Below are 51163 nucleotides of genomic sequence, written 5' to 3' on the forward strand. Positions count from 1 at the left end.
TGACAGCATAAGGAGCTGCAGCTGGCAGCCAGGCTGGGAGAGCTCCCTGGACATGGGGAGCTGCAGCTCCGGTTGTGTCTGCAGGATCTTGTGAGGCCAGAGCAGAGGCTGTTCCCAGCTGGCTGCGCCACAGCGTCCTGGGAGCCACGGGGGGCACTGGTGGCCCCAGGCCTCTTGCTGATGTGTCCCTTGCTCCCGGGAACCTTCACTGCCACGGGCTGGGCTCCCATTTTGGCTTCCGGGCCTTTGCGGGCCATGAGCACCCTCAGGGCTGAGCCGGCGCTGCCGCCCCTGAGGTGGGGGGGCTGTGACAGCACGGGGGGTGACGCGGGTGTGAGCCGGGCTGCGATGTCACACGGTGCACTGGCCAGCTACTTGGTTTGATTTAAAGTCCTGTTTCTCCTCTGGGGAGGATCATGTATGAGTTTTGAGCCGCACGGGTGTTTCTTTGAGCTCACGCATGGGTTTTGTGCCGCACGGGTGTTTCTTTGAGCTCACGCATGGGTTTCGAGCCGCATGGGCGTTTCTTTGAGCTCACGCATGGGTTTTGTGCCGCACGAGTGTTTCTTTGAGCTCACGTATGGGTTTTGTGCCGCTCCGGGCGCTGGGAGCGCGGCTCGCAGGGCTCGGGGAGCCGCGCGGCGCTGCGGAGCCCGCCGCTGAAACACGCATGCGCGGCAAGGGGCGGCACGGCCCCGGCCCTCCGCGCATGCGGCGGGCTGCGCACGCGCAGCACGGGCCTGACGCAAGGCCGCTGCAATCGCCGTGCGCTTTATCCTGTCCGACCTTGAGTGCGCGGCTGCCACAGGACCCGGGCTGCCACAGCCACGCCGGTGTGCACCGCGCCGCTCCTTTGCCCGTGTCCCGCCTCGGCCCGCGGCGGCCTGTACAGCGAACTGTCTTTCTGTGTCGGGAAGCCACCGTGGAGCTGCGCCGCCGGTGCCGGAGTCCGAGCGGCGCGCCGAAAGCGAGCGGTGGGATCAGGCATTATTTGGGTCAGCCCCCGGCGGCGGTCCTGCGGCGCGTCTCGGCCCCCCCGCGGCCCACGTGGGTGGAGGTTTCCAGAAGAGCCGCGGCCCCGCGCGCCCGTCCTCCGCCGCCGCCATGCTGAGCGCGAGCCGCCTGCCCCTGCTGCTGCCGCGCGCCGCGCCCGCGCCGCCCGCGCGCCCCGCGCAGGTCAGCGCCGTGAGGGGCCGGGGCACGGGCCGGGAGAGCGCACCGCGGGCTGGGCACGGGCCGGGAGAGCACCGCGGGCTGGGCACGGGCCGGGAGAGCGCAGCGCGGGCTGGGCACGGGCCGGGAGAGCGCAGCACGGGCTGGGCACGGGCCGGGAGAGCGCAGCGCGGGCTGGGCACGGGCCGGGAGAGCGCAGCGCGGGCTGGGCACGGGCCGGGAGAGCGCAGCGCGGGCTGGGCACGGGCCGGGAGAGCGCTCGGGGCACGGGCCGGGGGGCGCACCGCGGCTGCGGCAGCAGCGAAGGGCCCTGCCTGCCGGCGAATCCGGGCCCGGCCGCGGCTCCTCAGTGCGCAGTTTTATTAAGAGCGGGCTCATGTGGCTGCGGGGCGATGCGGGCCGGGGGGGTGTAGAGGAAGCTGTGTTACCGGTGTTGGAGTCTGTTCTGCGTTACGGAGGTTTGTGGTAAGGTCGCTCGGTTCCTCAGCGGGCGGGCAGGGCACGTGGGGGCGATTTAGGGACAAGCGGAGAGCGCAGATCGCCTGCGCTGTGCTGGCCCTGATGGCTCTGCTCTGTCAAAGCCTGAGCCATCCGTGCACTGCCCCTGGCTGTACGTCTTTAAATATCAGTAAAGTAGCCGAGGCTCGTTTCCGTTCACATGAAAATATAATTTTCCAAGTTCGTTCTTAATCAGAAAGAGGGCTGATGCTTCCCGAGTTCCCCAGGATGCTGCTTTGCACGTGCAGAGAGGCGGCCAAGCTGGGGTGTAGCTGGAGCTGTGCAGCAAAATCTCAGCTGCAGGTTCCTCAGGGGGAGGCAGTGGGGCTTTGGTTGCTGACCAGGCACAAAGCTTTGAGAAATGGGGTTAATGTTTATCTGCTGCTCTTGTGGAGTGCTGAGGGCTCAGTGTTGATTTACTGAGAGGTCTTTTGCCTGGTAGCATGCTCACAGATTCTATTATAATGAGGGAAATACCTCGGTTCTGGTCATAGAAATTCGGGTTGTGGCAGATAATTAGTGCAATATTTCGGGGGCTGTTTATGTCAGTCTGAGTCTTGCTCAAGTTATTAATTCCTTTGCAGTTAAGTGTTTAAAGAGGGTACATTGTAGTAGGACAGTGTTGCTTTTGACATTGTCTGCCTGTAAAAGCCTTGGTTTGAAGATCTCTTGATGTTTTAAAATAAATTCTCATTTGAATGTCTCTGTTTCACAGACATTTTGGAATGGACTCAGCCAAAATGTTCTCAGAGCAGCATCCAGCAGGAAATATGCGTAAGTGCTCCTTGGGGTGGTCATGTTTGGCTATTGGTGTTTATATTTACTCTCTTCCTGATACCAGAACTGATTACTAGAGCTAGGGATTGGGTAACAGAGCCAAACCAGCAGAATAAAACTGGAACCTCCTCCAGTTTTCCAGGTAACATCTCTAAGGCTGTTTTTTAATATCTTGTTTCACTCCTGGGGAACTTTGAGAATTGCTGTTCCCTGCTGCTTCCCCCACTAGCAGTGCCCACAAAATGTGGGTTGCTGAGCTTTGTTTGATTAAAACCAACCAGAAAGTAATCCAAACACTGTTGGGACAAAGTGTTTTACACTGACATGGTATGGATGATGCTGGATCCATTCCCCCGCAGTTAAAATTAATTTCAAATGTGCATTTGAATCACTCGTTTTCCTTGTTGCAGGATAACAGGAGAAGGGAGCAGTCAGTTGTGTGACTTACTGAGATGTTTGTTTGATGCTGATTCAGGCCATAGGCTGGGAAATCTGTTTGTGTTGGGAAAGCTGGGTCTGTCTGGTACAGCTGAATGTTCCAAGCTCACTGCTTTGTTATTGGAACTGGAGTTAGAGCCCCTGGCAGCTTGGGCACAGAGGTGACATTCCTGGAAATAAACAGTCCTGCTCTGCTGCAGAATGCCTTCTCCATCCCAGAATGTGCCTTTGTCTGTAAGCAGAGCTGTGGTTCAAGGATTCTCTGAGCTTCAGAGGGGGTAATACCCTCTTCTCAGACAGGAGGAAGGGGTTCAAATTTGTCTTGTATGAGAACCATTCCCATTTTCAAGGCTAAATTCACCTGTTGCTCCTGAGGATCAGGAAGGTGGTTTTCTTTGGCTCTGGCTCAGAGCACCCTGCATAGCCAAGTGATTTATCACTGTGGGTTCTTCTCCCCATGCTAAGCCATGATAAATAAAGGAATGCAGTTTATTTGTGTTTTCATTCCAGATTAATGTTTTCAAACAAGTTTGAACACCAGGGTTGCCCAGAGCAGCTCTGGCTGCCCCTGGATCCCTTGAAATGTCCAAGGCCAGGTTGAATACTGGGGCTTGGAGCACTGTGGGATAGTGGAAGGTGTCCTTACCAATGGCAGAGGGTGGCACTGGATGAGCTTCAGGGTCCCTTCCAAGCCAAACCAGTCTGGGATTCTGTGATCAAAAGTAACTGAAAACAACTCCTGTCTGTAGGGACAAAATTAGTTATGACTTCTTTATACCAAACTCTCAAGGGTTGTTGAGAAGATATATATATATGAAATAAAGATATTCTGGGGAAGAATAATATTCTTATATGCTTATTTTAACAAGCAAAATCTACCTGTAAGTCATCCAGTTCAGAACAGAGGCACAAGCCTAAATTTCAGTGTAAGTCAGAGAACACCTTAGGTCAGGATACAGCCTGGATTTGCATCAACGTGAGTGGAAAATCCCTTTGTCCTGTCTTTGGGATTGGACATATTTTTGCAATTAATTGTTTTTCTTTAATGGTAATTTTGCTTTCCTGTGATGTGCTGTCCAGCTCAGAAGCAATCAAAGGTGCTGTTATTGGGATTGACCTGGGTACCACCAACTCCTGCGTGGCTGTTATGGAAGGGAAGCAAGCAAAAGTGAGTAAAACAGGAGTGTTAGACGTGGGGTGTCCCCAGTGTGGCCCTGAGGTGAGCGTGTGTCTGTCACACTTGCCTTTGTGCCCAGGTGCTGGAGAACGCGGAGGGTGCCCGGACCACGCCGTCGGTGGTGGCGTTCACGGCTGAGGGTGAGCGCCTGGTGGGGATGCCAGCCAAGCGCCAGGCGGTCACCAACCCCCACAACACCTTCTACGCCACCAAGCGCCTCATCGGCCGCCGCTTCGACGATGCTGAAGTGAAGAAGGACATGTGAGTGAGGGGACAGTGCCACTGCCAGCACCGGGGCAGCAAACACCATGGGGGTAGCATGACCTGCTCTGCTTCCGAGCACAGCCCTGCTCTGGGGGAAGTTGTGCCCTCAGCTCTCGAGGTTGCAGTGCTTTTGTCTGAGGGCCAGGCTGTATTTAGCTGTGCTCACTGCTGATCACATTAAGGCTTCCAGAGAAGAAGAAAAAAGGCTTGATGGTGCTTGCAGTGCAGAGTTTTCTAATTCTTGAGGGTATTTGCAATCAAAGCTGTGTGATCTTACCTCAGGCCTGTGATTAGATGAGGTGTCTGATTAAAGCAGCAGAGAACAATGCAGTGTGTAAGCTCTCTCCGGAGCTGGTACATAAGCATGAGTCCTGCCTGTGCATTTGATGACTTAATTCTCTTTCTTTGAGACCTTAAATAGGGTGTAATGCATATATTTCTGACTTGTCTCACTTATAAAGGTGGTATATGCACATTATTTGTATTGTGTAAGCATTGGCAGCAGCAATCTCTAATTGGTACCTCTGGTACTCTGGATCTGGGGCTCTGGTGAGTTCAGTCGTCTTTGTTTAGAGCTACACGTGTTCATCTGCTGATACTGGTGGTACGGGGTTTGTGCTGCTGCAGAAACTGAGTGTGAGTTTTGTGGTTTTCAGTAAGAACGTGCCATTTAAGATTGTCCGTGCCTCCAACGGGGACGCCTGGGTGGAGGCTCATGGGAAGCTGTATTCTCCCAGCCAGATTGGTGCCTTTGTCCTCATGAAGATGAAGGAGACTGCAGGTTAGTACAGCTTGCTCTTTGCTGTTTCTGTGCTGTGTATGTGGAAGTGCTGCAGCCATAACACTGCTTTCTTGGTACCAAACCCTCTCTCTTGGAAGAGGACGGCTGTGGATGGGGGAAGGAAACGGTGGGCTCCTAGGAAGCCTTAAGGAAGATCAGTATCTGCCTCAGTCTTGGATCTTTGGCAAAATATCAGTGCTTTACTTAAAAGATACTATATCAGAATTGGTTGCTGATTGATTTGATTCTGATTTTAATTGAATTCACACTCAGAAGGGGGTGTTCCATTTCCAGAAGCTGCCATCTATGTGCATCCCTGGCTGCTGCTGAGTGCAGGCTGGGGCAGCCAGGCTTGGGGTGGCTTTGTTCCTATTCAGCTGCTGGGTATGTGACACACAGGGAGAGAGGGAGTGTTCAAGGACCCCATTGTTGGGCCCTAGTAGCTAATTAGCCAGTGGTGACATTAAATCTTCACTAGGGTAAAATACCTATTGGCCTGGGGAAATAATCCTCTTTCTCAATTCCTTAAGTGGTTTCTGGGGAGCCTGAGCGTAGTACAGAGAGGGAACAGTCAGTAGTGCCTTCTGCACCCTTGCTTGTTAAACACTGTGTCCATTGAGTGTGAGGAGAGCAGGACTGAAGCTTCATCAATTTATTGTATTAGGTCCTGGGCACTTGTTAGAGGTCCACCAGTAGTAAAATACAAGTATGTGGTGTGTGAGCATCTAGAGGTCATCTGACTTTGATCTGCCTTCAGCAGGGATCCACTTCCTGGAGGGGTGTTGGCTTTTGGCCTGGGTGCTGCATGGCCTCAGCAGTGGCTCTGCAGGCAGCAGAGAGCAGTGCAGTGTGTAAGCTCTGTGCAGGACTGCTGCATAGCCATGAGTCCTGTCTGTGCATCCACTCTGCCTTGTGCACATTTGTACTTTTTAGTAGATTTCAATGTGCATTTGGTGACTTCTTTTAATTTGAGACCTTAAAATAGGATGCAATATATATTTTTCTGACTTGGTGTCTCAAACACTTATAAAGTTGGTATATGTACATTGCTTGTGCTAAGTGTTAGCAAGAACAGATTCTATAAATGGGATGAAAATGAGTCACTTTTAGTGCATCACATGCAGTAAAACGGACTACAGCTTCAGTCTCATGCAATAAAAAGCCAAGCGCTCAGATAATTCATTACAGTGGCATCCAGTCACTGATGGAATTGCAGAGTTGCATTGCTATGCTGCCAGAAATCTACAAACTATTCAGTGTTTTGTGAAAGGGCTTTTATTGGTTGGGAGAAATAATTTCAAACTAGGTACTACTGGAGAGAGACTACTTACAAAAGCATGTAGTGATGGGACAGGGGGCAGTAGATTCAAATTAAGAGAGTGAGTTCAGGTTAGACAGTAAGAGGAATATCTTCCTCTGAGGGTGGGCAGGCCCTGGCCCAGGGTGCCCAGAGAAGCTGTGGCTGACCCTGGATCCTTGGGAGTGTCCAAGGCCAGGCTGGTAGGTGTCCCTAGCAGGGTGTGGAATGGGATGGGCTTTAAGGTCCCTTCCCACACATTCTGTGATTCTTTGAGTGATAACTTGGTGTTTTTACAAGGAAAACTTCTGTTTTGTCTCCTTTTTCTTCCAGAAAATTACCTGGGACATGCAGCAAAGAATGCCGTGATCACAGTCCCTGCGTACTTCAACGATTCTCAGAGACAGGTACTCATCAAGCTGGGAGATGTTGAGGCTCATAAATTGCATTCAGTTTCTCTCGTCAGTTAGCACTCTCCTCATTCCTCCTCAGGCTACCAAAGACGCTGGACAGATTGCTGGCTTGAACGTCCTGAGGGTGATTAATGAGCCCACAGCAGCTGCACTTGCCTATGGGCTAGACAAGTCTGAAGACAAAGTGTAAGTGCATAACACCAACCCTCTGAAATAAACCTGCTGGGATTTGCCTCCTCTGCTTGCTGGGTTTTAGAGCACTACTTGGATTTCGGCCAAGGTGGACTCAGCTGTGAGTGAGAGCTCTGTAATGTCACCTCTGCTCTGTGCCAACCAACCTTGTTAAAGAGAGTTCATAACTTGCAGCTACAACTTAATTATCCAACCTGAGTGTCAATTTAATTTCCTTACCTGCTGGTGGCAGTGGTGGGTGTGGCTGAGGCCAGCTGGGTGACAGGCTGTCACTAGATGTGCTGATGGGCAGCACAGGGGCTGTGCTGAGCTGTGCCAGCTGTCCATGGCTTGCAGCTCCCCTGCCTCAATTCAGTCCTCTGTTGCTGTCAGGGGTGGTTACAGAAGTGCAGGCTTTTGTTAGATGTTCTGTATTTCTGAGGTAGTGATAATGCTGGGAAAGTCTCATTATATTTAAAACATTTGGGGAAAAAAACATTTCATAATAGTTCTGGTGTTCATTAAATTTGAGAATGTATGATTTTGGAGAGGCAGGAACTGCCCTCTCTGAAAAAATTGGCAAGGTCAGGCTTTGTGCAGCACATTTTCCAGGGTCCCCCACATGGACTCTGAGTGCTCAGGGTGTATCGACATTTTGAGATTGTTCACTGCTGTCTTTAGAGAGGCTTTGAACTTGCGTGGGCACCAGTGTGCATTCTGCACATCATCTCTTGAGGAGAGGGAGTTCTGAGCCACTCGCCTTTGTTGAGAAAGTAATGTTGTCCTGCTTCTCCCTGCAGCATCGCAGTCTATGACCTGGGTGGTGGCACTTTTGATATCTCTGTGTTGGAAATCCAGAAGGGGGTCTTTGAGGTGAAGTCCACCAACGGTGACACTTTCTTGGGTGGAGAGGACTTTGACCAGGCTTTGCTACAGTATATTGTGAAAGAGTTCAAGAGAGAGGTAAGATGTTTCTTGAGAGCACAGTCCTGTCTTACTGCTTTTCAGCCTAACTTCTTTAGAAGAATGAGCATTCTCTTAAATTCTTAGGACTTGTCACCTCTGGTGCTGCTGGAATTTAAGAGGGTTAGTCATTCTTTAGCCTGGCTGCCACTTCTTCCACTTCTTTTCTTGAAGTGGATTATTCCTTTCCTGGAAGGCAGAGAATAGCAGAACTTCTGCCATTTTCACTCTGGTGTAGCAGGACTGTCCTATACACAGTCTGCTGACTTTTAAAAGTAAACTTATGTGGTGCAATTGAATGTGACAGGATAGAGACAAACAAGGGTTGCTGGGAGGAAATGGCCATGTAATCCCAATTCCTTTGCTAATTCAGTCCTGTCTTATTCTGTGCTGCAGCAGCCTTTCCAAGGTTCAGTCTGTAATTCACTGTATGATCACTTGCAGAGCAGAGAGGGCTGGCAGACTGGAAATGCTGACTACCCCTAGCAGCAGGGAGAGAGCAGCACAGTGCACATGGCAGTCTGCTCTAAAAATAGCTTTTCAGTCAAGAGCTCTGAGAAGGTGAAGTGCAGCGATGTGGCTCCTGAGCAGGTGCTGAGAGTCTGTTAACCATGTTTTTGTCACTCAGACGGGAGTTGACCTGACTAAAGACAACATGGCTCTTCAGAGGGTGAGAGAAGCATCAGAGAAAGCCAAGTGTGAGCTTTCATCATCTGTACAGGTATGTGCCTGGATCCTGAGCATGCACTACAGCAGTAGGAGACACTGAGTTCTGCACAGGTGTTGTTTATTAAGCTCTCTGACACTGTTTTTTCTTCTGTGTAACCCAGTGGCATCACTGGCACAGAGGTCACTCAGCAGGGTGGGCTTTCAGACAGATGACAGAGAGGTGCTGGAAGCTGAGTTGTTGGGTGCTGGTTTTTGCCCTTTTTCTGGCACTACACCTTCTGATTTTGTAGAATGTGACCTATCCAACCTGTTCTGTACTTCAGAAGTGTGATGGGCATCAGGGAATTTAGCTAGTGCTGCTGAGTTACTGGGACGACTTACAGCTCTGTGCAGGCAGTTCCAAAACCTTGGTGCTACTCATTCCACTGAAACAGCTCATTTGTGTAGTAATTCCTATACAGAATCTTGACTTACTTGCCTATAGACAAGTTGGTGGGACAATGGGCAGCAGTGACCCTCCCTCCTTTTTTCCATCAACTTGGTATATTAATGCAGTCAAGCATGTCTTTTATTCATTACTGAAGAAGCAGCAAGTTGGGAGTGTAATAGTCCTGGTTAAGTGAAATTAAGGTCAATTATGTAGTAATTGAAATGGGGAGTCTGCCAAGTTCTAACTTCTGAATAAGCATCTTCAGTTTTATCTGATGGTGGTCTTTTGCTGGCCAGCGGGGAGCTCATAGCAAGGAGCTGAGAGCAGTCACAATGGCTGCATGGTTCTGCCAGAGACATAGCAAGCTCTGTTTTATGAGCTCAACAGCTGGCAAATGTAGTTTGTTCATATCAGGAAAGACTGAATTCTTTAAGTCTTTAACAGTGAAGTGAAAACAACTTGCTTTTGGTCCCATTTTCCCCTAATACTTCTGACCATGCTGTGTATAAAGTGAGCGCACACTTCTAGTCAGCAGCTTGGTTTTAATTCTTGTGTAAAAATCTCTAGAGATGAAGCACTAATGTTTTAATTGCTTTGGATTGTAGTGTCTTTGGACATCAGCATGACTCAGCACTTGAATCAGATGATTTCAGTATAAGGTTTACTTTAAAAATCCAGCCGTGTGACAAGCAGCCATTAAAATGGGGAATATGGTTCCTTGCTCTAATTTAACTTTGTGTTAAATATAAATAATAACTAATAGTATAATAATATAATATAAATATAAATTGCAGCAGAATGGCTGTTGAACATGAGCTGTTGGCATTTAGAGAGCAGCCAGGAGGGAAGGAAATACCTTCAAGGAATTTACCTCATGTGGAGTACCAGTCACTTGGCAGAATCTTTGGAACTCTGCAGATGGGCTTTCTTCTGTGTTGTGCTGAAGGAGCAGCATTAAGGTTGTCTCATCCAGTGTTACTGCTCTTACTTCCTGGCTGTGACAAATTATTTTGCTCAACAGTGAAAGACCTTGAAGCAACACAGTATTAAAACTGGGGTTTAACAGTTGTAACCATGAGGTATGGAACAAATGAATTGTCTTATTTCTGAAATGTCAAACATAAAGGTGTACCTGCTGCCACTTAAACTGGGCTGGAGGGTGAACAGCCACGCAGATACTGTAAGCTGCTGTAAAGCCCATTCCTGGTTTTCCCTGAGCCTGTTTCCATGCCACAGACCGACATCAACCTGCCCTACCTGACCATGGATGCCTCTGGACCAAAGCACTTGAACATGAAGCTGAGTCGGGCGCAGTTCGAGGGCATTGTGGCTGACCTGATCAAGAGGACAGTGGCCCCCTGCCAGAAAGCCATGCAGGATGCGGAAGTCAGCAAGAGTGACATTGGGGAAGTCATCCTCGTTGGTGGCATGACCAGAATGCCAAAGGTATGGGCTCAGGGCCTGTTGAGGCGGGGCTGGCACAGCTGCCCTGTGCTTGCTGTTTGGGGGATTGGGACAGAGGAGCTGGGAGTGCTGAGGGCAAACTCAGTGCTGAGGGTCCCATGGCAGCAGTGCCCAGGGCCTCTTGTTCTGTTTGCTTAGCTCAGCTGGGACCTGGGGGCTGGAGCCGAGTTGCACTGTGCAGAGTCACGGTGGATGTGCTGGGAGGTGAAAGTCCAGCTGCAGCCTGACATTCTGGTGTGCACTGGACACAAGCAGCATTGCTGTGAAGTACAGGGAATTTCCTCTTCTTGGGGACTCGGTATGGTAAAGGTGCATTTCAGTGACAGCCACTTGTCAGCAATCTGTGCCTTCCAAGGGATTTCCAGCACTTGCAGCTATGAAGAACCCCTCTGGTACCTGCTGGTTGTGTGTAATCGGAGCTACCTGGTGTTGGCAGGCCCATTTAGCTGGCGCTTGCAGAAACTCCTTATGTAAAGCCTGGCCCTTACGTTCTGTGGAGATAAGCTCAGCAGGTAACTTTAAAGCCTGCTGTGCTGACATGCACAGTTGTGCAGATTAGTGTTGCCTGCAGGTGATTTACTGTTCCTGTTCCAGCCATGCCTGCTGCTGCTCCTCCATTCCAGAGCTGAGCAGGGATGTTCACTGCTCCCTCCAAGGGTACAGCTTGGCCTTTCCTGCAGAGAGCACCAAAATCTCCCTCCAGAGGGACCACTCAGGCTTGGACTATTTGTTGCTTTGTGATTTGCAGGTTCTCTCTAGGACAGTAGGTGTGTACATGGTCCTGCTTGGGGTTGATTTGGGGTTTGGTGGAGAGCTTTTCCTGCTTGTGTTAATGACCCTGGTGGCTGGAGGTGATACTGGTGTGAGCAGAAGGTCAGCCAGGCAGGGGAGCCAGAGCAGCAAGATAAACAGAAGCTCCTGTTGTGGCCAAAGCTCAGGTGGAGTAACTGCTGTATGTTCCCAAAGTCCTTGTTGTCCAGCTGGATAAGGGAAGAGTGGTGTGATTACCTATGTATAAAGTGATGACAAACACAAAATCTTTTCCTGAAATACTATGTCCTTCAGGGGTGGAAGACAGAACTTAAATATTGATTTTCATTTTTCCTTCTTCCCCTCATAACCCCCAGCATGTGTAGCTTTGAGCTGACAGAATGCTTTCCTGAGTGCCTGTAGTTACAGCTCTGCCTCTGAAATTGGTGCCAGTGTGTTGTACACAGCCAAGCCTTCTTTTGGGTACCTTGTTCTGCTCTCTTCTCCCTGTTAGGAGGGAATGTGGCACTTGTGGAGTGCTCTCATGGCTAGTACTCTGGGAGGTGGACTGTGGGTGGTTACAAGTATTGCTTTGTACTGTGAAATACACCTCTGGAGGAAAAGACTTGCATTTAATTACATGTTCACACATAGAGTCCTCCTCTGTAATGAGCACTCTGGGCAGGTGTCTCCTGGCTGCAGTACACAGCTGAGTATTTGCTTCCAGAAATTTTCCAGGCACATCCCACTCACTTGGGCTGGTGTGCCCAGCACCTCTACTCAGAGAGAAGGCCCCACCCCACAGCCTTCCCTTGTAGAGCAGACGACAGCAATTCTGAGCTGTGCTCTGGGGCAGACCCTCCATGCATTCCTGTCTGGATGCTTCAGCATGAAATCTGTTGGGATCATGAGCACAGTCCTGGAGAATGGGCTGAGCAGGGCAGAGCTGACAGCAGAGCTCAGAGTGCTGACAAAGCACATCTCCCCTGCTAAAACAGCCCATGAAATAAAGGGTTGGAAAATACTGTTCTTTACACAACTCCCTTTTTTTTCCCTTTACTGCACACAAAAAACATGAACCGTGCTGCTGGATCTTTTCCCTTCCCTATGCTCTTCCACAGCTGTTCTGACCTTGGCAATTCTGTCCTGCTCAGTGTTGGCTTGCACAGCTCCCAGGGAGCAGTCCTTGACTCCCAGATAAGCCTGAAAAGGATCCCCTTGGAATGTGGCTGGGCTGTGTGAAGGCACTGAAGGTGCTGCCTTGCAGCTGGCACACACAGAGCCTCTGGAGAAGGGGCTGTCTGGGCTGGAATGAGGGCATTCAGTGCTGTGCAGGAGGGTGGGCACTGAGGGAGCAGGCACAGAGCTGAGGCTCAATGTCTCTGTCTCAGGCTTCCATCACAGCAGCAGTATAAGGACACAGAGCTGAGCCAAGGCTGCTGTGGCCATGGTGGTTCTCCCGTGGATGAGCTGTGTTGTGTCTCCACTCAGGTGCAGCAGACTGTGCAGGAATTGTTTGGCCGTGCTCCAAGCAAAGCAGTCAATCCTGACGAGGCTGTGGCCATTGGAGCAGCTATCCAAGGTGGAGTGTTGGCTGGTGATGTGACAGATGTGCTGCTGCTGGATGTAACTCCCCTCTCCCTGGGCATTGAGACTCTGGGAGGTGTCTTCACAAAGCTCATCAACAGGAATACCACCATCCCCACCAAGAAGAGTCAGGTAAGAGTTGACTATGAATGGGTGGGACTTCGCTGGTGCTGTCAGACAACTTGGGAAAGGCCACCCAGAGCATTACAGTAGATGGTTTTGCCTCAGCTGACAAGAGAAGCAGTGGAGAAATCAGGTTTAATGTCAGCCACTGAGTATTTCTGGTTATTGCTGTGCCCAAGAGAGGAGGGCAGTTAAGGGTGACAAGATAGGCCAGGGGTTTGTGGCCTGGTGAGGGTTGTTGCAGTGCGTGTGCCATGATGTCAGTTGTCAACACATCATTCTGAAGAAGGATTGTGTGGAGCCCTTCTGAGACTGAGCACCACGCCCATGGGAGAGCCCTTGCTTGGCTGAGTGCCTGGGAAAGGGTTATCTTTTCTCTGCATTGTAATGTCCTGGTGCCTTGGGTGTGATCCCTTCCTTCCCTTGGCTCTGTCTGGGCCTGCTGCTGTGTGCTCTCTCTGATAGCACCTGAGCTGCCTGGGGTGTGGGCTGGAGCCTGCTGCTTCAGGGGAGATTTTTCTGGGGTGTGGTGGCTGCCCTGGAACCTGCTCCTGCCATGGATGGCCAGTTTTTGTGTCCCCAGGTGCATACAGGACAAAACAACAGTGGCTTGGCTCTTGCAAGCCTTGATGCCCTGGAGTTTCGTCAGAGGAGCAACAAGCATTTAATGATTTTTCCTTCCAAGCAGCTTCTTTTTATTCCTTGTTCAGTCAGCTTGTAACTGCAGATGTTTGTGTTCTGATTAGCTATACAGTAACTTCCTTTTCCATAGGTGTTTTCTACAGCTGCTGATGGGCAAACACAAGTGGAGATCAAAGTGTGCCAGGGAGAGAGAGAGATGGCCAGTGACAACAAACTGCTTGGCCAGTTCACATTGGTACGTTGGCTTCTCTATTCTTGACGTTAGACTTGACCTTCTTGGAGACATCCAGAGCCTTCTCCATTTCAGCTGCCCCCTGAAGGCAGTGTTGAGGGGAAGTCATCTTACAGAAGACATTTGACCCCTTTTTAGTACAAAAGCAGCCTCCAGAGGCACAGCCTGGCCATGGGACAGCCTTTCTGTGGCTGAGGACCAACTGGCATTGAAGATGGAACTCAGAGTTTCTGAGCACTCTCAATGTGGCACTCGGGCTGGGCCTGGTTCACCAGGAAGGGCTCTCTGGGTATAAAAAAGCCTGTGCAGTATCAGCAGATAATCTGAATGCTGGCCTCTCCTCTAGTGTAGCCAAGGTGGGAGCTGAGACATCTCCAGGATACCTGCAGTCCCCAGGGATGCCCATTTTAGCCTAGTGAGACTCTGGGAGCAGAGTTGGTGTGAGCCAAGGTACCCCAGGATGTGTGTTTGTGGGATTGCAGTGTGTGTGCCATGATGTTAAACTGTCAACACATCATTCTGAAGAATTGTGTGGAGACTTTGTGAACTGAGCCCACACCCTGCTCCCTGGGGCACAGATGTGTTCTAGGATTGCTGGGAGCAGAGGGGGGCTGCCCAACCAGCTCCCTGAACAAAATGGATTTGATTAGTACTGGTAAAGTTTGGCAGATTAAACTCTTCAAGTTTGTGTGGACTTCCTAGGAAAAGCCCTGCAGAAGGGAAGGATGTTGCCCTTCTGTACTTCTGAAGGAAGCTGTGCTGCCTCTTACTGTCTTAAAATGGTTTCCCAGAGGTGACCAGTGAAATCCACGTCCAGAACTGAGGAAGTAGAGCATCCTGCCAGAGCTATGGAATGCTATTGTGTAGCAATAAAGCAGAACCTGAACCACCCTGAAACCAAACCTGGGGGTCCTCTTGTGATTTCTGTGCACTTTTCCAGGGCAGAAACCAGGTTTCAGTGCACAGCATGGTGCCAACAGGCACTTAGAGGACTCAGCTCTGAGGGCTGGTTAGTGGTTCATTCAGCATCAGATCCCCAGGGTGATGTGCCCAGCCCTTGTCCCCTGAGCTCTGTCCCTGTGGGAGCTGATGCCTTTTCCTTGCTCAGGTCGGGATCCCTCCAGCGCCGCGGGGAGTGCCCCAGATAGAGGTCACCTTCGACATCGACGCCAACGGCATCGTGCACGTGTCAGCCAAGGACAAGGGCACCGGGCGGGAGCAGCAGAGTGAGTGCCCTGGGCCTGGCAGGGATTTGGGCAGGGGGTGCTGAGGGTGACGCTACTCCAGGGGGAATGGAGTGTGCTCCAGTGCTGCCTGGATGGTGTCCCACAGTCCAGGGTGGGAATGGAGAGTGTGGCTCCATGCTTGGGTCACCCCCACTCTTCAGACTGTTGCCAGTGCAGCACAGATGAAGCTGAAGTCATCTGAGCCTGTGTCTGCCCTGGAAAGGAGGGTGGGCAAAGGGATAAGTGAGAACTGAGCTGTGGGTTTGTTGTAGGGCAGCAAAGCTTCTGTAGGCACACAGCCTTTGCCCTCTCCAGTAACCTGCTGCCAGTGGATGCTCTTTTTGCATGTTAGGCAGAGATGAAGCACCTGCCTATGCCAATGTCAAGGCAGCTCTCACTGGCAGGGTTTCGCCACATTCCAAGTGGTTTTGCCCTGTGTGAGAGTCCTGCCTTGGTGTTGCTATCTGGAATAATTGCAGCAACACGTGAGCAGAGTGCATCTGTTTCCTGGGTTTCCTGCATGGATCAGCTGTGTCCCAGTGCCCAGGTGTTGGGCACACAGGGTGGCTCACTGGGGGGTCACTGGTGTTGGTGGGCTGTGCTCTGTCACCAAGGTGTTGGGGCAGTCATGTGTGCCCTGTGTTACCCTGAGGGGACAGAAGTTGGAGTTTGGAATGCAGCACTGTGTATGAATTGTCCTTGAGCTGTGTGGGAGTGCTGTTTCTTCAGGAACACACAGGGATTGCTGTCTGTGAGCCTGGCTGCATGAAGGTGGCAGCTTTTAAGGGAGAATCAAATCAGGAGGATCTCTGACTTCAGGGTGTGTCGTGTACTACTGAGTAGACAGCCCTGTGCTGAGACCCTGTTTGTTTGTAGTTACTACGTTCTAAAGGTCTAGAGACTGGGGTATTTTGAAGCACCAGGTTTTCCCTGTAACCACCTTGTCCGTTTTCTTCTGTTTAGTCTGGAAATGTCACCAGCTGGTGGGAGGCTTAGGGAGTTCAAGTTGTATAGACCAGTGTGTTCTGGTCTGTGATAGAGTGAAATGTCAGGCCCTGTGTACTGGGGTAATTAATGACATAGTTGACAGTTTCTAAAGTTCTGTGGTAGTTTCAGGAGGTTAATTTTAAGCATTTACAGATTCCCCTGATAGAAGATAAAACTCTCTTCTTCCTTGTAACTGGAAGCCTCTGTACTGCCCTTCAGCTGTTACTTGGAGAGACCCCGTGAGCAATGATATGCTCCAGTTAGCAGAAGTATTAACTCTACACAACTGGAAGGTGTATGTTGCTTTTAATCACACTGCTTGGTGCTTTGGCAACAGGTTGGCACCAAAACCACCCTGCTTGTTTCTTTGATTTCCTTGAAGGTCTTAAATGTGTGGCAGCCTTCTACTGCTGAGTAAAAGGCTCCTGATGACAGGCAACCAGAATTACTTTTAGCTGCCTACCTGTAGGTAGATGTGGTCCCAATTACAAAGCTGAATTGCTCATCCCACATATGTATCCAAAGGAAACCTCTGTGTGTGTGTCTTTGTTCAGGGTTCTGTACCATTGACAAAAATATTCCATAGAAAAGTTCCTTTAAATGGTGATAGTAGCATGCATTTTTGTGGGAATTGAGTTATCCTGCATATTGGTTCTCTTTCAATGAAATTAGACTAATTCTTGCAGTAAAGCCTGAATCTAGAATGTTCTTTTTGACACTAATAGAAGGAAATTACCAAGGAGGGGACGTGTAAGAGCCTGCCCATAGAATCACGTTCCATTCCTTATTAAGGGCAATGTGAGGAGCTGGGTGGGGAATGTTGTCTTACCCTGCCACCAAGCCTGGGCTGTTTTCCAACAGGGAAGGGAATCTTTGGTGAAACCATTCCTTCTCTTTGGATTTTTTTTTTTTTTTTTTTTTTTTTTTTTTTTTTTTTTTTTTTTTTTTGTTGGTTGGGCTTTTGCTGGAGGGTTTGCTTGTTTCTTTGAGGGGTTTTAGTTTTGATTTTTTTTTTTAGTTCTGTGGTTCTAATCTGGGATGCTCCTTTGGTTTGAGGGTTTTGGTGCACCCTCACTGTCTAGGAGGATTAAGTGAGGACTGGCCAGAGTGACTTGCAGACCAGCAGGTGGGGAATGTATGGTGGAGCTGGGGAGTTGCAGATCCAGGAGATGAGGCTTTCACCTGCCAGCAGTATCAGTGGCTCTTTAAAGAGTCACAGTCTTTGTCTTGCCCACAGGGCCTCTGTGGCTGCAGAGTGTGAGTGAGGCTGCTGCCGTTAGGCTGGGGAATAATTCTTTCCTCAAAGGTGAGAGTAGATCCTTTATTCACATTCTTCTCTGCTGCAGTTGTTATCCAGTCCTCTGGTGGCCTCAGCAAGGATGAAATTGAGAATATGGTGAAGAACGCAGAGAAATATGCGGAGGAGGACAGGCGGAGAAAGGTAATGGGCTGACAGGACCTGCTGCTTTCACCACTCTGCTCTGGGCTGTGCCCACCCCTGGGGCCCAGGGCTCTGCTCTCTGAGCTCTTACCAAGTCTGCTCCTTCCCTTACACTCAGGTGACACTCCAGGGTTGCACAAAGGTGTTTGCCGAGGCATTTGGGTTTTGAGGCTAGGTACCTTGCCCTCTGTGACTGCACTTCTCTGCTCCCTGAGGAATTCCTGGGATGTGGAGGCAGCAGTGAGCAAACCCACCTGCCCGCTGCTCATGGCGAACAGCTTTGCAGCTCTGGGGAGGGCTTCTGTCATTGCTGCTCTCCACTGTCACCCTTGGTTGTGCATTTGGCACCTGGAATGCTGTGTCCATGTGAGCAGTGCTGGCCTCAGTGCAAGTGAGGCCAGAAGGAGGTGATGGAAATCCTCACTGGTCTTGTTGAGGAGAGATAGCACTTGCCATGGAGGAGTGACTGAACCTGTAATACACACAGGATTAATGGTTGGAACTACATGGTTTAATGAGGGTAGTACTAATGAATTATGCAACTAAATATAGAGCATTGATTTTTAAGCAGACATATCAGAGGCTGACTCTGGGATGTGGCACCAACATGTGTTCAGTGATTGCTGAAACTGGCACATGGAATTGATGCACTTTGTGTCCTTCAGTCTGCAGGAGCCTGTCTCAGGTGTCCAGGCAGTGCTGTAAGTCTTGCCCCCAGTAGGGAAGGGATCAGAAGAGTACTGAAGGAGAGAAGGCATGGAATAAACCCCCAGGAAGCAGCTCTGCCTGGCCTCAGGACATTTATAGGTTAGCTGGAGAACTTTCAAAGACCTCGCTCTGAGAGTCCCACTGTTCAAATAACCTCATCATTGCTGTGGAGTGTAGGGGAAGGTCTGGCATCTAAAGAGGCTGCACTGAAAACTGTTCTGCTGCCTTACTTTGAATCTTAAATTGCTGGATAAGTTCCTCTCTGTTGTTATCCTCAAGTGGAACTCACCCCTGTCCAGTGAGCTCACAGAGCAAGGTGATAACTGGAGCTTTCAAAATCTGCCTCGTTACACTTTTCTGCTTCTGCTTTTATTGCCAAAAAAGCATCAGGAATGCATAAATGGGAGTTTTTGTAATAAGGGACCATGAGTAAAACCACCCAGCATTTGAGTTGTCTCTGGTGCCCCTGTTGCTGAAGAAGCTTCAGGATGTTCTCTAAAAGCTCATCTGCTTTCCCATGGACCAGAGTGTGCTGTGCTGTCCCTGAGGCGTCTGTCCTTTCCCGTGTGCCAGCAACGGTGATGCATTGCTCACTTGTAGTTCTGGGGAGTGACTGTGAGTGAAAGCCTGAGGGCTGGCTGGCACAGCGCCCTGTGGGGCCATGGCGCACCTAGAAATGGTTTGCTTGCATTTCTTCTTGCCCTCGTGCCATTAAGAAGGACCTTGGGTGGGAACTTGAGGGGAACTTGGCAGTTTGGGGCATGCAATGCCACCACTTGTGTCACCAGTGGTGTGGGCAGCAGCCCTGATGAGCTCTCTACCCCAGGAACGCGTGGAGGCCGTGAACATGGCCGAGGGCATCATCCACGACACGGAGTCCAAGATGGAAGAGTTCAAGGATCAGCTGCCAGCAGATGAGGTAGGTGGTTCCTGACCCTAGAGTGCTACAGCACATGAAATTTCTCACAAAATCATTGCTCGCATTCCCACTGACCTCCCAGCTGGCTCTGGCCAGTGGCTGCAGCTCTGGCTGTGTTTCCATGCTGGGTGAAGGTGGCACAGCCCTGCACCTCTGGCTGTGGCACTCACTGGGAGAGGTGAGTGTGGCTGAGGGGAGGATGGACAATCATCCTTAGGGGAGCAGGGTTTGGGTGCTGGCAAATAACCTATTGCAAAATGCCAGGTTGGTGTCACTGAGGCTCTGAGCGCCTGGGAAGTGCTGATGAGAGGTTTCTGACAGAACTGTGTCCTTGGTGTGGCCTTGCAGTGCAGTGATAAGGACTGTGCTGTGGCTGTCTTGTCAGAGGAGAGGTTTGCTCCAAGGCTGGAGATTGTGGACAGTGTCTGCTCTTGTTAGCAGAGGGACAGGGCAGAGCTGCTGTGCTCTCCTGGCAGTGCATGCACAGTACCCAAGAACCTGGGGGCAACAAAAATCAGTGCCCACTTAACTCCAGTTTTTCTCTCTTAGAAATGAAATGGGTATTTAATATCCAAGAGTGCTTTTCACACCACTCAAAGGCAGTGCACTGTGAATTTCAAAAGCCAAGTTTAGAGGAGTGTGCCCAATTACAATTTAACAACTCTGGGAAGCAGAATTAAAGGGCTCCTGGGGGCTCTGAGGTGTCTGAGGGAGCACAATTGGAGTTTGCTGTTAATAGCCTCCTGTCAGTTAAAGGCTGTTTCTCTGCCAGCAGATGGGGACAGGACAAGGGGCAGTGGTTTTAAACTGCCAGAGAGCAGGGATAGGTGGGATATTGGGAGGGAATCCATTCCTGGGAGGGTGGGCAGGCCCTGGCCCAGGGTGCCCAGAGAAGCTGTGGCTGCTCCTGGATCCCTGGCAGTGTCCAAGGCCAGGCTGGACAGGGCTTGGAGCAACTTGGTTGAGTGACCATGGCGGGGGGGTGGAATGAGATGATCTTTAAAGTCCCTTCCCACACAAACCATTCTGGGACCCCATGATAATGGCTGTCTCTTTGTTTGGAATTGAGAGAGTTTGCTCTCACAGGAGCATGGAGCCTCAATCCCTGTTCCCTGCAGGGACTGTTCTCTGTGACTCCCCTGGGGAGGTGGGGGCAGCCGGTGCTGGCTAGTGCTGATGGTGGCTGTCACTCCATGTCCTCATCCCGTGGTGTGCTGCAGAGCTGTGCCCATGTCTGCGATCCCTGCTGGCACAGCTGTGCCCAGGAGCCCTCCAGCCTGCCGGGGAAGCAGGCAGTGCCAGCCTGTGCAGGGACTGACAGATGGCTCTGGGCAGGGCTGAGCCTGCCCTGCTGGTTTGCTCTGAGCTCCTGCTCCACGGGCAGCACAGGGACTGACCAGGGCAGGAGCAGCCTTGCTCAGCAGCTCCCCAGCAGTATACACAGAAACCAGCTTGCTGTCCCCTGCCCTGGCGTGGCTGTGCCAGGTGAGCTGTGCCAGGCACAGAGCACAGCCTTGGCCAGTGGTCAGGCCCTGCAGAGCTCTGTTCTTGGCACCTCTGCCCAGACAGCAAACAAGGCCCCATTAATGCCAACTGGGACACTGTTAGTGAAGTGGACAGGTGCCCACTGGGAGCTGGGCACAGTGCTAGGCCCTGCACACTCTGAGGCTTCACTTGATGGCTTCTGGCACGAAAGGTGGCCAGCAGGGGGCCAGCAGGTGGTGAAATGACAGCATGGAGATTAACAACGAACCAAGTGCAGCACTTCACCTTTGTGTCTTTTTTGCAGTGCAACAAATTAAAGGAAGAAATTGCTAAAATGAGAGAACTTCTGGCTCGTAAAGATAGTGAAACAGGAGAGAACATCAGGCAGGCAGCAACCAGCCTGCAGCAGGCTTCCCTGAAACTCTTTGAAATGGCATACAAGAAGGTAGGTGCATGGCCAGTTCACTTTCAGAACCCGCAGAACTCTTGGGTGGGAGGTGGTGCTGAGCCTCTGTGCAGCTCCCTCTGAGTGACACTGGCTGAAGGAGCAGCTGTGGATTGTCAGGGAGAGTTGAAAGCCTGCAATCCCGGCCATGCCTCCAGGCTTGGTGTTCTGTTACTGTACTGCATTCCCTGGAAAGGGGGGAAACTCCTAGTAAGGAGCATTCAGAAGAGTAAGGAGTGGGCTTTCCCCTCAGTGCATGCAGTGCCTGAAGGAGTAAGATAACTCCTGAACTTTCTTCAGGGTGATTGTAAAAGACAATTCCTGTTCGGTCTGCCTAAAGCCACAGTAAAGGCCTTGGGGATTTTCTTCTCCACCTCCTTCCCAGTGGAAGGCCCTTGCACCCACTGGCACCTGGCCAGGGTGTGCTTGCCTGTGCAGGGAGGTGCCCCAGCATGGCAATGGCAGGGTGCCCAGGTGACCTTGGTGCTGAGCTCTCCTTACTGGGGACAGCTGCTTTCCTGAGGTCAAACCAAGCCTTGAGTGCTGCAGTGTCAGCCTGTTACATCCCCTGGGAAGGGAAGATTGCTCTCTCCCTTTCAGAGCTCAGGCAGAGATGAGGATTTCCCTTCTCAGTGGACACTGCTCATTGCACTGAAGGGAAGGTTCTCCAGGCTGGAGCTGACCTGAGCAGCCAGCCAGGGAAAAATGGCCAGAAGAAGCAGTTTGTGTTACCAGAAGTGATAAACTTGTTTGTTCACAGATGGCCTCAGAGCGAGAGGGTTCTGGAAGTCCAGGAGATCAGAAGGAAGAGAAGCAATAAGGAGTCTCTGTCTTGCCTTGATGAGAGAACGATGAAGAGGTCGATTTTCTTGATGCTTGGGAGAGAAGGGACCTTCCTGAGCAGCAAGGGGCAGAATTCAGACTTACTGTGTTTTTGCAGTATTCTATATATAAAATTCTTCAATGTATAAACTTAGTGATGTGTCTGCTAGATAAATTGTCACTTGATGAAAGTTAATTCATGCCAGACAAAGTTACGAGTCTGGCCCTGGTGTGTTCCCTGAGCACCTGGGGACTGGCTAATCATTTAATACTTGACACAATGGTGTAGTAAATCTGAGATCCAAGCTTGGAAACCATGTCATGAAATTGGAGGGTGGAGATGGAAGCTCTCTGGGAAGGGGGAGGAGAATAAGGCCTGCATGGCTCCTCCTTGTGGGTCTGAGGAGCTGGGAGCAGGTGGAGGGCTGGGAGCAGGAGGGGCAAGACTGGGGACATTGCTGGAGACCATTTAGCCCTGAGCTAGGCTGGTACCTTTGTTCTGAAGGAAAGGGGCTACTTCAAACTCAGCTGTAACATAATTTCTTAGAAAAGAGGCAGCGTGGAAGTTCAGTACTTTGCTTGTCTAAGCCTTCTGCTCCATCCTGTGTCTGTTCTCTGCTTATGGTAAAATAATTTCCTTGATAATAAAACTGTTACTGGATCCGTTCTGGATTTTTTTTTAAATAAAAGCAGAAAAGTATCCAACATGGAGTTCCTGGTCTCCTGGCCTTTGATGGAGAACATGAGCACTTTCCTGCCTGTGACAGCTGCAGAGGGAACAGCCAGGCAGCTGTGACTTTCTGGAACTTGTGCTTCATTCACAAGCAAAAAGGAGGTTTCTGGTGTCAGGTGAGGTTGGGCTCTTCTGGTATGGTCAGTGCTGCTCTCATGAGGTGCCCCAAGTCCTGTGACTGCAGCAGCAGTGGGACTTCACTGTCAGGCACCTTGTGCTTGGGCTTAACCTTACAAAACAGATTGAGCTGCACTTAGCCACTGTGCTTCCAGCAGCCCAGCCTCGCAGGGAGGTGCATGAATGTAGCCGTCTCCTTTTCCCCATCTCTTACTCTGAAATAGTAACTGTGTTTGCAGCTGTTTTGTCCTGCCAACTCAAGTATTAGTGGGGAGGAAAAGATGGTTTTTGTTGTGGCACTCAAGACAGTTTACAGCAGAGGGGACAGAGATGGCCCCGTGTGTGATGAGGAATAATCAGTGCGGGTTCATTAAGGAAAGCTGTGTGTGCCGCACGTGCTTGCCTCCCGCAATGGAGCCGCCCGTGCCTGGATGAGCGGACGGCAGCGGACGTTGTCTGCAGGCTTCAGCAGGCGTGCTCATGGGCCCTGTGGGCTGGGTGAGGGCACGGGCAGGGGCTGGGCGCTGCCGAGCGGTGTGTGTTGATGAACGTTCCGTCCGTGACGGGCTGAGGGGTCAGCGCGGGGCGGCCCTGCGGAGCTGTGCCGAGAGGCCGCCGACGGTCCCGCGCGGGCCCTTTAAGCGCGCGCGGGCCGTGCTGCGCAGCTCTCGCGAGACGCGCGCGCGCGCTCCCGCCCGCCCCGCCCGGCGGCCCCCGAACTACGTGCCCCACAATGCCCCGCGCGCACGCACGGGGAGGGGCGGCGGCCAATGGCGCGGCGCCCCGCTGCCGGCTCCCCCCGGAAGTGACGTCAAGGGCCCCCATGTGAGGCGATTGCAACACATGGTGCGCGGCGCGGGGGAGCGCGAGCACCGCGTGCGACGTCAGCGCCGCGCGCCGGGGGGAGCGGGCACCGAGCGGCGGGGCCCGAGCGGCACCGGCACCGCCCGGGACACACCCGGCCCCAGCGCCCCGCGCCGCGCGCCCGCCCGCCCCGCGCCGCGCCCGCCGCAGCGCCCGCCGCCGCGGCAGGAGCAGGAGCCGGAGCCGGAGGAGGACGGAGAAGATGGCGGACGATCCCAGCGCTGCCGACCGCAACGTGGAGATCTGGAAGATCAAGAAGCTCATCAAGAGCCTGGAGGCGGCCCGTGGGTGAGCGCCGGGCCCGCGGGGCCGCCGCCCCGGAGCGCCGGGTGTCCCGGCTGGAGCGGGGCCGCGGCCGGGGCGCTGGCCGGGCCCGCCCGGCGCGGGGGGACGGGAGGCGCGGCCCCGGCCCGCCCGGCCCGGCCCGGCCCCGGGGCCTTTGTGCGGCCGCGTGGGACCCGGCGGCCGTTCGGGGCCGGGGGAAGGCGGGGAAGGCGGGCCGGGGTCGGCAGGGCAGGGCCGTGCAGGGCGCGGAGTGCAAGCGTGGCCCCGCTGCCCGCACGGAAAAAGGGAAAAGGGCCTCGGCGGGGGTGGCACAGCCCCGCAGCTGCTCCCGCACCCGGCCCCGGCGGGGGTGGCACAGCTGTGTGTCCCCGGTTTCCGGCCCGTCCGGCCGCCCCGTGCCAGCTGGCACCGGCAAAAGGCGGATTCCAGCCGGAGGAGACGCTCCTGTGTCCCTCGGGCTGCTCCCAAGGGACCGGCTGGCCCGGAGAAGGCGGCGGGGTAAGGGCAGGGAGGCAGGGGCTGAGACAGCGCTTATTCAGTGCTTTCCTTACAGGCAGTTGTTTGATCTTTCTCACCCCTTCCCCTCCCAGCAAAGGTGCTCAGCTCCATTTCCCTGAAAGCAAACTCTTCCAAAGTTTGGACAGTGAGAAATTTAAAGTCTCGAATCCCGCTTTAATCTTTGCACTTTAATTTTTTTTGTCCCCCCAGAATGTCTGTTCCTGCAGCCTGCCCCAAGCCAGGGGTGCCTGTTTGAGAGGGCAGCTTGGCAGTGGCTGGTTCCATTGGTTGGGAACCCTCTTGGGCCCAAGGAATTGCAAGACTTCGAGGTTCTGGGGCTGTAAAATAGCAAAGAAAGTGTCTTGGCAGACAGCCTGGTAAAATAAAAATGAGGGGTCACTCCTTAGCCACCCTTGTGGCTCCAGTTTCCACAGGCTCACCTGAGCAGGTGTTGCTGTAGCTGGGGCAGCACTGGCATCGTTGTGTGCGCGCCCCCCCCCAGGAGCCTGGGGCTAGCTGGCAGAGGTGGAGCTGCTGTCTTGTCATGTCAGTGCTGGTGCTTGCTGTGTGTGTAGAGTCAGCACGTGGAGTTGTTCAGCTGAAAACTAACCCAGGCAGGAGGGGAACCTGCCTGGGTTACAGGTCTCCCTGAGACCCTGAGTCAGAGGTCTCCCTGAATTATTTCACTCTGATTTATGTAGCTGTACAGGGATAGTGAGTGGGAGAAGGGAATGGGGAGCCTGGGCTGCCCTTCCCTGTGGCACAGTGGACTTTGGCTGCCCCAGCTGATCACTGGGCTGGGCCTGTGCGTGGTGTGGGCAGCACAGGTTGTGCTCACAGGGATCCCAGGAAGCTGAAAGGGCTTGGGAAGCCCCAGGCATCTGTTGGAGCTTGTGACACAGCTTTGTGCAAGAGCACTTAGGGAGCCTGGGTGGGTTTTGGAAATGTAGAGTTGGAGTTTTGTCTCTCCGTGATTTGAGCTGTGCCCGGTTCAGTGTCAGCTCTTGTGTTGTTTGGGATAAATGAGTGCTGCAGAGAAGGTCTCAGCAGGTGTTGGAGTGTTCCTGGGAGGCTGAAGGGCAGGTGTCTCTTGTAGTATCAGCTTCCTGGGGCCACAGCCCAGGTGTCTGCTCTGTCTTCCCTCTTGCAGTGATCCCTGGAACAGCTCTGCTGTGTGTCAGTGGTGCCACAGGCACAGTCAGATCCGTGTAGGGGGTTTAGCTGGAGTGTCCCTTGGATCCAGCACATCTCCTGGATGTGGTGATGTGCTGTCCCTTATTTTAATATGTGCCAGCTGCTAAACCAGCTCCTGAGGAAGGCAGTGTTGGTGCCAGCAAATCTTCTCTGAGCAAGGTGATGCTGCTTCAGTGTCTTCCAGGGAGGCCTAGCCAAAGTGATCCTGCTTTGGGTGCAGTAAGGAGGAGAGGTGCTGCAGCCTCAGCCCCAGCTGGCTCAGGCTCCCCGGCACAGGAGGTGTGAGGCAGTGGAACAGGCTTTTCCGGCCTTTGGAAGAGTCACTTCCTCTTCCTGTGGAGTAGGAAGACCTGTTCTGGGGTGGGTTAGGGGGCAAAGCCTTCCAGCAGGGTGATGTGGAGGGCCAGGGCCTCGCTGGCATCCCCACCTTGCCTTACTCATGTGCTCCATTAGTGACCCAGCAGCAGTGTCCCAGTTTCGTGTGCTGGCTGTTCCTGCAGGGGATCAAAGGGACGGGAAATGGCGGAAGCTGGAGTTAGACATTCCCTTGGCATGTGGTGGTTGGGGCACTTCTGCTCTGATCCGGCTCCTGTGGTAAAATCTCAGTGGAGTCTGCAGGGTGTTAACAAAAGTCAAGTGAGCAGAGGGAGAGGAAGTGCTTTTATGGGATTGATGAGGAAAGGGGCAGTGCTTGGTCAGAGCACCCAAGGGAAAGATTAAAACCTCAGCTTTCCCAGAAGCTGATCAGCTGGAGGCCAGCAGAGGTAGGTCTGCCTCCCAAACCTGGAGGGAAACACCCTAGTGGGAATGCCCTGTGTTATTTTCCCAGCCCTCCTAAGGAAATCTGGCTTTCTCACTGATCTCTATAGAAAGAATGTGTCAGTTCAAAACAATGAAAAATAATTTTTAACTCCCCAAGCCCACCTCAAAGCCCTGACTCTGCTGACAGGGTCTAGAAAGAGCTGTTATCTGTGTCTTGCTTCCTAAACCAGAAGTTATCTCCTTCCAGCTCTCCAAAGTTGAGTTGCAAACTGTGTGATCCTGCACAGAGTGGCTGAGTTGGTGTTTCTGATTTGGTGAGGTGGAGGGGGGTAGCTGGGCTCTGCACAGGGTGTGAGGAGGAGGAGAGGGGCCAGTTCAGCACTGCAGGCAATTAACCTTTGTGGCCAGAAGAAGATGGGAGTAAAAGGCTCCTGATGAGCCAGTTATGGCCTTTTCAGAAGTTTAACCTTGTCATGCATCTCTGAAAGCTTGGAGTGCTCAGACTTTCATCAGACATCTCTGCTTCTCTCCTGCTGAGGGATTCATTTTGATTTCAGTACACAGTTCAGTTCTGTAAAACAGATTTGAGGAAACACTGGGCCCCCCAAAAGCTGCAGCTGTATCTTTCTCTGTGGAGCTGCAGCAGCCCAAGTAGAAGCAGCATTAGCCACTCTGCTTTTCTTTCTCCTCTCTCTCTCAGGGCTTTTCTGCTGTTGCTTCATGCAGTTTTTCAGTGTCAGTACTAACTGACAATCCTTCTTTGTTCTTTTGGTCTCTGCAGTTCTGAAGAGTTAGCTGGGCTATGGGCAGGGTTTTCTGCTAATCTAAGCTGTAAATGCTTGGCAAAATCAAGTATCAGCAGCAGCAAGCAGTCTCTTTGCTGGGAGAGGATCTGAGATGTCACACTGGAATCATGTTTGGAAACTTCTCCAGATCTTAGAAATGCTTTCTTCTGCAAATACCTCTGGTTGCAAATGGTACTGACACCTCCCTGGCCAGATGGGCTTTCAGACCCCAGGTGAGAATGCTGGGTGTGGAGCTCCCTTACAATGGGAAAACTTTAAGGAACGTGCACTCTGGAGACATCTCCCCTGTCCGGAGCTTGCTCTGTTGGGAGCAGAAGCCCTTGTTGGTTATTTTAGTGAAACATGAATAGAGGAGGTGAAGATTGAGGTGTCACTGAAGGCGCTGACTGCAGACACAACTGAGGCTGGTGTGGGGAAAAACATTTTTCCAAATTGTATGCTCTGGAAGGTAGGTCAAATAGGGCAAATGCAGGAACGAAGTCTAAACAGCTAACTTATTCTGGTTGTAACTGGAAGAAATGTTTCAAAGCTGGAGGAGGGAGAAATGGCAAGAGAAATGGTACGTCTGGTGTCTCCAGAGCCTTGGGAGGAAAGCAAAGTGTTGCAGTTCCTGCCTGGGTTTGGATTCTTCCATCTGGTATATGGGAGAAAGAAGAAAGCGAGAGAAATAAAGTCACCATGAAGGACAGAGGCCTGAAAATACCTGAGGATTCCTGCAAAGAGAGACAGTTCTCCTTGAATTCCTGGAAAATGAAACATAGTTCTGCATGAGGGTGAACAAGCTCACCTGTTGCTTAGAAAAGATTTGCCCAGCATCATTTGCAGATGGATTCTCTTGCAGTCTGTCTGGAGTCTTGCTAGTCCTGATGGAAAAGCCCAACCTTGGAATTAGGTTCAAGGCGCTGCTGTTTCCCAGCCTTGTGGAGCAGAAGGCTGCACTTCTGAACACCTTGTTCTGGGACGTGTTGGGATGGTGCTGCTCTGGGACTGGGCAGCTTGGCAGGGCTGAGATGTGCTCGGACAACCTGGTGGTTCTGGGGAATAAGGTAGTCTTAACCTGTTCCTCTGTGAGGATGGTGGGCCTTTCCAGAAGTGGCCTGAGAGCCCACCTGGCTGTGAGTTAACACCACTGTGGGCAGAGCTGTGGCAGCACCACTGTTGGGGGGCAGTCAGGGGAGGACTGGGGTCAGTGACAGCTGTGTCCTGCACAGCTTTGCCTTGTTTCCAGTTTCTTTTGAATAAAGTCCTGGGAAGCCATGGTGCTGGGGTTCTCTCGTGTTGCCTGAGTGAGCTGTATTTCCCTGCTGAATTAGGCAGAGTTCCTGCAGCACTGTCCTGTGGATGGATTGTTCTGCTGGTGGTGCTGAAGGTGGAATTGTGCTGGGATAATTTGTGGGACTGTGTCATATCTGAGTTAACTCCAGTGTGGATTCTCTTGCTCCATACAAGATGCAGCACAGCAGATTTTGGCTGTGCTCTTGCTTCAGTGTGACACCACCACCATGCCCAGGCAGGTACCAGAGCAGCTCTCGTGGCTCAAGAGGATGTCACACATGAGGAGGAGCATTTGGTGTGATCTGTCAGTACTGACTGGTGTCTGCCTGCACTGCCAGAGATGTATCAGTCCAGAGGCTCTCTCCCCTGCTCCCAGCCTGCCAGCAGATCTCTTTCCCTGCCTTCTTTATCAGGATCTGTTTGTCGTTGTGGCTGTGCCTCGGCCCTGAGCTCTGGATCAGTTTAACTGTTGGTACAGGAGCTGTTTCTGCAGCTTTCACCTTAGGAAGGGGCGTATGATGGAGGCCTTGCCCTAGGCCTGGGTCACCTGGTGCATCTGAGAAGGGCAGAGCCATGCCAAGGTGGTCCTTGGCTTTCTGACTCGTGCTGTGGTGTTGAGGTTGCAGCGCTGTTACATTGTGCTAGTGCCATGGGATAGGCTTGAGATCTTTCCTGTGAGCTGGTGTCTCCACTGGCCTCTCTTGCAGAAAAGTCCTGAATTGAGCTGGGCTGTCACACTCTGGGAAATGTGAGGCATGGGTTGGAGAAGGGCTGGAGGAACAGGTGGGTCTGCAGGAATTGGGCTTTACTGACAGTGAGTTTTCTGCTTTGAAGTGGTGATCTGACCTGAGTGTGGAGTCTTTAGGGAAGAGGTTGTGGTTTAAGTTCTTACTCAAGGCAGATTGCTTCCTCCGAGCTGTGCTTTCTCATCCTGCCTGTGGCAGGGGGAGTTCCTAAAGGAGGTCATGCTTCTGTGGGAGGCAGAGGCTATAATGTTAATACTACCTTTTGCTTCTGGTGGTGTGAGGAGAGGGAGGGAGGGAGGTGTTTGCAGAGGGGCTCGAACAGAAACAGTCCAGGGCAGAAGGGAGAGCTGAGGGCACTGTGGTAGAAAACCACGTGGGATGAACAGCAGCTGCTTCCACACCAATTCCTTGCTCTGTTGGACTTCTTCAGGCTGCAAATGTCCACAGTGCTGGGGTAGAAGCTGAGTGTGGATTTCATGTAAGCAGGGCTGATCAGACCTCTCAGGACTAAGCAGTGTGTCTCGTGTTTCAGTGGTGCTCAGAGTGGGTGGTCTGAGAAAGCTGTGCCAGGTGGGAAGAGGAACCAGGGAAGCTGAAGCCAGGGACAATGTCCAAAGGGTTGTTGACATCCTGCTGGTTGCCTCAGTCTAATGGTTGTAAAACATTTCCTGGGCTCTCACCTGCCTGCTGTACCTGTTCCTTTTGAATTACAGTGGCAATTAGGAAGTGCAGTTTGGAGAGAGCTCACTAGCAAGTGGCTGAGGAGGACCTGAGCTGGAAAAGTGGCTCCAGATCAGAACTCCAGCCAGTGTCTGACAGGCCGTGGCTGTTCAGTTGCCTGGTACCTCTTTTACAACTGTGTGAATCATTAGTGAGCAGTGTGATTCATGCACAGATCATCATTCACATTGAGCTAATGAATGAGCCCCTGAGGAATGATGTGGTAGGAGATGGGAACAAGCACCTCAAAAGAGGACAGACTTTTTTGGCTTTGTGGCAACTGGATTTCTTTTCCCTCCTGTTAGCCACCTATTCCCATGTAGCTCTGGGGCATTAGCATCTTAATAAGCAAATCTGGATTTGTTTCAGTCCCTCAGTGTACATCTTGTACCCAAATGGCCCATTAGCATAATGCAAAAAGTCTTTTAAACTCGGAGCATTAATAATTGGAGAAGGAGGAGGGCGAACAGGGGAGCTGTGGCAAAACTGAGCCTCCCAGTGAGTCACAAATGTCTGAAGTGCAGAAATGTCTGTTCCACTTCCCAGTAATTGGGCATCCGGGCTTTCTGCATGAGGTCAGATGCAGCCAATAAGGCCTATTCAAAACATGCCTATGCAATTATGTTTTGTGGTTTGTTCCTTTTGATCCGAGGATTTTGGAGAAACATTGATTCACCTTCTCTGAGGGATGTGCAGGACACACTTGTGCTGATTCAGTGCTTGAGATGAAGTTACGATCTGCTCCTGGAGCTGCATGTCTGATGTGGGATGGGGACGCTGGTGGCAGCCTGAGCAGCAGGATCAGAGCCAGCCCCAGTTTGGGGAAGGAGCTGCTGACATATCCCTCTGGGCAGGTGGAGCGTGGTGGCCCAGGGGCCAAGGGCTCACTGTCACCTGCTACCTCTGCAGCCCTTGGACACACGAGAGCTGCCAAATTGCTGTGCAGAGGAGTAGAAGTCTGTGACCTGGTTCTTGTCCCACCTCCTTTATGTCCTGGGAGCGAGGGAGGCTGAGCTCAGGAGCAGCTCCTGGCAGGCAGCCGTGGCTGCTCAGGGGGAAGCACTGCCTCGCCTGACCCTCGCTCAGGCTCTGGCCAGGCGTGCCTCTGCTCCTTTGCTGAGCAGCCATTTGCTACCTCCCTGTGGGAAGCTTTCCCTGGCTGCTGAAGCCAGGGGTGTGCTAAGGAAATGAGGCTCACTTGTGTTTTCCAGGGTGGGCTCTGGCTGGGTGCTTCTCTGCCTGGCTGGCACTCAGAGCTTGCTTGGCTTCTGGAGGCCTTTCCTCTCTGAGAAGGTTGGTAGGTGAGGGGTAGGAGGGCAGGATACCTTTCCAGGACAGTCTGAGTGTCTGCTTCAAGCTGGTTCTGGTTACATGAAGTGCTTTTTCTACCCAGTCTGCCAGCATTAGAGGAGAATGATGTACAAGATTCCTGTCATGGGCTTGGGAGCAGGACTACAGCCGGAGAATCTCACATTATGTGAGCCGTGGTGGAATAGCTGCATGGTCTCATGCTGTGCAGTTAAGTGGTTTTCCTTTGTCCAGGGGAGAGGTGGCATTCAGAGACTGATGGAGGAATTCAGTGTCTGGTGTGTTTCTTCAATTCAGTGGAGGGAGGGGCCTCAATTTCTCCAATTAATGCTTATGCTGAAAAGGATTCCTGAAGAATTAATTACTTGGTCTCCTGACTCTGCAAATCCTCTCCTCATACCTGCCCTGCCCCCATCTTGTTCTTTTTCTCTGCTTCTGAGGTGTTAGTGGATCCAGAGAGGTGAACTTGTGCTTGGGAACTGGTCCCTTCCATACCTTCAAACCCTTCTTTGGATGGCATGGAAGCCTTTGAGGGATGACTTGTATTGGTGTTGCCTTTTAGGAGATGATCCAGAGCTCTGCTGCATGCTTGGGTGAAATGCAGAATGCCTCTGTGGGATTGTGAGGTTCCTGCTGAAATTGTGCTGTACGAAGTTCTGCCTGGCTTTTGGCTCAGCTCCACATTAAACCTCAGAGGAGCTATGCTGGGTCCCACTCAGCTCCCCAGTGCTGTGTGCTCTGGCTGGGTGTCTGTGCAGTGCTTATGTCCTGCTCCAGCTGTGCTAGGGGCCCATGGGATGAGCAGGGAGGGGAAGTTCGTGTGCCTCTGTGGAGGCATCACAAAACCGTGGTGCCTCCAAGCAGCAGTTAGGCTGAGGTGTGTTGGCTGGGTTTATTGCAGAGCATTCAGCTGGTGTTCCAACAGGTTGTGCAGTCTTTGGCTTCCAGGTGCTGTGGCCTCTGAAGCACTGAGGGATCCTGGACTCTTGAGATTCCCTGCTCTTTCCTAGCAGGTTTTCCAGGAAAAGTTGTGCAGCCCTTTCATCTGCTGTTCTCTCTCCAGATTTGGCATCTCAAGTGGACTTGAGCCACTCTGAGTTTGATGAAGGCTTTGTCTTATTAAAAGACATTAAGTCTTTAATGGTCACAGCTGTGACCTGTTTGTTTCACAGCCATAATTCATAAGTTGCAAGAGTGTGTGTAGAATTTCCCTCTGGCCAGGTCAGTGCTCTTGCACACAGGGCTGGATGAGTAGGGAGTGTCTGATGGCCTGGGTATTGTAAGGGAGCCCAAACCAGCAATTTTGTACTTGCCTATACCAAAGGACACTTCCTTTTTACAGCCCTCCATTCAACATTTCTGCTCAGGTACAGCATGAAAAACTCTCAAATATTCTTTCCTCATCAGTGATTTTGTGTGCCCTGAGCATAGTCCTTCACTGAAGTGCCACGTGCCTGCAGTACTGTGGGTGTTGGTTCAGAAGCAGCTCTTTGGCACCTCTAGGATGTGCCTGATGGAGTTCTGCCTAGGATTGCAGAGATATTGCTGGCATCTGCCTTGCAGCTGGCTGCATGTGGAACTGCTTTAGCCATCACATAACTTGGGTAGCCTTGGCTATCCAGGCATCTTGGGCTCCTTGGGCTATGTTGTGCCTGCCCAGTAATGCCAGTCCTGGGTGGAGAGCAGCAGAGGTTACCTGGGGAAGGTACTGTGGCTTGGAACAGTGTGTGGCAACAGTTGTTTCACAGAAAGCTTCCTGGCTGTGGAATGTGGTTGGGATCAGATTATCTGGGAGCTGTTGGCTCTGTGCTCATACTAGTCTCTGGTAGGAGCACACAGGCCTGGTGCTGCCCTTGGTTCCTGGGGAGAGCAGGATGCTCATGAAGCTGTGCCCCATAAAAATAGACCCATTTTGAGTCCTAGGGAATGACTGCCCTCCCTTGCCTCACTATCCCACATTCCACAGTGTGCTATTAGTGTGAAATGTTTCATTGTGGAGCAGCTACAGCTCAGCTGCTGTTTGTCAGGTCTCCTCTGATAGCACAGGGCAGGCCGGTAACTGCTATTTATATAGCAGGCTGTGAAATTAATGCTCTCCCGTGCCAGCTCATAGCCCAAATTGCAGGAGACAGGTTGACTGACTGCTCCTCCTCAGAGTGCTGGTGTTTGTCTGCCTGGTGAAGGGGAGCTGTGGTGGGTGCTGCTGGTGTGGGGTGTGGCAGTGCAGGACCCATTTCAGTGGCACAGCACTGTGTAAGGTGGTAGGAGCCTTTTGGAAAACCACTAGGTTACTGTCTAGTAGCAGCTGAAAGCTGAAGGTCTAAGGATGTGCTCAGCTGCTCCTTCTGATGGCAGGACGGTAGGAACATGGTGACAAAGCCCTGCAGGTGGAGGGGGCCACCCAGAGCAGGAGGCTCCTTTGACAGCTGTCATGGAAAGCAGCCACGGGTGCACATGGCAGCCCATCCCAGATGGGTGCAGCGCCTGCCTTGTGCTCTTGGCTCCTGCTCTGGTGTTGCTCCCTCGTGCCGGGGCACAGAGCACAGAGGGCCCCGCTCCTGGTACCGCGCAGGGCGTGGGCTGGGAGCAGGGACCCGGCTGGTGCCAGTGTCCTCCGGGCCATCCCTGCTCCTGGGAGGGACCCAGCCTGCACACACAGCACAGGGAGGGCTCCTGTGTGATCCCTCCTCTGCTGGCAGGGAAAGGAGCTGCTCGGGTGCCACAGCAGCTGCTTGCAGGAGTGGCACAGCTCTCCCCTGCAGCTTTGGGGACTGGGTTAGTGGTGATTCAGCGCTTCCCACACTGCCACTCGCTGTGATCACTTTTCAGCAGTTGCACTGAGGTCTCCCTGTATCTGGGAAAGCCGTTTGGTGACACAGTTGTCTGAAATTCCAATTGTAATAACATTGGAGTTTTAATAATAAAAAGGCTGTCCTATCCACAAACCTTGGTTTTCTGAGGAACTTGCTGTCTCCAAAGAGCAAAATATGCTTATTTTTGCTTCCCCTCTTCCCTCAAACAGCCCTGTAGCACACTGTGGGAGAAAGTAGCACTCATCTGCTGTGGTGTGGGAAAGTTGGAGCTTTGATCCTCATCCTCTCTCCTAGAGATATCTAATGGTGCTCATGGCAGGTGCTGATAAATTTGAGCTAATTGTCTGTTCCTGGCAGGGCTGGCACCATTAGCAGTATCCACAGTGCGGGCCTTCTGCCCCTTCAGAGGTGGCACTCAACTGCCCCCTTGGTTCTTTGTAGTGTGTGGGCTGGTGCCCCTCTGCTGCTGATTGTTTCCTCTGCCCCGTCCCCTGAGCAGTGGCACTTGTGGTGCTGGCCTGTGGGCTGGGATGCTGTTTCCCTCCATCCTGAGCATCCCACCCTTGGATGGCACCGGCAGCTCTTTGGCCAGAACAAGGGCAGGAGCTGGCTCGGGCTCTGCAAGCCCCTGGCTTAGTGTGGTCCAAAAGCATCAGCTCCCAGCTGCTCTGGTGGAACTTGGGTGTGCTGAACCAGGGGGATACCCCAGCAGTGCTGTGAAATCAGGATATAGTTGGGATGGGGTCCATGCTTCCTTCAGGAGTGCTGTGGGTGCTGCAGGGAAGAGCCAGCTCCTGGCACGTTTGACCCCGAGCTGCCAGTGTGAGCAGTGCCCCTGATCTCACTAAATCACTTGGTTGTGCCCTGTAGTAGGTGTGTGGTGCAGCTGTGCCCCTTTTTGGGAGGCCTTAGGATGGTTGTGGGGAAATTGTACACTTACCTCATTCCCAGGTATGTGTCCTCTGGAACCCTCAGCTCCAGAGGAGACAGGGTGGGATTTGCAGAAATACCTTTTATCTTGTTGAGGCTGCAAAGACCCAGAGGAGACTTGGAAATTACCTTACTCTGCAGAATAACCTATTTTTTTTCTGAGTGTTTTTGAACAGCAGCTTTCTTAGAAACTCTTTGTAGCATTTTGTCTCCTTGGGGTGAGTTTAGCAGATGCACCACAGGTTTTTTTTGACCCTGCCATACTGCATTAGGGTCACAGACAGGTACAAGCTTGCTTTGAGAGAGGAAAGCTGCTCTTGCATAGTCGGGTAATGAGGTGTTGGCAGTGTGTGAGGGAGTTCTGCAGCCACCCTGAGTGCTGGTGCCCATCTGCTTCAGCTGGTGTCTTGCTGGTCTCAGTCTTTGATTGTTTGGTGACCCCTTGGGGTGCTGGGTGCGTGGGGACATGGTGACAAGCTGGCTGGTTCCTTGTGCTCCAGGCTTCCAGCAGAAGGTTGTTCCTGTGACAAGCTGCACACCAGCTGTTTTGCTGGATTCTGCAGGAGTTGGTTAGAGCCTGAAATAACTCTGACTCTAAATAGTGGTAAAGCATGCCAAACCTGAGAAGTGCACTTGATTGTTGGTAGTAGAAGGTGCTTTTGGATACAAATCCAGACTGGAATTTGCTGAAGGATTGGCCCAGGCACAGTACTGTGCTGTGTTGAACTAGTTGGAGATTTAAATGAGCGGGACTGCATCCTCTGAGACCCTTTTTATTTGTTTGTTTGCAGTAATAAATCACCAAGGCTTGTGAAGGCCACTGTGTTACCTCGGGTGGGGTGTTCCTAAGGAGCAGTGCTGTGACCCTGCCTGATGGATGAGGTGCTGTGTGTAGGATCAATAACCTCCAGTTCCAGCGGCCCCAGTAGGACCCTGTGGGTGCTCTGTGTTTGCACCAGTGTTTCTGGGGCAGTGGAGCACAGCACAAAGCCAGGGACTGGCATCTGAAGGGGGTGACTGGAGGAAGCTTTTCAAATTACTTTTTACTGAGGAATTGCTCTTGGGAGTGCACACCCACCCTTTCTCCTTGCTGTGCACAAAGCTGGGGAAGCATCTGGAGAGTCAATCCTGTGAGGAGGGGCTAGGGGGGAGATGCCTCTTTCAGCTTGGAGAAAAAGAGGCATAACTGTCCCACTCCCACCTGCCACACTGGGATGCCCTTAGGGAATGCAGGAAGTTAGGTGTAATGGGCTAATATAATTAGAGTTTCCTAATCTATGGGAAGTCTAAGACTTTCTTCTTTGAGAGGACAAAACTCAGGAGTGCTACTTTCACAAAAGTGGGGAAGAGTTGCTTTCATTCTGATCAGACTCTTGCTCAAAGGAGCCTGCTGGGAATGATAGCCATTATCTGTCCCCTGAGGCTAGTGCCATTCACTGGGGTGGGTAACTGCTTTAATTGAGTGGGATGTGGAGTATTCTTGGCTGGGGTGACCTGGAAGCCTGAGAGCTGCCAGCATGGCTCAGCTCCTAGGAATAACACGGGCCACTGTGGCTTTGTGACTTTGACTGATGTGTATGGGGAGCTCGAATATTAAAACCAATTAGTTGTCTTTAAGGTCAAGGACTTATTTGACCTACCAGCCTCTGTTTCAACTTGGCCTGGATTGAGGATCTTTGGGAGACGGCTGTACAACTTGTGTAAAGAAGCTAACAAACTGATGCTTTTTAAAGCACTTCCCTGCTGCCTCTGTAGCCCAAACACTTGGGCTGGTATGTGGCAGCCTGAAACAGCAGCAAGCAGGGGCTGGAGTAGGCTCCTTCCATAAGAAATGTAAAAGAGCAAAACCCTGGGGTTTGATGTCTGAAAAGCACTTTGTTGGCACTCTGACTCAGAATCCTGAGAGGAGGCTTTTTCACAGAGCTTAGCTGGTTTGCCCTTGAGAGAGCTGGAGGATACGATGAGGGATTTGATTTTTATGCCATTACTCTAATGGGAAGCATGAAGTCTGGGTTAAACCTGAGACAATGCAGAGGCAGCACTTCAGACATCTGGGATACTTCAATGGCAAATGGGAGGTACCTGCTGGAAGGCAGAGGGGAACTCCCCCAATTTTCCTTTTAGCTTTGGGTGGATTTGAACCACGAGGCGGCTTTGGGGATTAAGAATTCTGCAGGACCCACCCCAAAGCCCTAGGAAAAATGAATATCAATCTTATTTGCCTTTAATTTAAGCCAGTTCTGTGATTTGTGGGGTCTTATCTCTTGACTCTGTGCCTGGGGTTGGTGCTGGTGAAGCAGCAGTGTGTGCTTAGCACAGTTCAGTTAAAGCAGCTGCCAGAACTGATGAGCTGCTCTGGGGAGAAAAATGATAGAGGGAAAGCAGAAAAGACCCACTGTGACGAAGGGATCCTTCCAGTTCCATTTTCTGTATTAATCTGAGGAAAACAATGTGTTAAGAAAGCACTTGGACTGTTTAGTGCTCCAGCTGTCTGAGAACAAATTAAATGGGCTCTGAGATGTCCTTGAAGTATGTGGCAGCATTGTTTTAAATAATCTCTGCTGGGAGCTGCTTCCATTCCTTCTGCTCACAGCCCTTGATCTGTGCAGCCCTTGGTCTGTACATGTGCTCTTTCTTCTTATGTAGTACCCCAGAGTAAACAAGCAGCTTTTGGAGGACTTGCTTGGTAGAGGCCGAGCACTGAAGAAGAGCCTGTTTTGGTTTGTTTCTTTTCTTCTCCCATTATTGTCCAGCAGAAGGGAAATTACTCCAGTGACAGTGAAGAAGCATTCCTGGGGGAGGGAGGAGAGAACTGTGTACATGGGATATGGTGTGAGGGTGCTTGTTGCTTTGCTGCCTGCTCACATCCCTTTTTTCCTTCCCCAGCAATGGTACCAGCATGATCTCGTTGATCATTCCCCCCAAAGACCAGATCTCGCGAGTGGCAAAAATGTTAGCGGATGAGTTTGGCACTGCCTCCAACATAAAGTCCAGAGTGAATCGCCTTTCAGTACTGGGAGCCATTACATCTGTACAGCAAAGACTGAAACTCTATAACAAAGGTAACTTCTAGCTTGTATGGATGCTGGCACACTTCCCTTTCTTGGAAGCAGCCTTAAGTTCCTGCACTATGCAGTTTTCTGCTAATCAAATCTGTTGGCCTGTGCTGCTGTTTTGCACTGATATTCCAGGTATGTTGCCCTTGGATGGCTACTTCAGGGGTGGACTTTGGGACTAGAATAGTAAAGTGGTCCTTGTCTATAAGGAGTGGGTTCATGATTCTGTTCTTAGAGCTGACTCTGCTAAACTTGGCCAGACTTGAGAGCTGGATATTCTGCAATAGTTCATTTGCTTTTCTGTCAAGCAGAAACTTCTGTTTGCCTTAAGCATGGCATTGAGCAGCTGCCATCATTCTGGGGGAGCAGACCCAGGCCATCTCAAATGAGCCCTGGAAGAGTTCATTGTTACTGCTTTTGCAGTGGCCTGTGGCCTTCCCTGGCAAATCCCTGCGTGGGGACCAGCAAAGCTTCTGGGGCTGCTCAGCCTTTCTCTGGGTGCTGTGAGCTTGCAAACTCATGGGTTTAACAGGCAGGTGCACGTCTGCTACAGGTGCACTAAATGAGCTTGTTTCCCATTGTAGAGACTTGGGAGGGAATGAGGTCGGCAAAAGAGAAAATGAAAAGTTTGGGAGCTTGAATTTCAACTCTGCTATGAGTCTCAAGGGCTGGCATTTAATTTTTGATGGGTACAGTTTGCTACATTCCTTAGTGAGCTAAACCTGCATTGTGTCGTTTGTAGTACCTCCAAATGGTCTGGTTGTTTACTGTGGAACAATTGTGACAGAAGAAGGAAAAGAGAAGAAAGTCAACATTGACTTTGAACCTTTCAAACCAATCAATACATCACTGTATTTGTGTGACAACAAATTCCACACGGAGGTAAGGACCCCCCATTGCAGGAGCCAAGGTCTGGGTGGGCACAGCCTTCCTGTGCTTGAGGCAGGAGAGCAGCAGGAACATGCCCTGGGGAGGCCACTGAATGCCTTGGGACTGCAAGGGATGGGGAATGCTGGAAGGAGCTGAGGAACTGCCCAGTCCTCCCACCCTTGAGTTTATGTAACCCACAGACAGGAGCTTCTCTCTGTAACTGGAGGAAGGGTGGTTTTTTCCTTAACCACAGAGGCCCATAGATACTATTCCAAGTCAGGCTTTAAAATACTGCCAAGATAATATCAGTGTTGCCAGTCTTGCTATCAGATGTGTTAACTGAGAGCCTTGATGGAGAACTGGCATGTGCCTAATCTGTCTGGGGGGAAGTGGGATTATTTTTATCCAACATCTAATTAAGTTAAATGAATGGTTTGAACCATATTGAAAGAAATGTGGATCACAGCAGGCAGTGTATTGCCTCTGAGGCTGTTGTGGCTCTGGCAGGTGCAGTGGTCTCAATGTTTGCAGTGCCCCTCACGTCCTTGATGTTTGCCATAATAAATGGTGGCCTGTGACTTAATTCGCTTAATGCCAGACCCATCTGACATGGGCTTGGCAGGCCCTCCAGTGGTGTAGTTCTGCTCGTCTGTTTGGGTCTGTGGAGATGTGAGCCATAAGTGGCTTCCAGAGGGCAGAGTACAGCAGGGAAAGGTGTGCTTGTTACACAGGTGAGGTCCATCCCTACTATTCTTTCTCCCCACAAAGGATGAAATCCCAACATGCCTTTGATCTCCCAGGAATAACAACCTGTGCACAGTCACAGGTCTGGAGTTCTGCTGGGTCCCTGTGTCCACAGATGAATGAAAGCAAGAGGCAAAAAAGAGAATTCAGCCAGGAGCCAGGATGCCAGGCCCAGGGAGGTGTTTGTCCCTACTGCTGTGGGCAGTGGGAGGGTGCTGAGTTTCCTCCTGCCCCTCTTAGGAGATGGGTCCATTTGGTCTTCTCTGCAGCTGCTGCCTCAGGGCACTGATTCAGTATACAAGTGCCCAGCAGGCTGTTCCCAGGAGCAGCTGCAAATCCTCTGGTGGTGGCACTGCTGACCTGAGGGGAATTTGTGGGAATTGCTGCTCCTGATGATGGGATCACTGCCAGCCCCCCCCCCCTCCCTCCACAGGCTCTGTGCTCTCCCCTGGCTGTGGGGTGTGTGGTTATTTCCCTGGGTCTTGCCTGTGCTGCACTGCAGTCAGCTGGGGCTGTGAGCTCTGAGCTCTGCCTTTGTCCCCCTCTCTGCTGTAGAGCCTTGAACCCTGTGGTTCCCCCAGCTGAGCTGAGAGCCAGGGCAGCTGCTTGGGCACCCACAGCTTTCCTGGAAAGTTGGGGTGGGAAGGAGTAGGAGGAGGAGCTGGTCTTCACCTTTGGGCTACAGCTGCAGAGAGGAAGCTCAGTCTAGGCTGAAAGAAGAACAAAGGCAGTGGTCCCTTCTTGGATGCTTGACAGGTCAAACAGTGCAATTGCCGCCAGAGCTGATCAGGGAATCACTGATCATTGGTACTGTGAAAATTAGAGGAAATCAATGCTTGGCAGGAGCATCTGATAAAATTTCTCCTAGATACTTTATTGCCTGTGTGAAACTGAAGTAACTCTCCCGGGGGGCTGCGAGCCCTGATGTGTGTCTGAGGAGTAGGATTTACAATGACTTGCTTTGATACCTTGGCTGGAGCATTCATTCCAGTCACACATTTTACTTGGCTCATTCCCAGTTAAATAGATTGCAGTGTAATATGCCACTTCCTCCTCTCATTCATCCCACTGCTGAGGAATTAATACAGAATATTTACTTTGGCCAGGGCATTTCATTAAACCTTAGGCTCCGTTTCTTCTAAGCTTGAGAGCTGCATGCAGGGTTGTGTGCATTTTGGAAGATGACTGATGGGTTTTATCCTTTCAGTTCAGCCCAGTAATCAGGCTGACAGCCCTGCAGGCAGCTCGAGGTCCCGTGCAGTAACCCAGCACCATCACTTTCACTATTAAACTGGTGACTTCAAGCAATCTGGAGTTTTGACAAGTTCCTCATCCTACTGATGTGGTTTTGCCAGCCAGAAAGAGGATTCTGGCTATTGCTTTTTTGGGCATGTGTAAATGAGAGGAGTATGTGTGTGTGCTGGATGTTTCTACCCACTCAGCCCCTAAGGGAACAGCAGCTGAGAGATTGCCTTGAGAAAGGAGTGCAGAGTTTGGGTGCTTGGGCAAAATGAACTCAAAAACCTTGATACTGCTCTGCGCTTTGGTTGGGCAACGTAAATGACCTTCTGGGAAATATTCAGCTGTTTTTTTTAAAGGGAGGAAAATTGAAGGATAACTTAATTTTGTAGTAAATGTTCTGGGTGTCTTCTCCACAGCCAGTTATGCACAGGACAATTATTGCTGCTGTTCCTTGTGCTCTGTAAGGCTGAATTTGCCACAGCCACTGTAGATTTATTTCATTATTCTGCCTGTGGGACTTGAAGTCAGCAGGTGCAGCAGACCAGTAGTGGTGGTAGGGAGGTTGTGTCAGTGCTTTGGAGTACAAAACTGAATTGACAATGAACTGAGCAAGTTCTGCTTTCCTGACTGGAATGCCAGGAGAATGACTGCTCTAGTTGTGCCAGCCAGAGAGGTGAGGCAGCCTCAGAGAGGTGGGATCCATTTTACTTCACACTCTCCAGAGCCCATCTCCAGGGTTTTGCTGTCACACCTGCCCGTGACCTCAGGTGGGGAACTGGCAAAGCTGGGAAATTGTGATCAAAATTAAACTTGAGTTTCCTCTGTGCACTTGACAGTGTTGTACGAGATGGGATTATGTATGGAAGAATTTCTTCCTGTGAGGGTGGGCAGGCCCTGGCACAGGGTGCCCAGAGCAGCTGTGGCTGCCCCTGGATCCCTGGCAGTGCCCAAGACCAGGCCGGACAGGGTTGGAAGCAACCTGGGACAGTGCAGGTGTCCCTGCCCTGGCAGAGGAAAGTCTTTAAGATCTCTTCCAACCCAAAAAATCCTGGGATTCTATAATGACCTGGAATAGTTACAGCTCCTGAATGTGCTGGTTTTGCTAATAAAAACATCTCCATGACCAGCTGTGAGCTGAGGCTGACGGGGCTGTGCTGTCCCAGGCCCTCCCTCACAGCCGCTCTCTGTTCCAGGCGCTCACGGCGCTGCTCTCGGATGACAGCAAGTTTGGCTTCATTGTAATAGACGGGAGCGGGGCACTCTTCGGAACTCTCCAAGGAAACACACGGGAAGTGCTGCACAAATTCACTGTGGATCTTCCAAAGAAGCACGGTAACACACTCATCTGTCTCTGCTGAGGGCAGCAGCCTGTCCTGGGCTGGGATGTGAGGGTGGGGAATGGGGAACTTGGCCTGTGGGGGTTTAGCTCTGCTCAAGTTCTGTGCTCCCTTGGAATCTGACAGCAAAGCCTCCAGTCTGAGCCTTCTGTCAGAATTAATGAATCACAGTTATATGCAGTTGATCTCAGAGGTGGGACTTTTTATTTCTTGCTGCATTTGACCCTTTCCTTGGTTTTGGGAGAGTTGTAAGTAAGTCTTAGTAGCACAAGTAGTAATCCTGCTCAGTGGAGTCGTTAAAGTTTGATGTGCTGGTGCTGTGTGCACCGCACAGTGAGGAGCAGCGAGTTGCTCTCTGCAGGAAGCACGGGGCCTCATGGAGCAAGGGAAATTCGAGTTCCATTCCCTGGAGCTGTGTGGTACCCAGCCACTGATGAGTTCAGCAAAATGTCTGCTGGTTACTCCTGGCCTACTGTCCTTTGTAGAGTGGGATGGGACAAAATGAAACAAAAACACTGCCCCCAGTGAGGCTATGCAGCAGAGACTGCTGGGCTGCACTACGTCAGCAGAAGCAGTGTACAAAGGAGATAGATGGCTTCTCATGAAGGTACAGGGAGAGAGAATGTGCTCAGATGTTCAATTTCTACAGAGTTGCAAGGCTTTATAGAAAGAAAATAAACATTTTCCTTTGTTGAGAAAAATCTCCTGGTGGGAATGAACCCTCTTTATTCTCTGAGTTTTCCATGGCCGCCCCTGCCTCGGCTCATGGCAAACTGAATTCAGGAGGCTGCAGCTGCCCTTGGCTGTGGTTATTCCAGGCCAGCTGTGTCCTGAGGACGCTGCTGGCATGCAGTGGGTCCCCCATGGCTGCCCCATCCTTCCCTGCAGGCAGAGGAGGTCAGTCTGCCCTGCGCTTTGCCCGCCTGCGCATGGAGAAGAGGCACAACTACGTGCGCAAGGTGGCCGAGACGGCCGTGCAGCTCTTCATCTCCGGGGACAAGGTCAACGTGGCCGGGCTCGTCCTCGCCGGCTCGGCCGACTTCAAAACTGAGCTGAGTCAATCTGACATGTTTGATCAGGTGAGCAGACCCAGTCTGAGTGTCAGCGGTGAGCTGGTGATTGTAGCAGTAGCTCTGATACAAGATGCTATTCTGGAGGAATGTAACTCTGGTATCTGAAGAGATTTGATCAAAACTAAAAATGTGATGTAGCCAAAGAAATCTACCATTCCTAATACCTCCTGCAAGGAGCTGAGAGCTCCTGGTCTTGAAACAGGGCTAATAAGAAATCTGTCCTCCCTGGTTTGGAACTGGCATTCGCATTCTTTGTGTTCCCAAATCTAAAGCAGAAGCTTTATTGGAACTGAACTCCGGTAAACCTAATCCTGTGTCCCTGTTGCCTGAGAACTGTGGTTCAGTAGTGTGCATTCAGAGGTGCCTCTGCATTGGGTGAAGTGCAGAAATGGGAGCAGTGACTCCCATGGCAGGGTGAGGAGTCTGACAGCCCTGCTCTGGGGTGGATTTATGATTTCCTGTCTCCTTCTCTTGTTCAGCGGTTGCAATCCAAAGTGCTCAAACTAGTTGATATTTCATATGGAGGAGAAAATGGCTTCAATCAAGCAATTGAGTTGTCAACTGAGGTCCTCTCCAATGTGAAATTCATCCAAGAGAAAAAGCTAATAGGTACGTGATGCACTGCAGCCTCCTCCTGAGCTGGGGTTGAGGTAAAGGTGCTGCTCTTGCTCTCACCCTCCTGGCAGTGCCCTTGGCTGCCTCAGCCCTGCCATGCTGGCTGAGAGTGGGACTTGGCAGTGGTTCTTTTTGCCATCTGGACACCTCAGGTGCTGGTAAGTGGCGGGGTTGGTTGGTTTCTTTTTCCACACTAGACTTCTTGGACTTTCTCTATCCTTCCATCAGAGATCCCTTTAGTTCCAGGCCTTCTGGTGGCAGCTGCTTCTCACAGTTCCTTGCATTCAGATGAGGCTTGTTTGAAGTGTGTGTGCTGTGCTGAGTGCTCATGGCAGCTCTGTGTGCCCTGCAGGACGATACTTCGATGAGATCAGCCAGGACACAGGGAAGTACTGCTTTGGTGTGGAAGATACACTAAAAGCTTTGGAAATGGGAGCAGTAGAGATCCTGATAGTCTATGAAAACCTGGATATCATGAGATACGTCCTGCACTGCCAAGGCACAGAGGGTACGTGGTGCTCTGGGACACTGCAAGTTCTCTGGATTTGACACCTGAGGTGCCTCACTGGGATGGGTTTGCTGGAGGAGCTCCCTGAGGACATCTGACCACAGGGATGCTGTGTAGCTCTGTGTTACTTTGCAGGTCACTGGCAGTTTCCCAACCTCTGTGGGGGAAAAGCTGGAACAAGCAGGGTTCCAGTGCACAGAGGGAATTGCAGTGCCAGGGGGGCACTTGGTCCCAGAGCCAGCCTGGAACCTCCTTCCAGCTTTGTGAGTGTGATACCAGAGGGGAGACTGAGGTGACCTTGTGTCCAGAAACACAATTCCTGGGTCTGCAGCAGGACCTGTCCCCCTCTGTGTTGGCTCTGCAGCTGCTCTGTGGGGTTGCTCACGGAGCTTTGGAGAGGAAGAAGGCAGTGGTGGTGCCCAGGCTCTCTGTGTTGTAGTTGCTGGCTGTGCTTGGTCTCCTGCTGTCTTTAAACTGCATCTTGTAGCCTTACTCTAACTAATATTACCATTTTTCCTTCCTTCTCAGAGGAGAAGATCCTGTATTTGACACCAGAGCAAGAGAAGGATAAATCTCACTTCACAGACAAGGAGGTATTTCAGCTTTGGGGCTTCTGGGTTTGTTCTCAGTGTGTTGGTGCAGAGCTCTGGACATGTGGGTTAAGTTTGTCTCAAGCACCTGAGCACAGTGACCTCCTGTCACTCAGTGACACTCAGGGCAGGAACCTGTGGCTCTTCCTGTGTAACCCCTTGGATCCTACACCCCCTTTTCTCCAGTCTTCCCTGCTGCCAATGCCAGGGCTGTGTAAATGGGCAGTGTGGGATCTTTGACCACCACTGAACCATCACCTACAAGGGTTGGGTAGCCACCAGGCAGGCAAGGCCCCAGAGCTAATGGTGACCTGGATCAGGTGCCAATGGGGTGCTTGCTTTGGGAAGCATTTGACATGTAGAACAGTCACTTGCTGCCTGAGTTTCCTGCCTGTGCAGGTCAAACAGCCCTCGTGTACCAGGGGTCTGTGTAACTTTGCAGAATTAACTGGGGAAAAAAGTGTCCCTTGCCAAAAGGTGGGGATCTGTCCCACTTGGGTTGTGCCTGGAGGCCATTTCCAGCTGTTTTCCCTCGTGGAGTGAGGACTGCCAATCCCTGCTGTGCATGGAGGGTTTGCATGTTACCTGCAGTGAGGAATTTCTGTTTCACAATAATCACTACACTTCCTGCTCAGAAAATGGTGCCTTGTGGCTCTTTGCTTGCATGGATCAGTGTTCCTGCCTGAGAACAGGGCCTGGTGGATGAGGGGAGCTGCAATCCGTGCAGGGGGCAGAGCAAGTCTGAATGAGCAGTGAAGCTGAGATCTAGCATGGAGTGACACTGGAGCAGAAGAATCAAGGTGGTTTTTCTTCTGCTTCTGCACTAAATTTCGTATTAGAGGCCCAAAACACTGTCAGTGATAAATTCTGTAGCATCAGGAGCTGGTGGTTGTGCCTGCCCTTGCCTGGTGCAGTTGTGCCAGGAATGCCTTCCCCCAGGAATGTCCCTGTGGAGCTTGGGGGCTGCTGTCCCTGCTACTGCTGACAAAGCTGTGGAGCCAACTTTGGGGGGGATTTTCTCAGTACTGAACACACAGTGACTGTAACAGGGTTTTATTATTTATTTTTCCCCTCCAATGTCTCCACAGACTGGACAGGAACATGAACTCATAGAAAGTATGCCTCTCCTGGAGTGGTTTGCAAACAACTACAAGAAATTTGGAGCAACATTGGAAATTGTTACAGACAAATCACAAGAAGGATCCCAATTTGTGAAAGGATTTGGAGGAATTGGAGGTAAACTGCAAGAGGAAAATGTGTTTGTCTTGTTTAGTGGTTGGTTTGATAATCTGGTGCCAACACAAGTGGGACTAATCTTATTCCTAGTAGTCATGAAACCAGTTCAAGAAACAGTTGTGTTCACAAGGGTGGATTCATTCCCTGTCCAGCAGGATGGTGGTCCATGTTGGGCCCTGTCACTTTCCAGCTGTGTTCCTCAATCCCTGTGTCCTGTGCAGGGCTCAGGGATGGGCTGTTTCCCCCTCTGCAGCTGCTGGAGGTCAGGAGGGCCCTGAGCTGCCTGGCTCTGTCTGCACAGGGCTTTGGTGGCAGCCCCTGCTCTGCCCTGCCCAGGGGGTTCTGACAGCTCCAGCCCTGTTCCTGAAGCACTTGGAGCTGTTGCTCATCTCTCAGAGCCTCCCTGTACTTCTTTTCTAAAGAAAAGTCTTTTTAGTCCATCCTCTGGAGCAGTGAGGTCTCTGAAAGCCAGTCCTGCCCTGGAGCTCACCGAGCATCAGCCATGCCTGGCAGAGGTGCAGGTGGTTCCTGTGCCAGTCTGACAAATCCTGGGCAGGCGTGGGCAATCCCACAGCAGTGCCAAGCTCCATGTCCTGTCTGGCAGGGGTTCCAGGGCAAAGCTGTGCCACTGGCTGGGCTCAGCTTTGGTGGATGTGAACCAGGGAGGAGTGCATTGTAAAGGGAATTTCTAGGGCCCAGAGAACACCAGTTGGGAGGAAAGAACCTTGGATTGCTTGGCTCCATAAGGAGCAACAGGCTTCTAAGTTTTCAGGGTTGGTAATTCCAGGAGTCTCTCATTTCCTGGCACATCCAGCCTCTTTGCATGGTGGGATTGTTTTGCTCTCGTGCCCTGTAGGCTTGAAAGGAAATGTCCTTGAAAATCTCCTTCACCTCAGTAAATGATTCCAGGCATGCAGATTTCCAGAATCCTGGGTTGGTGTTTGGGGTGGGAAGAGGAAAACGGACACTAAATCCTGCTTTTGCTGCATTGTAAAAGTACCTGCAGTGCCAGGTGCCCTCTGGATTTTACTGCCAGGCCTGGATCTGAGCAGTAGCACTGGCACCAGTGATGTGCCACCGGTGTTTTGTGAAGATGCAGCCCTAGAAGAGGCTCAGCTTTTCCAGGAGGAAGCTGGCCAGGCTGGGCAGCTTCCTTTGGGCACTACATTCCCTGTGGCTCTTCTCAGGGCAGATGCCTGTCTGTTCCAGGCCTCAGCTGGACATCACTGGGAAGCTCTGGGAGCAGGGCTGGGAAGCTGTGCCTGTGGCAGTCCTGGGGAAGCTAAAGGCTGTTTCTTTGGCAGGTATCTTGCGGTACCGGGTGGATTTCCAGGGCATGGAATACCAAGGAGGAGACGATGAATTTTTTGACCTTGATGACTACTAGGTAGTCGAGCTGGGTCCGGCAACACGTGCCTCGCCCCTCCAGCATCCAACCCAAGGAGCAAACTCATGGTGGAAAACACAACTGATCCCTGCCTTAGAATTGGAACATTTCCAGAACTTGATCCACGAGCATTTGGATTTGAGAAAGCAAAACCCTACACTTTGATTTGTCATAGTGTCAGTACAGCAGCAAACTACTAAGTTCCTATATGCCACTTTGGACTAATTTAAAAAGAATCCCAGTTTTTACTTTTACTCAATGGTGAAATTGGTTGCTCTTGTATTTTATGGAAATGATTTTTTTAACCTTCATGATACATTAACTGCTGTAAACCTTTTCCTTCCAAAATTAATAGAAGTAAGATCCTACTGGTTTGTTTCTTTATACTTTGATTGGAGAAATCAATTGCTGCATTTGGCAGCGCCGTGACCCATTTACATGGCATTCTCAGCTTAGCCTGCAGAAGAAATGGAACGAGGTTGGAGCCATAATTCTCTTCAAAAGCTTGAGAAGGCACTGACCTGAGTGCTGGTTCATTACATGTGGCTTGCAAATTCTCATGGTTTGGGGAGGCTCACCAGCCAAACGTGCTTTAATCTATTTGCAGAAACACTGCTCTTACAAACTAGGAAATGCACTTCATGGATTGCAATGAAAATGCTGCTGGAGTCTTGGGCTTAATTTGGATTTGAGCAGTGCAGCCTTCAGGAATTTATTTTTTTTTCAGTCTTGACAAAAATAAACATGAGATTTCAGTGAAGTAAGGTACACTTGGCTTTTTGTTCCTCAGTAAGTTTTCCTTTTTGCTTTAGGACTGCATAAGGTTTCCTTGATTATGTGAATTTGAGCCCACAGGTCTTAAATGGAAGTGGGTGTTTGACAGGAATATTGAGTCAGTGGTGTGAAGGCTGAATTAGTGCTGGGAGTGTGGAATATTTGATTCTGATCCGTGGTGCACTGCTGGGACCTGGGTGTTCCCAGGGCTGTCTGTCCTGTGGGGATGTGCCCTTCAGGAGGTAAAGGATCACCTGGATGGTCCCAGACTGCCCAGGCTTTGTGTCCTGCCTATTCCACGGAGCGTCCAGAGATCAGGGAGCTCATCCTTGGGGTGTGTCCAGCAGGGTCAGGGGCTGTGCACGCCAGGGCAACAGTGACACGAGGGCAGGTCCTGTCCCAGGGGAGCGGTGGCACAGCTCAGGTCCTGTCCCAGGGGAGCGGTGGCACAGCTCAGGTCCTGTCCCAGGGGAGCGGTGGCACAGCTCAGGTCCCGCTCTCTCCCTGGGGGCTCTCCCAGCGTTGCTCCCGGTGCTTCCCTCAGGAGCAGCTCCTGTTCCAGCTGCAAACCTTTGCCTCTTGTCCTGGTTCACTTGAACAGAGGGAGCTTCACTTCAAATTTCTGCCACGCTGTTCTTTGAGGTCCAAAATTCCTGTCCTTGTGAGCAATACCATTTGTCCCCCTGGTCCCTAACCTGGCCGGCAGCTTCGCTGCCATCCTTACATCCAAGCTGGAATCTCTCCCAGGAGCTGGGGCTGGATCTGCTCAGGGCTGAGCACAGCCCTGGCCCTCACAGCAGTATGTTCTGGATTTTGCCATTGTAAATGGGTCTAATGTGACATGACAAGACCACAAAAATTGGTTGTAAATTTACATTTTTGAATATACTGCTTGTTGTTTCACATGATACATTAGGGTATGCAGCTCCTTTTTGTAGTTTTTATTTTTACTATTTAAGTTTGGAAATGATGCCAAATTTTTGTATTTCTTTAATCAATGTGTTCTCTTCAGTGATATATATTGCATTATATATTGATGTGTATATCAATATATACTGATATGTATTACACTTACACATGCAAACACACTCAGTGGGGGTGAGAGATCCTAGCCTTCGCATACTATATAGCCTCTGCAGAGAGATCCCAAGCAGTGATATCTTGGTGTTGTGATGTACAGAAATGGAGAAGAGTATTAAACCATATTTAAGAATATAGTACAGACTCCTGGTTTATTTTCTCTAGTCCAGGAAACTCCTGCTGTTTGCTTTCAGCTCGGTGCCAGCTTCAGGGCTGGAGGTTGGAGGCAGCTCTTTCACAGCTCAGTTTGTGTTTCTGGATGTTTCTCCCTGTGCTGGCCCTGCTGAGGCCCCTGAGGCTGTGCCCGGTTCTGGCCTCTCATGGCAAGAAGGACCCTGAGGGGCTGGAGTGTGTCCAGGGCAGGGAACGGAGCTGGGAAGGGGCTGGAGCCCCAGGAGAGGCTGAGGGAGCTGGGAAGGGGCTGGAGCCCCAGGAGAGGCTGAGGGAGCTGGGAAGGGGCTGGAGCCCCAGGAGAGGCTGAGGGAGCTGGGAAGGGGCTGGAGCCCCAGGAGAGGCTGAGGGAGCTGGGAAGGGGCTCAGCCTGGAGCAAAGGAGGCTCAGGGGGGACCTTGTGGCTCTGCACAGCTCCTGACAGGAGGGGACAGCCGGGGGGTCGGGCTCTGCCCCAGGGAACAGGGACAGGAGGAGAGGGAACGGCCTCAGGCTGGGCCAGGGCAGGCTCAGGGTGGGCAGCAGCAGGAATTTCCCCATGGAAAGGGGGCTCAGGGATTGGGAGGAGCTGCCCAGGGAGGTTTGGAGTGCCCATCCCTGGAGGTATCCAGGGAAGGACTGGAGCTGACACTGAGTGCTCTGGGCTGGGGACAGGGTGAGGATCAGGCACGGCTTGGACTCAGTGGGCTTAGAGGGATTTTCCAGTCACTTAAATAAACCAGTGATTCCATGCTTCTGTTTCTCCAGCACATTTAGATGCTCTTTGAAGCTGGAGCTTAAAACTGATTTTAGAAGGAGGGAGAAATCCAAGAGTCCAAAGGCAGGTGTGGTGTGAGTGTTACATGAGGTGCTCTGAACACCTGAGGCAGAGGAAGGACAGCCTGCAGCAGCAGCAGCAGCAGCACCTTGCTCTTAACATCCCAATTCCAGAACCCCAGGGTAGTTTTTTAAGAAGCCTTTTGGGCTCTGCCTCTTGGGCCAATCCAGACAGAAGTGTCCTGGCTCTGTGGGCCTGCCCTGACCTCTCTGGCTTCTCCTGTGGCCAACCCACGTGTGTCCCTGGCTGTCCAGGGAGCACCTGCCTCCTCCCACAGCTGGGCAGGCAATTTGTGAAGGACATCATTAATATTTGGGCTTTTAAAGGATGCTTTAAATCTCCTCTCAGGAGGTGTTGCTTAGCTGAGATTCTCTGGCCAAGACTGAGCCTCCACCTTCCATGGAACAGCAAGATTTGGGTGCAAGGCTCTTGGTTGCTGTCACACTTGGGTTTGTGCAGAGTTCCTGGGGGTTGAGACTTCTAAGTTTGTGCTCTGCCTCACACAGTCTCTGATCTTAGCTGTGGCAGGTGGGACAGCCTGGCTTGTTCTCTGGATTCCCAAAGTTTGGACATGGGAGGTTTCTGCTGGAGCAGACATAAAAGTGATGCACAGATCTCACACTGTGTGTGACCCAGGTACACAAAAGTGATACTGTCCAGCTCTTGGTGTAGATAAAGGCATCAAGGTGAGCTCAGCACTAAATTGAAAGTACAAAAATAATCCCTTCAG

At 51.5% G+C, this 51163-nt stretch overlaps 2 protein-coding genes and 2 non-coding genes across 4 annotated transcripts; all 4 read left to right on the forward strand.

The window, feature by feature from the left end:
- The first annotated feature begins 756 nt into the window (after positions 1 to 756).
- HSPA9 (heat shock protein family A (Hsp70) member 9) lies at positions 757 to 22593 on the forward strand. Its single transcript, XM_021544868.3, has 17 exons — positions 757 to 1176; positions 2387 to 2445; positions 3967 to 4054; positions 4143 to 4324; positions 4984 to 5108; positions 6739 to 6812; positions 6898 to 7004; positions 7790 to 7952; positions 8581 to 8673; positions 10288 to 10497; positions 12757 to 12984; positions 13748 to 13852; positions 14958 to 15075; positions 17409 to 17503; positions 19038 to 19130; positions 20920 to 21060; positions 21821 to 22593. The coding sequence occupies exons 1-17, from the start codon at positions 1105 to 1107 to the stop codon at positions 21878 to 21880; spliced, it is 2013 nt and encodes a 670-aa protein (XP_021400543.1). The 5' UTR covers positions 757 to 1104; the 3' UTR covers positions 21881 to 22593.
- On the forward strand, positions 13225 to 13296 carry LOC116184143 (small nucleolar RNA SNORD63). Its single transcript, XR_004148885.1, has one exon. It is a non-coding gene; the product is annotated as a small nucleolar RNA SNORD63 (small nucleolar RNA).
- Positions 14337 to 14405, forward strand: LOC116184144 (small nucleolar RNA SNORD63). Its single transcript, XR_004148886.1, has one exon. It is a non-coding gene; the product is annotated as a small nucleolar RNA SNORD63 (small nucleolar RNA).
- A 1131-nt stretch (positions 22594 to 23724) lies between the features above and the next one.
- Positions 23725 to 49582, forward strand: ETF1 (eukaryotic translation termination factor 1). The gene is made up of 10 exons (XM_021544867.2): positions 23725 to 23884; positions 37820 to 37995; positions 38732 to 38871; positions 42039 to 42177; positions 43071 to 43261; positions 43735 to 43864; positions 44223 to 44378; positions 44907 to 44971; positions 46057 to 46204; positions 47509 to 49582. Exons 1-10 carry the CDS (start codon positions 23799 to 23801, stop codon positions 47589 to 47591), a joined length of 1314 nt encoding a protein of 437 aa, XP_021400542.1. The 5' UTR covers positions 23725 to 23798; the 3' UTR covers positions 47592 to 49582.
- The last annotated feature ends 1581 nt before the right edge of the window (positions 49583 to 51163 follow it).

This window comes from Lonchura striata, chromosome 15 (assembly GCF_046129695.1).
Source record: "Lonchura striata isolate bLonStr1 chromosome 15, bLonStr1.mat, whole genome shotgun sequence".
NCBI classification, from domain to species: domain Eukaryota; kingdom Metazoa; phylum Chordata; class Aves; order Passeriformes; family Estrildidae; genus Lonchura; species Lonchura striata.

What these genes read in the sequence shown, in the direction of transcription:
- HSPA9 (XM_021544868.3), top strand. Translation starts at nt 1,105, where the DNA reads ATGCTGAGCGCGAGCCGCCTGCCCCTGCTGCTGCCGCGCGCCGCGCCC. An exon ending in GCATCCAGCAGGAAATATGC is followed by an intron (nt 2,446 to 3,966) that starts GTAAGTGCTCCT and finishes TGTGCTGTCCAG; the next exon opens with CTCAGAAGCAATCAAAGGTG. An exon ending in GCATGACCAGAATGCCAAAG is followed by an intron (nt 10,498 to 12,756) that starts GTATGGGCTCAG and finishes GTCTCCACTCAG; the next exon opens with GTGCAGCAGACTGTGCAGGA.
- ETF1 (XM_021544867.2), top strand. Translation starts at nt 23,799, where the DNA reads ATGGCGGACGATCCCAGCGCTGCCGACCGCAACGTGGAGATCTGGAAG. An exon ending in GCACTGCCAAGGCACAGAGG is followed by an intron (nt 44,379 to 44,906) that starts GTACGTGGTGCT and finishes CTTCCTTCTCAG; the next exon opens with AGGAGAAGATCCTGTATTTG. An exon ending in AGGATTTGGAGGAATTGGAG is followed by an intron (nt 46,205 to 47,508) that starts GTAAACTGCAAG and finishes TTTCTTTGGCAG; the next exon opens with GTATCTTGCGGTACCGGGTG.